Source organism: Anomalospiza imberbis, chromosome 5 (genome assembly GCF_031753505.1).
Source record: "Anomalospiza imberbis isolate Cuckoo-Finch-1a 21T00152 chromosome 5, ASM3175350v1, whole genome shotgun sequence".
In the NCBI taxonomy this organism is placed as follows: Eukaryota; Metazoa; Chordata; class Aves; order Passeriformes; family Viduidae; genus Anomalospiza; species Anomalospiza imberbis.
The window spans coordinates 42547403-42619491 of NC_089685.1; the positions used below are offsets into that span (position 1 = coordinate 42547403).

Consider the following 72089-nt stretch of genomic DNA (forward strand, 5'->3'; position numbering starts at 1 on the left):
TGGCACACATTAAGGAAAGCTTTAGAAATGGAGACTGTCAGTCATGGAAAGTAGAAAACAAACCAAGGAAAGCAAAGCTTCTTCATATTTAACACAGAGTTTTCACAATAAAATCAGTAGCAGAAATTGCAGCAGAGAACATTACAGACTTTCAGAAAAGATGTGGTCTCCTTGCAGAGAAGAATCTCAGAGCTATATAACTGCTTGCTATGTATATACTATAAATTGTAAATATAAATTTATGTAAATTTACATGTAAATACTAAAAATTCCTGAGTTACAATGAATTAGCAGAGATTATGGCAGGCAGGATGTCTGCTTGGTCAGAAGGGCCTCATGTGGGTATTAGCTGTGTCTGGTGGTCAAGCCTCTTATGTCACAACAAGCTCTCCTGCTATGGAGTTACTGTCTTTTCAGCACAGCAGCACTCCTTTCCCCCTCTACCTCCATGATTTCTATAATAGCTTAAAATACTGAGAACCTGAAGTATTTCTATATTGCTTGAAAGGAAATTAGGATAGTGGGAAAATAAGATCCACAAAGAACTCCTCTAATGCAGGAGCGATAATGAAACTACATACAGCTCTCCAAGCTGGAACAGAATTTGAGCACTTTGAGTCTTTGACTCTCTTCCTTGAGAAGAAAAAAGAGACTAAAAAAATGTGTTTATGAAGCTATTGTTCTGGTCTGCTTTGAGCAGCTATGAAGAGTGATCTCTAATAAATAAATTTCTGTAAAATAACATATAGAACTGCTCCTGTACCAAAAAATATTTTTTTAAAGGTAAGTAATTTCCCACTTCATAAAAATACCGAGTCAGCCTCTTGTACTTTCTCAAATGCAGTAGGAATACAGAAACTGAAAGTCTAATTCCATGGCTTTTCTTCCTATGAATCTACCTTTCTTTCAGTTAGTATGCAAGCAAAAATTTAAATCTAAGTCTAAGGATCATCAGACCTAGTAGCCAATACTTCTATTTTGAAAAGGTCACCTTATTACATGCAAAGCATTTAGAGTGAAATCCAAGACTTGGCAAGTCTCCTATTGATCTCATTTATTTCAGATGCATATACTGATCAGGAAAAACACTTTTCAATGAGGAAGGAATTGAACTGGAAATGTATCTTTATGAATAAAAGTCTTATATATTATTGCTAGAAGATTTTCCTTTTGTATTTCAGGTTTTAGACTAAAAACTATTTTTATTAATTCTCTGAAAATTTGTATTTAGTTCAGCTATGCCACTTTATGGCACTTTCATTGAAGCTAGCTTCTATATTGGAAAAAAACTTCTGCAGATGTTTTAAATTTTAGCCTGATTAACTCAGTTCTTTCGATTTATTTTTTGATTGCCTTGACCGATTCTAATTAATTACTACAGATGATAAAATTAATCCTCTTATTAGCTAGAAGACACAGCTACCATGACACCCTCATTTAGTACGCTACAAGAAAGTCATGCAGAAATGAAAAGCTTTAGAGAAGTTTTAAACATACACAAATTACTGGAAATATGACATTAACTCCCAGATATACAAACTCTCTTTTATGGCTGAATTTTATAGTGTCTGACAACCAGGATCTCAAGAAAGTAGACTAGGATCTGTGGACAAGAGAGTAGACCAGGATTTGTGGACAGATCTCAGGACAGGAGATGTGCTACTGTACTTCATAGTTATCAACAAAAAAGCCTAGAACAAAAAGACCTACAGCTAAAAGTAGAAAGTCAGAAAAGTTAGAGTACTTTTGAAAAACCATGCGCCACCTAAGTGTACTGAAACGTCCCTGTGTTATTTCATCTATTACTAGAAAAAAATAGAAGGCTAAGAACTCATTTATTTGTGACTTTTCTACAAAATGTATTTCTAAATTCCACAGTAAATTTGTCAGACACTGCAATTTAATTCTTTACATATTTCCATTCAGTTTGGGGAATGGTTTGGAAAAGGAAATAGCTATATCCTATCACAGAGGATGAAAATTATAAGGCCTGTGTCAGGAAGAATGTTGCCTTCTCAGATGGTGAACATCCCTCTATTTCAGGATCAGCTAAAAAAAGATTTGGATGATGGAAAATTTTGACAATGTTGTAACCTTTTTGTTGTTGTTGTTGTTGTTATCTTTGTAATTAGTCAGTTCTGAAGTTTTTTCATTTACAATTGAAAATGTGAGTGAAAGGGTGAAAAAAGTTTTTGAAAGTGTCAAACACTTTGGATACTAAGAGAAATCATTTTAGTTTGGCTATACAACATTTAAAAATCATCTTCACCATCTAGGAGTATCAACTATTCTCAAAGCCTTCTGTGCAGCAAAAAAAATAGTACGGGTTAGAAACTCAGGGTAATGCCCCTGAACTGGGAGTCTGAGATGGAATTTGAGTCTGTCAAAGAAGTCTCCCAGTGCCACTGGAGAATTGCTCCCTGTTTACTAGAAGTACATGCTTGTTTAAAAGTACAGAGGATCATAAAAGAGATGTTTTTCAAAGTTCTTAGGCTATTCAGTTTCTCCCTCTATATCTAAGCTGAAAGTGTCTCCTCTTGTTTGGTTTATGGGAAGTATAAGTCTATATATTAAGCAAACTATCAGTTCTGCTTTAACTTAATTTCCTTTCTCTAATCATGATACATATCAAGATGACAACAAGCATTCCTCAAAATAGCAAGGACTAAATCCATTATCCTCTGAAGAAAACCGCTTAACATTTGTGACATTTAAACACCATTCTTATGTGTAGTCAGGGAATGTGGTGAGGCATGATTGTTCTCAGTAAAGCAACAAACGATATCACAGTCTGTAAAGTATGGGACAGAGATGGTCTATAGGTCACAAAATGTGTCTTAAATTGCTGACAGTCACATTTTGTGCTGGTGAAAAATGTTGAACTCTTCTGGTTTTCTTTATTTTAATCATTAATAGGACAGAACACAGTCACCTTAGGGTGTTCTTCTTTTGCACGGACTAAGGATGATGTTTTTTCCACTTTTCACAGACCTTCTGGAGAAATCTGTAATGAAATAAATCAGAATTTAGATTCTGTATCTGTAGGCTTGGGACTGCAGTTGCTACAGTCTTATTCACCCCAACAGTGCAATATTAAAAATTATTTCATTTTTAGCAGTTTTCTGGAAAGTCTAATCTTCTAACTACAATAGGAGTATGTGGCAGATGTGCTACAGTAGTGAATTCCAACTTGTGTGCAGAGTCAGGGAAGGAGGCAGCTCTGTGACTGAGGGCTGGAAGAGATTACACCGGTGACGCAATTTTGGAAACAGTACATGGAAACTTTCAATGCTCTTGACTAAGAGTGCATGCAATGATTCCTGGGCCACTACAGAAAATACCTCTCTTTCTTGACAGGCTTAAAAGCTCAATCAATTGCTGTGAACTCTATAAACAAACATCAGAGACTCATGTAAATGCTTTTATTATTTACAATCATAGATTTAATTACATTACATTTAATTACAGTGAAGTACTTTTGATGCCTGTCTTCTCTTCATCTGTCTCCCGTCAGTCTTAAAATCATTTCATTGACATGCCTGGAAAATAAACTTGTTTTTAGAAAACTCTTTATATCAAAGCTGAATTAATTTGATTCTAAAGAAAAAGGAATGACATAAAAATAGTCAATTGTACTTCTAGGTTTTATAGCACACATAATATTTATCAAATTAAACTTTGTCAATAGTAATTATTTTGTTTTCATAATAAAAGCAGCATGCTGCCTTTTCTTGTGTTAACATTAATTCTTCAATCTCAGGACTATCAAACCATCAAATTATGTACGTGACAGACCTCTTCTGTAGCACTTATTTTTTTATGGCAGCTTTATAGGATTTCTCTTTGAAAACCCCTATGAATCTTACTGCAGAAGAGCTATCGAGATGGATGCTTTTACAGCCATTTCATTGCTCATTTTCTTTTCTTAGCATACACATTCTTTATTTGGTATTTTGCAAGAATTTGAAAGCATTGTGTCAAATAAAAAGTAGTTATTTTTCTATAACTACATCTGTATAGTTCAGTTCACTGTCCTTGCTACTGTTTGTCAAGGTGCATTGGGTTAGGTTCCAGAGGTAGTTAATAAACCTTTGAATTCTTTAATGTAGGAAGATGCAGTAAGAAAAATCTATGGCACAATATCATGTGAATTGTCTGTCAAGACACTTCCAATCTCTCTGAAGATATAGTGGAATTAATGGATTACTAATATTCACTGTTTCTAAGGTATTTAAGGTGTTTTAAGCCCTATCTATGTCACAGATCAATACTTTAGAGTAACAAGAAAAAGGAAGAAATTATTTCAATGACGAGAGCAAAAATCAAATGTTTCTCTGTCAGACTTGATCTATATCAGCAAAACCAGTTGAGATGCTCTAAAATGTTGACCGAGTATCTATGAACAGAAATCAAAACCAAAATAAAACATTAAAATAACTAGAATTTTAAATGGGAGGATGACAAAGTCATCACTGATTGTCATATTAATGACCTTTATTTTTAGCTTCCTTTCGTTTGAGCTTTCATTTGCAAATACATTTTTTAGTGGTTGCTCAGATGCAATTTAGCTATTTTAGTCAATAAACAAAAATGGTTATATCTCCACTGTATCAAAAGGTAAAAAAAAAAAAAAAAACCTCAACAAATCAACTCCAAATTAGTTTTAGAATTTAGTTTGGACTTGTAGTGATAGAGTAAGAAATCAGACTCAATTTGTATATTATGGCACCTAATGCAGGGATCTCTAAGTAGAATTTCAGACCTACACTGAGCAAGGTATGTAGACTGTCATTACACTGGGGAAATCTACATTCTATTGTGATCTTAGATAAGAGTGTGAGCATAAAATTTAGGTGTCTTAATCTTTAAAATATATTTTAGCTATGTTGTTTTACATAGTTATTCATCTTGAAGCTCCATGGTGATTGTTCGAGACAGTCATGCAAAAATGCCCTGCTTCTTTTAAGGAGGAGTAAATAAAAGGTTGAATGAGATTCTTGTGATGATCTCTCTGAGCCTGTATTCGGTAATATTTGGCTGTCATGCGATTTGCCTAATTCTGTTTTTTCTGTGACCAGGAGAAAAGGAAAATAATTGACAAAGGGCTTGAGGATTGATTAGCTTTCAGGCTGTGTCTGAGGCTTTCAGACTACAGCCATCAAAAGACTATAGACATTAGTAACCATCTAGACTAATGAGCTGTAGTATTGGGGACCATCACCTGTGGTATTAAACTCTTATCTTCTGACCAGAACAGCCTTGTAGCTGCCTAATGAGAATAATACTCAACCTGTGCTGTGCTGAGCCCTGAACAGTGCTCAGGAGGTGTTTGGAGCAGGGTTAGCTGACTTGGGCCAATTCAACACAGCACCTATTCTAATATATAGTTCTATGCTGATTGCTTCAGGGCCAGGAAATATATCTTCATACTCTTCAGTTTATTACTAGAGATACAGGTTATATGTTTCTCTAGCAACATATTTATAGAAATGTGTAAAATCCTGAGTGTTTCTATGCTGTGGCTGACATATTTGGATGCAGTAAGACAAGTACACCAGTAGATGTTTCAGATATCTCTTTAAAGAAAATGAGCAAGATTGCCACCCTACCTAGATGTGCAAGACCAAATATTGTAGAATAATGCTGCAGGTGAAGATCAAAACTATAGAGAGAACTGAGTTTTGAAAGAAAGATCTTGGAAAATATCCAATCTTCAGTTACTTCAACAAAGTCAGGATAGCACTGCTATGATGCACTTCTCTCTGTAGCCCTAAACTGAAAAGAAACAGAAGATGCCTAATATGTGCATAACTTTAAACTGAATATTCCTTTTAAAATATCCATTAATTTCAGGAATTTATTCTATAATTTTTTTCACATGGATTACTTTTTTCATCATCATATGCCTCCTCATTTGATTGGTTTGGATTATCTTTCAAAAAGTTTTTTAATACTTCATTTTTCAAGTTGTACTTATTTGGAAGGATAACATACTTAGCAATGTCTATTTCTGTTCTCCTGAAGTAAAGTAATTAAAACTTGCTGCACTTTCAGTTTGTGTGTTTAGTAGATATCTGTCAACATTCCCTACCTGGATTTCCTTTTTTGTCTTCTGTGTATTTTAAGTGTATATTTGCACTTCTGCAGGAATTTGAGCAAGGCTGAATGTTAAGCAGAGAGAATGTCTGTCACAAAATCAGGGTAACAGAATGGGAAGCTGGAAGGAATCTCTGGAGGACATCTTGTGCCCAATCCCTTCTTAAGAACGACACCTAAAGCCATTTGCCCAGGACCATATCTAGATGGCTTTTAAATATCTCCAATGTAAAAGTCCTCACTATCTCCTTGGGCAACTTGTGCCAGTGCTCTGTCAACCTCACAGCAAAAAAGTGTTTCCTGATGTTCAGGAAATCTACTGAGTTTCAGTTTGTGACTATTGCCTCTGGTGCTATCATGGCACCACAGAAATGAGTGAGCTTACATCCTCTTCCAGTCCCCAGGATGAAAAGTCCCAGCTCTCTCAGCTTTTCCTCATATGTTGGATGCTCTAGTCCCCTAATCATTCCTGTGGGTCTTCATTGAACCCTCTCCAGGATGTCCATGTCTGTTCTGTACTGAGAAGCCTAGAACAGGACCCAGTGCTTTTGAGATGGCTTCACAGCACTGAATAAAGGGGAAGGACAGCTGGCTCATATTCCATGTGGTGTCCACCAGGACTCCCAGGTCATTTTCTGCCAAGTTACTTTTTTGCTGTGTAGCTCAGGGCACATTTGGGTACCTGGGCTGGCTCTTCCCTAGGTGCAGGCCTTCACAATTCCCTTGGCTGAACTTCATGAAGCTCTTTGCAGCCCATTTTGTAGGAGTCTAGGACATCCCTCTGGCTGCCCTGCCTGTCTCGAGACCCTAGCAGGGGTCTCAGAGACCCTGGCAAGAAGTCAAAAACATCTGTGGCTTCGATTTTAACCTGTGGAAAACTGCCAACTCTGTATGAGGAATTACAAGTCACAAGGGTTTTAGTAGTGTGATATTTAAACTAACACAGGGTGGAAAAATATAATTTTGGGGTTTTTAAGATAAGGGATTCAGGGGACAAGATGGAGGGATTTGGGCGTGTCCTGACCTTCTTCTTGTTCTTCTTGTCCTCCATGTCTCGGTGTGATAGTGACACTTTTCTATTGGTTTAAAGTAGGGACATACTGTCCAACATAAATGTTAGGTATTGGTAATAAATTGTTGTCGTGGTTTGACATGGAAGTGATTTTTTCAGGAAGTTGAGTCAAACCAATCAGTGGTCAAGTTTAGATATTGGCACCTGAAGTGACCACTGAAGATAGGGATACGCCTCTGAGAACACAGGGGGTTAAAAGCAAGAAATCCCAAGAGCTCGCTCTCTTTGGTTCCGGTCAGGGTGCTGTGCAGACCTCCCCTGCCCAGCCATGGGGCTGGGTGGGGGAGGAGAAGCCATGCAGCCTGGTCAAGGTGAGCTGAGGGGTAGAAGGACTGGAACCGAGCCAGCTCCTGTGGACGGAAGGGTGGAGAGAAGCGGAGATGTCTTTGTCATTCCCCCACCCAGAGGGAAGAGATAGAGAGTCCGGACGGCACCTGTAACTTTGCCGGTGCGGAGGAGAAGGGGGGGGGGGGGAAGGCGCCCAGCCTTGGCCTTGGGAATCGGCTGCTGTGCAGAGATATCAGCCGTCCAGGGAGTCTGAGCTTTTAACCCTTTCCTGAGAAATGAAGGCTTTGTAAAATATTACTCCTCCTTGATTTGAAGTAGAAGAGAGACAGTCTGGGATCCGAGATGATGGAAGAAGAAATTCTCGAGTTGGAAGGAGATGATGGAGTGGCTTGTGGCTGGACTTTTCTTGTTAGCCATAGACTGAACCAAATTCTCCTAACAGAAGCTGCACTTAGGGGGGTGCGTTGGTGGGTCAAGACACTTGTTTCAGTGATTACCAGCAGAGGAGTGGAGAGAACAGAGGAGAGTTGGAGAAGGTGTGGAGAAGCCCTCTATCTTCAAGGAAGAAGAAGAGGAGAAGAAGACCTCTGTTCTTGAACCCTCAGCCCCAGGGGAAAATGGGGGGGACTGTAGTCCCAAAATGAGAAACTGAACTGTTGTCTCTTTTGGTCCATGGCAAAGCATCCTTAAAGAAGCCCTATGAGCAGTCTGTCCATGCACGGTGGTGAGAGCACTGTGACATGGAAAGGAGAGTGTCACCATGGCATATTTTCTCCGGGTGGTTGCCATGTGTGACATGGAAACACAAGGGTGGCAATTGTGTTTCCTGGGGAGTCTGTGGCACAAAAGAGACTCCTGACTCCCTTGAAAGATTGAGTATTTGAATATCTGAAGGGTAGCAACTTGATCAGGATCCTGGGTGGCGTCTCACTGTTGAGTTTGCTTAGAAATTAGGTGGGAGGAGGAAGGGTGTTTTGGAAAGTCTTCATCCAGGATTTAGTGTTTGTAGTTTTTAGAGTAGTAGTAGTTTAATAAAGTTTTTTTCTTTGTTACTAAGTTTGGGCCTGCTCTGCTCTGTTCCTGATCACATCTCAGAGCAATTATTTAGAAAAGTATATTTTCATGGGGGCGCTGGCATCGCGTCAGTGTCAAACCGTGACAATTGTAAACATAGTATACGTAACTTTTGATATAAAAAGTAAACCCAGCCCGAGAGGGCAAGCAGAATGCCATGGCTGCCTTGCTGAGAGGACCTTGGCAGGTCAGAGAGAAACTATTATAGATAAGAAGAAATAAACAACCTTGAAAACACAACTGGATGCATTCCAGACTCCTTCTTCAGTGACGTTCGGGCTAGGGAAGCAAAGACTCTTTTCGGATCTCTCTTGGGGTCACCCTGACCTATAGGAGCCCCGAGAGAGAAGAAATCCACACATTTCACCCATCTGTCATGGTTACTCCAGATGGCAGCACAAGCCTCTGGCCTATCAGCCTTTCCTCTCAATTTGGCATTTGAAAAGTTGCACTCTGCTCCATCATCCAGATCATTAATGAAGGATATTAAACAGGAATGGCTCCAGTACTGATCCTTATGTACTATACTGGCCTCCAGCTAGATTTTATGGCACTGTCCATCACCTCTGGGGCCAGCCATTCATCCAGTTTTCAATCAGCCTCACTGTGTGCTCATCCATCCAAGACCTCACTTTGGTGAAGCCACACTGACTACTTTTGATGACCTTCTCATTCTGGAAATTATTTTATTCTTGTTCATGACAACCCCCCACCAAAAAACAAACAAACAAACAAACAAAAAACCCCACAAACAAACAAAAAAAAAACCAGACAAACCAAAGCAAAACAAACCCCCCCCCCAAAAAACCCAAAAAAACAACAAAATCAACAAAAAACAAACAACCAAAAAAACCCCACAGTTATGGCCAATGCTGTGTGTTGTTTTTTTTGTGTTTCAGTGAACTTGATCTGATAATTAGAGAAATAGCAGTCTTTGTTAAAACTCTAATAACTAATCAGTGTATTCAGTGTGACATGACCTACTAATAACCCAGGTGAAATAAGAAATTCTGTCAACACTGAGTTGACTGGAATGATAGTTGCATTAGCAAACAATATCCCTGATACACAGATTGCTAACGTATATGCCACACTTGCAAAAATAATTTACTAGAGTAGCTGTTATTTGTCACATAATGTATGACACAGTTTTCTTTTAAGGTAATGAAAAAGTAAATTAAACTCCTTGGAGTAGAATGGAATACAGGCTTTAATAGCTTTGTTAACTCAAACAGTGGCTTCAGTTCACAAAATCTAACACTTAAAAGGAAAAAGATTTGCATGTGACCTGACTTATTCTTTATTTTTGCCTTTATGAAAAAAATTTTAAGAAACCACCAACCATCTGTTCCAACTCTTCCAAGTAACAGCCTTTATTAGGTGAAGACTGCTTGATTCATTAAGACAGGGACACTGTAGACACTTTCAGTGATTCTTGTATTTCTTTTAAAATAAGTTAAACAATGATGTGATCTAAAGATTCAAAGTTTTAATTTTCTGACACTTTATCAAAAAGCAAGTTACATGTAAAAAATGAATGACAGACTCTTATAATTTTTTCCCCAAGAATGCCTTCCAGGGAAAGTAGAAAAACTGATCAGAGATTTTCTTTATTGATTTGGTCTTGCCATGTGGCTCCACAGATTGATTTCAGAAGAAAAAATATTACAAGGTTCAACTACTATCTCCGGAGGAAAAACAATATTGACTTTTCATGAAATCCAAGGTGTTAGTGCTGAAAATTGACAAAAAAAAGAGTAATATTTAGCTTTTTAGGAGTATTGTGTACTGAGACATTCATTAGAGTGCAAAGATGTATTTCAGGAATTATGTATCAAGAAATGTTTTAATACCCTAACTCAAAAATCTCCTGTTCTTAGCTCCTTAAAATTGTATATAATTTATATGTCCTCCTTGTGAACTAGTGAAAAAGTATAGCAAAAAGAGCTGGATGAGTTGCAAAACCCTGTTACATTATAAGTTTCTTAAGGCTGAACTTTAGTTTAACTCTATTTGTGAGTTTAAAGGGTTATACAAATGTATTTTAAATATTAAGTGAATCAGCATTAAAATTAACTGCTGAATTGTAGGTTATGCCAACTGAATTGTGTGAAAAACATGACATTTCTTTTCCTTGAAAGCAATGTATATAATTTTATAACAAAAATGTCTAAAATTTACAGTTGTCCCTATATTATGAATAGTTTCTCCTTATTGCTGTGATGCAGTCCTCAGCCTTTCTGCCATAACCCCCAAAATGTATATTTTGTGATCATATCCTGTTCCAATGGAATATTATCACAGTGGAAAAAAGGACAAATAAAACTGATTTTGTAAAAATGTACCTGTGACAACCAAATAAAACTTCCACTAATGTGAAGGTTGATCAACTCTCCAAAATGTGACTGCACTTTTATTTTTTAAATAGTAATTGTTAAAGTATTACACACTAGGTAAAGATTTCATTAAGATTTCACAAAAAAAAAAAAAATCCCAAACCAACAAATGACGCCAACATTGGCCACGGGGATCTCAGCCTTATCTGATATCTCTGGGATTGTACATTAGAGTTCTTTCCAGAAAATCCACAAAGTCCTTAGTTTCCATGTTGATTACATCTTGCCAGTTTCTGAACATAGGACTAAATATGTGATAAGTTTTATCCGGTGTTGTATATAAATTTATACAATAAGGAAACTTTAAAGGGGTTTTCTTTGCTTATTTGATGACATACTTGCTATATTTTTGTAAATTTTGTGTTTACTTCATAAAAATATTGGTCTGCAAATAATGCTGTACACGTACAGAGCAAATTTTCTTAAACTTGCAACAAATATTTTGATTTTTAATCAAAAAGCACATTTGAATCATAGAGTACTGTCATGATTAATATGATTACATATTAAGAACAAGATTTTTGTGGCATAGCATCCACTAACTTTTCTCTAAAATATAATATGCTCATTTCCACATTCTCCACAAAAAAAAAAAAAAACAACAAAAACCACTCAAAATAGAAATTTCAGCCATGTTCCAGAAAACCATAATTCAACCTAGAGCAAGCACATATGAACACCTGCTCTTCCACACTGGAGAAGTCTCGGAGGCAAGAAAGGCTGCCATGTGAAGCCAAGGATTACTCAGCAATGCCTGCTGGTGTCTTGAGCAAACACATAAGTCTCTTGCTTAAACAGATGCAGGTCACGTTCTCTGGGCCAACATGTGCAGACAAGACTGTTGAATTGCCATCTGTGCTTAATCTGTCACTGAAGAGCAAACAAGGCTGTTCCAGCCTTTCAAAGGAAATGCTGACTGGTAGGAACATGTGCAGCATTTAAAAGCCCTCCAGTCACAGGACTCTGTTCACTTATGCCTTCTGTTTGATTGCTTTCTTAATTAATTATTTGGCCAAGATAGCTATCTTAATCAGTATAGGCATTTATTTAAAAGATTAATTGCTAAAAAAACAGGCAAAAAATTGGCCTTGAAGTTTTTTTTTTCACAGTACATTACTGCAGTTATGTAATTTCTGGACATATCTGTTCTAATTAGACATCTTCTTCTTAAAATAGTCCAAGGTTTTTAAAACATGATTCTCTGAAATTACATGCTTAGGGATGTAAAAATGTACAAGAAGTACTTTAAAGTTACTTTAATATATTATCTAAGGTGTTTTTTAAGAGACAAATCACACCAAAGCATGGTTCCAGGAGAAATGTTCTGCCAAAACCAGTAGTTTGCCAGTGGGTTTTTTAGTCCTCTTTTCTACCGTAGAGATACTTCTGTGGATTAAAAGTAGACTTTACCTTGCCAAAATCTTTCTCTTCTCTGAAACTCTCCTACGTATATACTAATTCGAGCAGCTCCCTCTATCATATTGCCATCACCAAAGAAAGGATGTAATTTCACAAACCATGTATTATGACTCAGCTACTGCAGCAACTAGAAAAATATATCAAATTACTTTCTCTCTAGGGGCAAGACATCACTTTGATAATTAGGCAAGACTGCAGAAAAAACTGGTGGAAAGATCAAGACAAATCTGCATGCATTTTAAATAATATGGATGACTTATATCTGTATAAAGTTCCACTGATATAAATGCCACTCTTAGTAATATAGCCTGAAAATTAAGCTTGATGTGTTTTGGATTTTTGTAATTTATCTAGCAAACTACTCAGCCGCCTGCTGTCATGGGCTGGGTGCTGAGGGCAGGGAGACAAGATAAAATATAGCCAGGCAGTTTAGCTCCCCAGGCAGTTAGAGGGTCTTCCTTCCCATAAAGTCACAGGAATAGCAGAATAATTTTGTTGCATCTTCCATTATGCCACAAACGTACAGCAAACAGGACAATTTGCTAGCCTTTAAAAAGTCTTTGTAAGCTTAGTTATTTCTAAGAAAGAAGCAATATTATGAAGACAAAGACTTCTGAGAACAGTTTATTATTTTTATCTTCCAGTGCATGAAGCTCTCATGAATCTTCTGTTATCTCAGACATTTTCTGGCCAAGCACCCCCTTTTTCTGAAAGTTACTGTTACATTTTGATTTGCCTCAGTCTCCTCAGATAATCTATTTAAGTAGGTTTTCTTTTACATTTAAGAACAAGGTATCTCTAACCTTTATTTTGCTGGGGATAAAAAGGAGAAAATTCAGCCCTAGAACAGTAAAACTGTTTTTTAAAATCAAACTGCCAAATTCAGTGACATATTGCACAAGCTATTGGCATCTTTCTAAACAAGTCTTTCTTTTTTTGGGCTGTGGGCATAAAATAATCACTGTACTTAATGAATTCAGGATGGTTTCATCCTCTCAAGCACTATTCCATAGAGATAATGACATTTAAAAAATCAATGTGTGGAGGGCTTTTTTAAGTCTCTAAAACATTTTTAAAGTAGCTCTTATGTACCCTTTGTGGCATATCCAGATAACATGGCAGCAGAATATAATGGTCATTTTAGCAGTATTTTGCTCTCTGTGAAAATGCTCTGTTGGGCTCTCTGACTAGCTCTGCATACTAGAGATGAGCAGATGGAAAGCTTGTACTACTCCCACCAGCAGTGAGATTCAGGGGGTTGATGCTTTTCACTTCCCAGGAAATTTTACTGGCTTCAAATTTTTCTCCTCCCACTCTCAACCCTCAATCCTCTTTGGTGCTGAAACCAGCCTTTTCTCTTGTTTTTCAATTCTTGCTTCTCAGTAACAGTTAAAATTACTCCCCACCTGAAACAAGATCTGGGATGACTCCTGGATCCATAGACATTTTTATTTATTTTGCAGTGTGCATCCAGAGTTTTCCAACAGTTTATGAATGGATTAAACACGCTGGTATATCCAGCAGCCCCAGGTAAAAGACTGCTGTAGAAAAATCAAAGTTTAAATTTGTTTGGCAACTCACTTATCACCGTTCAGAATGGCAGGACTGGAGTGAACATTGAAATTCAGGCTTTACATGGCTGAGGGCAGATTATTTATGCTTTCTTGGACTATTTTGCTTCTTAACCATTAATGCTATTAAACTATTTAAGACTTGTCCAAAAATGACTGTCCCTTCCCTGCCCAAATAATATAATGCCTGAGTGCCCAGGTGCCATTTGTTTGGGAAATTGAAAGGATATTTTGAGTTTAATCTGTTCCTTTCAGGCTGCAGTGGCTTGGTGTTAAAAGCTCTGCTGAACAGAGACGGGTTTCAGTGCCAGGAATGAAAGCTCGGATCTGACAAAAAAGCTACAATTACAAATAAAACCTTTTTTGCTGCAAAGGGCCTGCCACTCTCGTGGTGACAAATACGTGTTCAAGTGACAATGACGAAACGCCGCTGCCGCCCTGTTTGGCAGCTCCCCGCGCGCAGCGGAGCGGAGCGGAGCGCTGCCGCTGCCGCGCAGCCCCGCGGCTGGCGGTGCGGCGGAGGCAGCGAGCAGCGAGCGAGGCGCTGCTCCGGAGCGGCCAGGGGCAGCGGGAGCCATCGCCTTCTCCTTCCCCTTCCCTCCCCGCCTTCCGCCTCCCTCCCCGCCATCCCGGGAGCGCAGCGCCGCCGGCCGGGAACGGCCCCGCCTCGACAGCCTCTGCATTGCAATCGGGAGCAACGCGTTCTGAAATGAAAGAGCAAAATGTAGGGGCTGGAAATTACTCATGTACAGCAGGAATGAAAGAAAAACACCAAAAAACTCAACAAAACAGCACCACAACAAGCGCTCCCCCCAAGCCCACCACATTTACTTTGGTTAATGCACCCTGTCTTGTGCCATCATGCTGGCTCTGTAATTACGCAAGGATTTCCATCCAAATATTTCCCACTCAAAGGAATTAAAAAAGATAGTAGTAGGTCATTTAAGCCACCGTTCTGAAGAAACTGTACAATACTGGGATCTCAAATTTGTCATAACTGAGTATCACGTCCAGTCCTCTGACTGTAAACGTCATAACTCATAGCTCATCTCTCATGGCTTGTTCCTACCTAGATTACAAAAATTTTCTGTGGGCATCTGAAGAAGTATCCTGCTAATATTTCCATAATGCATGTGTTAGGCTGCCAAAATGTTACAGTAATTTGAACTCCATCATGCCTCGGAAACCAGCTTCTACTCCTGAGGCTAAAGCCAGCCATGCAGTGGATAGGCACGGACTTCTGCTCAGTGCAACCTAAAGAATCTATCTTATACTTTCAGGGCTGAAGGTGATTTTCTTTTCATTTGTGTCTAGACCATGTTCTTAAAGTCCTGGAGGGGAAAACTGATTTTTTTAGATGTCTGAAGAGGTAGAATGATTCCCATCTCAGGTTTAGGTATGGAGAGCTTGGCACAGACCAAAGTTGCTTATTCCATCCAGTATCCTGCTGTGTTCTCAAAATATGTTTTTATTCAGGTGTAATTTCATGGGGGAACAATTATTTCATATATGCAGTTTTTATTGGTAGCTCAATTTAAAAAAAATTAAAATTTTTTCATTTTAAGCATTGCCCATTATCAGTTATAATTGTCACTATAGTATCCTGTCTTCAGGTGTTTATAACTGAGTTTGGACTGAAATTTTCCATTTTAGAGATATTATTCAGTTTTAACCTTTGGGAAACTTATAATCAAATTTATTTTAGCTGTTTCTGAGAATATGAAAAAGTGTCATGTCCCTGTTAAATATCCTTGTGCTCCTTCTTTTTCAGCCTCCTGCACTTCCTCTAAAGGGCAGGAACTTGATGTTGAACTGAAGTATGACTTTTATTTTAGGGCACACCTCTTGTGTTGCAAATGAAAAATACATCAGTATTTTTTCTTACATTTATGAACCTTTAAAAAAAAGTGCTGTTTAGTTATGACTATAGGAAGTTTGCAAAGGTTTTACAATTTGGCTGAAGATTCCACTTGCTCTGAGTACGAGAGCTACCCACATGGACACATGTACCAGCTCATATTCCAGGGCAGGGTTGAAAGGGCTACAAAAGGATTTGGGCAGCTCTGATCTTTTGCGGGCTGACTTGAGAGTGTGGACTAAACTCAGAATAGGAAGCTTACTGCTGTGCTTACCAGGAGGAGAGAAAATTTGGCTCAAACAAGGAAAGACCTATAGATAGCAACAGTCTCTGAAGCTGCATTGGGACTTGAGGCCTACTGACACACCATAGCTTATTTCTGTATAGCTCTGTCCCTTGCCACCCAAATATAGCCTCATCCTGACTGCTGGCTTGGAGTGGTTGTCAGCCCTTGCTGACTGCAGGTATTGCATAGAAAAGCATTAGTTCATTCAGGTTAAAAAGATGCCAAGTCCATATTGGAGGCATACACATCTGCCCAACAGTGCCCTGTGAGTTTTACTCTTCTCATGTAGACAAAGGCTTCTGGTGGTAGTGAGGTGGAAACAGAGAAAACATTGAACAGCTCAGTCTGGGAATATTAGAGAAGATGACTGAGTAAGGAGTCTAAATAGAAAACATAAGTTTGAGAGAAAGCTGGCTTTAGAGAAAGTACTTACCATGGAGGAAAAGCTCCTGGATGGGGAAGGCTGGGATATGAAAGTAATTTAATTGCAGTCTTTGTAAACAACTATATAATTTCCAAATACTGGATACTTATCTCCTAAACATTTATCAAAGCAAGGTGCCCACATCTCTATTCTGACATAGCAATAACAGCAGTCAGACAGAATGATAATCAGTCTGGGGCTTTGCAGTCCCAGATTAGAGTTCATGGATTTTGAAAGGTGTTGCATTCTTGTGTTTTTGTAATGATATCAATACATAATAAAGCATAAATCATGTGGATATCTCATTTACAAAAAAAAAAAAAAAAAAAAAAAAAAATTAACCAAAACCAAATTTGCATTGTTTGGATTTCTTCTAAGCATATCCTTCATGTTGCAATTTCTTAAAACTATGTGGCATAATTTGTTTAATGTTTGCATTTCAGATGTATATTCTAAGCCATAGCTCCCATTTAAACTGTAATTTCTGCGGGAATTATATTGCTTTTTGAAAAGTTCATTCATGATCAGTAGGAAGGTAAATGCAAGGGAGAATTACTATGCTCTCAATTAATGGTGTGGAACTTTTTTTTAGTGGAATCACAGATTTGCTGAAGTTCTGCTTAGCAACTAATCTGTGTTGCTAAAGGACAAAAATGCAGCCAAGGTAAAGTGCTTACAGAATCACACAGTGGCTGAGCCTGACATCCATTTGGAGATTGTGGAGCCAAACCCCAACACTCAGAGCAAGGTCTGATAGAGCAGGTTGCCCAGGACAGGTCTTAAATATCCAGAGATGGAGATGCCACAGCCTCTCTGGGCAATCTGAGTCAGTGTTTGAGCACCCTCACTGAGGTTGCAAGTATTTCTCATATTTACATGAAATGGCTTATATTTCATTTTGTGCCCCTTGCTTCTGGTCATCACTTGGGCACCACTAGGAAGAATCTCCAACTCTGTGTTCTGTACTGTGCTCCTTGGATGTTCACACACATTCATGAGATCTGCCTCAGCCTTTTCTGCTCTTTACCAAAATGCTAAACTAGTGACTGCAAGGTTCTTCTCAGCTTTTATTTGGCCACTCTTTGCATGCAATATCTAAAATGAAACTCTGATCAGCCTGATCTCTGGTGTCTGGTACATAAAACCATGGGAAGGAAGAAACACCACCTTGCTGTGCTGCTTGTATGATCTACTCCCAAGGAGAAGGAGCAGAAAGGCATCATTGTTCTGTTAGTATCCCATTTGGTAAATGAAGAATGCGTCTCTCTCAACAGGCACCACTGCTAGGATATAAGGAGTAGTAAAAATGGTTGCTTCTTCATTAGTGTGCAACAGAGAGATATTGCCAGGTCTATGGACTGCCATTAATAGCATTCTATAGCAATATTCTGTCAGGCTCATTTACTAAATTGAGTATATATTTAATTATGTACAGTAAAAATATTAGTGATTTAGATTTTTGTGTAATGAGCTTTTTTAGTGTGAACACCAAGCTGATCTTTATGTACCATCAGATGGCATCTGAAATATCTATTAATACACAGTTCACAGTAAATTCCTGTTTTAGGAAGTGTGTGTTGTGGGAAATATTAAGAAGCTTTACTTGGGAGGCCTTCTGGTGATGTGCCACAAATTTGAAAGTATTTAGACAACTTGAAATTATTAGCTACTGGTTGTCTGGAGAACTTAAATTGTAGTTTGATAAATTAGATAAATTCAAATGTTGCCATAAAGTTAGGGTTGATTCATTCTCTTAGCTGTGAGAGCACTTTAGAGCAAACTATTTCTCTATATTAGCCTGCATTAAAAAAAAAAAAAAAAGGGGGAAGGGGAGGAAGAAGCTGTTATTTTCTCTCAGCTGTTGTTTTTTTACTAGAAATTCATATGTGTAACTCATACCTCCTTGAGGTACCATTATAGATAATCAATCCCTTTAACAGAATTTGCCCAGACTCTTTTGCTATTAAAAGAAGATTTTTTTGCTTTCTATCTTTTTTATTTCTCCAATTCACAGCAGTAAAGTAAAAACCCACAAAATTTTCCTTATGCTCTTGAGATAAAATGATATTCCTGAACAGCTCTCCTCTAACAACTGTAGCTTCTTTTGTCAGAGGATGAACATTTTTAAAAGTGCAATAAGCTGGTTTTCCTTAGAAGCACTTTAGATAGAAATTCAATATTTAAACAATTCTCTGCCACATTATTGAGCAGTACCCAGAGCTGTTTTTCCCAATGTATCACAAAAGCAGATGAAATAGATGAAAAATTCAGATATTCAAATCTTGGGATTTAAACAGATTTATTGCCAGATTACAAGTACATATAATTTGGCATAATTTTGAAGAAAGGCATTTCAACCTTATAACTTTTAAAGTTATAGAGCTTAGGAGTCTTATAAAGTTTTAGTCATTAAAAAAATCTCCAGTGACCAGTACAGTGTCAGTGGTCCACCGCTGAACTCAAAAAGATGACATACCACTTGTACACTGTGAATGGAGAAAATATTCTGTAGTAATTTGAACTCAATCGACTGTATTAATATGATAAATATTTTGTACTAACTGTGGTGTAGTCATCCTTTCTAGTGCAATAACAAAACAGAGACAGGGAATAAGCAATTGCAGTTTTTTACGACTTTGGTATTGCATTGACCAAAGAATTCTTGAGTTAAGAAGCCAATTTTTTTTCCTGAGTTTTGAATGCTTATTGATGTTGCTTGAAATATAAATTCAGCCATTACAAAATAAAATTAAATAAAATGGACAAATCTTTTTTATTCATAAAAGAAAATAAAAATGTTTATCTTAATCTTTCAATTGACAAAACAGTAAGAAAATTTGAATAGAAACTGTCTGAATTAGAATGTGAAATACTTGAGAGCTACATTTGAAATGCTTTTGGGGAAGCTCTGTTCTAGTGATACTGCAGTTCTTGTTAACCTTCCAATAGAATAGAATAGAATAGAATAGAATATTTTCAGTTGGAAGGGACCTGCAATGATCATCTAGTCCACCAGCCTGATCATTCCAGGGCTGACCAAAAGTTAAGGCATGTGGTTAAGGCCATTGTCCAAATGCCTCTTAGACACTGAGAGGCCTGGTGCCTCGACCACCTCTCTAGGAAGTGTCTTTCAGTGTTTGACTTCCCTCTCAGTAAAGAAATACTTCTCAATTACAAGGCTAAACCTTCCTGGCCCAGATTCAAACTGTTCCCATTCATCCTGTCACTGGATACTTGGGAAGAGAGAGCAGCACCTTCCCCTCCTTGGGAAGCTCTAGAAAGCAATGAGACAGCCTCTCAGCCTCCTCTTCTCTGAATTAAACAAGACTTCAGCCTTCCAGCCCTTTCCTCAACTTTGTTGCCCTCCTCTTGTATTCAAGGATCCTGTATTCAAGGATCTCCACAGCCTTCTCAAATTGTGGGGCCCAGGATTGCACACAGTGCTCCAGGTAAGCCCACACTGAGTACAGTGGGACAATCCCCTCTTTTTCCCAGCTGGTTATGCAGTGTTTGATGCACCCCATGCGTTTTGCCCTCTAGGCTGACAGAGCTCATTCACTGCTGACCTGTGTCAAGCCTGCTGCTCACCAGCACCCACACAACCTTTTATGCAGGGCTGCTACTCCAGCCACTCCTCTTCCAGTTTATACTTGTGTCCTTCTCTTTTCCTAGGAGCAGAATATGGCACTTGTACTTGTTAAATTTTGTCCCATTATTGATTGCCCGGTGCTGCAGTCTATCAAGATCCCTTTTGAAAGCCAAAGTTTTATGAAGGTTTTTATTGTCTTTGAAAGACAAAAATACACCAAAAGGAGACACTATAAGGAGACTATTAACCTTACATTTATTCAAATTGTTTTTTTCATGATTAGTGAATTTGAAGTAATTTTTACAGACAGTAAAAAGATAGAAAATTACACTGAGGAATAAATTTAGTAACATGGTTTTCAATTAAGCAAGGGTTTGATAAGTCTAGCATAAACTTCTGCTCTTTATTTTATGGCATATCAAAGCTTTTCTTGCTTTACTGCCTCTCTCTTACTTCCTCTCTCTCTCAACACCACCCTATCTTATTACAGTCCCTGATATCATCTTGAGGGCTATGTCAGGATATGGGAGCTAAAAATGAGGCTTTCTGCCAAATAAGAGATTTGCATCCTGCTAAATGTTCAAGTTCTAATGATTTAAGATGGTTTCTATTAACTAGCAGTGAAGAAGAGTGTGAAGGATGAAAACCAAAAGTATGAAAGCATTATGAGATTAAAGGGTGAACTGCAGGAGGAGAATTTAGGACTTTTAAAAATTAGTTGGAGGAAAAAGCCCAAGGAAGAAAAATAGATCCACAGATCTAGGTAGGCACTTACTTTTATGAAGGGTTCAAGAAATTAAAATATGTCTATTTATATATACAAATATGTATAGTTGATTTGCACAGAACACCTATCAACACCTATAGCAACATTGTATTTAATATTGATTTTATTTCTATTTTTTAGTGATTTGTTTCACTATAAACATGAAAAAATGTTATACTTGTATAACAAACCAAGTTTTAAATCTTCTCTCAACTTAGACCAAAGTTAAAAAAGGCTTGTGGCACCTCATTTTATCTTTGGCTACAAATATAAGGATGAGGTCCACAACCTTTCCCACTAACATTTTTCCTTCTCCCCATTTAAAATCCCTAGCCCACATCAGCATCACTCTCTCTCAAGCAGCTTCTTAAGCCAAGAGACTTGACTGTTGGGAATACTAGTATCTTTGTGTTGGTTTCCATGGCTATATATCACCAACCCTCTGCTTCTTCTTGGCATCTTCTAAAAGGAAAACTATATGAGCATTCATGACAGGTCAGGGTGCATGGTCTGTGATCTAAATGGGATTATTTTATTCTCTTTCTCTTATTTTTTGCAATGCATTTAATTTGCTTGTATATATGCAAATGCAGACATCAGTCATCAATAAACAGGTTGTAGTGTCTGTTTATAGCAAAAAGTATATTTATCTATCAAGTACTCTCCTTTTTTTTTCTAATGCTCAAAAAAGCCTAAAGAGAAAGTTAGGCTTTCTCTTTTCAGTACAACATAAAACTTAAATATAACTTATAACTTAAATAAGCATATAACTTAAATATTATGTTAATAATAATACATATATAATACAATAGTAAAATATTTAATACTTCAGTATTACTTGGAAAACCTTCCTGAATGGCATATATGTATCTGATGGGAACAAAAGGTCTCTAAAAAAAAATCTCTGGGGCAGCAGTTTTGACCTCTTTGACGTATGCAATGTTAACCTTCAAGTTCTTTTTCTGCCAGCCGTCTCTTAGTGTATGTGAATCATTAGACAGTAGGCAGCAGGGTTAGAAGTGTACAAATATATATATTTATTTAGGGAGCTGAATGTCAAGTGGTTGCCTGCTCTTAATAGCTGATGATTTTACAAGTCAGACACTTTCCTTGTGCTGTCACTCTGGTTTGGATTTCACATGAGATCGTCTTGTCACTTGCAGTCCTGGCAGGCAGGCCATGTGCTCTCCTCTTCCTCTTCTGCTGATGTGCCTTCCGCTTACTGATCTGTGGAAGGGAAATCAGCCATCGGAGGGAAATCCTCATCTTCAGTGCTGCAGTCACTAACTTCTCCGGACACCTCCACTGCCGCTTCTCTTTCATCTCTGTACTCGCGGTAGCCCATGAAGTACTGGTTGGTGTTGTGGGGTGTGCACATCCCTGGCAGGCGGTATCCTGCCAGGTTCATGGGCCGGAGGCGTGCTCTTGCCTCTCGCTGTATTGCTGCTGGCAAATGTGAGGTTGTGATCCAGCAGCACTTCTTTGCATTCCAGAGCCATTCGCTCTTTTCATCACTGCCACTCTGCTCACCTGCCTGGTCTTGGTGCAGGGGCTCAGTGCATTGCAGTCGTTGTTGCTTCCAATTCCTGCTGCACTTGTGATCCTGCCACCGTGCCTTCCCAGGCTGCTTCTGCTGCGGTCCATGCACAGGACTACTGTGCTGGCCACCCTGTCTCTCACAGCCATTTGAAGAAGATGCACAGGGGTCCTGCTCCATGATGTGCTTCTCTCTCTTCTGTTGCCCTCGCCGACTGTCTCCGTTAACGTGCCTTCTGCCCCTGTGCTTCCATTCCTGCTGTTGTCGCCTGCCCCTGCCAGCCCTGTTGCTACACAGGAGCATGATGAGCATGTCTCTTGCCTGTACTTGGTGGCACTGCCGTGGGCTCTTGTCCCTGTGCTCACCTTGCTGTGCCTTTATGCGCTGCCTAGCAGTGACCGCAGCCAGCAGCATGGCACGCCTGGGGGAGCGGTATGGGGGTTGGTTTTCCCTCCAGCTCCGGCCTGGCCCTGCAGCCATGGCCCCATGGGGGGTGCTTACCTGGCAGGCCTGTGAAGGAGCCTTGTACCTTGCCCCCTCTGTGCTGACAACCTGCTGTCCTGCAGAGGCTCTTTCTGTGGGCACTCTGTGACAGACTGCTGTGCCACCCTGCCTGGAGGAGCCAGTGGTGCTTGGCAGTGACATGGAGCTGGTGACAAGGGCACAGTCCATCAGTCAGTAGGGGGCCCCTTTGTGTGGGCCCTGCAGGCCCAGGCCAGGCCTCACTGGGACAAATTGGATCTCTGGCTCTGATACCATCACCAGCCCTGATACCATCACCAGCCCTGGTCTGTGCTTCCCTCCAAACACCTCGTGGGACTGAGGGAAAGTTGTCCTGGGCAAGAAGGGTGAAGAAGGGTGTGGAGGGACTACATAGCTGTCACGAGCTGGCACAGAAAGTCAGCACCTTCAAAAAGCCTTTCTCACCCTCCTGACTCAAAATCCTGTATCCAGCCCTTTGTGTCAGCTGTTGAAATGAATTCCTACTTTTTCAGTGTGGAACATGGAAAGATCGATACCAGGCTTATCTTGAGATTAATTTTCTAGAAACAGCATATTTACATAACACCAGGTACTATTTGTAGCATTCTTCTTGTTGGCTTGTAGTGATACAGAATAAAAACTAATACATCACAGAATTACAGAATGGTTTGGCCTGGAAGGGATCTTAAAGATCATATGGTTCCAATCTCCCTGCCATGGGCAGGCACATCTCCCTTTAGACCAGGCTTCTCAAAAGCCCCAGTCTGGCCTTGAGCACTGGCAGGGATGGGACTAAATTAAATAAAAACTTTTTTTTTTTTTTTTTTTTTTTTTTTAGTGTGTCTGTTATGGTGAGACAAAAAGCTTTATAGATGACAGCTATGTTGAAGAAAAGCATGTCCTTATTCTCACCACACAAAGATAACGATGAGGATTTTTGGGGCTGTGTTTGTCTTTGGAAGTTTGCAGATTTTGTGTTGCTGTGAATAGCTGTGTATTTATTGTTTTAGGCTCCCTGTCCATCCACTGGTACTGTCAGACCAGGCTTATGGTTTCATAGTAAGTGATGCATATCCACATTCAGACCAGAAACTGTGTTTACTTTTGCTGAGAGATATCGTCAAGGACTCTGAACTTTTGTACTTAATGATTAGAGAGATTATCTGTATAGTATCATGCCCTGCAACATAAATTCTTTGAATGGCATTTAAAGTCTACTTATTTAAATAAAAAAGTAGAATTTTAAAAATATATAAAATAATTGTTTGCGATATGCTATACAAAAAGGAGATTTTCCTCTTTTTAATTTTTTTTATTTTCTAGGATGATTTAAAAACCCCAAACAAAATACCAAAGCCAAGAAAAAAAGCCCCTCAATAAAAACAAAAGCAAAACCATTTCACATACTCTTCCTTTGTTTTTATCATCAAAGAGTTTTTCATTCCTTCAGCTATCATTAAAGATGAAAGGGAAAAAAATGGGCATAGGTTCGAGTTTACCAAACAAGTAAAGACAAGCCTTAGTGTCAGGCTTTGGTATGATTTCAAGTGTCACTATTTATCAACACACGATGGCAGCAGCAGTCCATGAAATGATTAGCTGACGCTGTACATTACTGAAACAAAATCTGCCTAAGGCTTTTTTTTCTAGAGATAGCTACAGTCTTTGCTTATGAATATTGACAGTTCTGAGCCCAGCACCCCAGAGAAATTTAAAAAAAAAGAAAAAAGAAAAAAAAAGAGGAAGGTTCACAGTCTTTTCTTGATCAAGGTGACCCTAGATGTTATCCAAGGTACAGTGTGTGATCCCAAACTCCACATAAGAGATCAGTGCTTTCATTAACCACAATGACTTTTTGGAAAGCTTTCTGGCTTATAATGTTAATTATAGCAGGTTCTGTAGTCATTCTTTATCTCCTGGTCAGATTGTAGTATTTTGGGGATCTTCTCAAGTCAAAGATTTCTCTAGCAGCCCATTTAGCTAGTAACGCTCCCTTATATGTGATCAATTTTGAGTGAGGTATCAAAGGTGCTCACTGGAGAGCCATATTGACTAAGCAAATACAACTTATTTCAAACTGCACTGGCACGTCAGTTTCATTGCATCAAGGGAAAATCTTTTAGACATGTAGCTTAATCCTCACAATTAAGAGTTTGATTTAATGTCATTACTTGTCTCCTGGTTGAACCCTGATAGCTTCAGCCTTTCTGCAGAACATGTCTTCATGTATTTACTTTCAAGTGAGATATTTACTAGAAACTAGACATTTAACATCAACTCCCTGTAACTTAAAGTAATTACATGGTTGAGATTATCGTGGGTCTCCCAAGCTGAGTTTGTGGCTGAAGAAGTATTTGCACTGGTCAATGGATTATGCTGCTGAGGTAACCCTGTGTGCTTCCCACCTCCAGAACCCAGCAGCTGAAATAGCTGCATCACTCAAAAAAGCCTAAGTTAACAGGATTTACCAAGAAGATTTCAAGGGTAAGATAAGTCTGCTGTTTCAGACACCTTATGTTCTCCCAGTGCTGTTCAGTTCCCCAGGCCAAGAAATTATTTACAAGTTCTTAATTTCTCCTGTGATAGTCCTTGCACACATTCTTAAAAGATGTCAAACACACAACTGCTGCACTGAAGATAAAATATATGAAATGTAATAATAGCAATCTTTTATTTTAAAATCAGCACTGGTTTTACTTTTGTGATTCTCTAACAGGAGCTGTTTTATGAACATTGTCTTTCCAGCAGAGGCCAAGTGGCAGGAATTACCCCTGAAGAGACAGGGCTTTGTTCACTTTCATGACTTTGGTATATGTCTGGACAGGAATTGTAGAAAGCAGTAGCAGATTGGCCCATACATGATTCAAACATGTAACCTTGGCATTGCTGCTGCTGCTGCTAACCTTTGAACTGTTATCTGAAGTGGGAAGAGTAGTAACTGTATTACCTCTAATAACACTCTAATGCAGTAAGGGAAAGCACACACCCACACAAAAAAGGAAAATATACACACAAAACCTGTGAACTCCCTGACTAAATTTCCACAACTGAATAAGATCTGCATTAGATGAGTACAATTGACCACTACACAAGAGACAGAGCTCTGGTCTATGATTTTGGATGTTTCTTCTGAGGCAAAGTTTAGAGACATTACATTCCATTTAGTATTTCTTGACTTCTGGAGCACAATAGTTGTTTTATTTACAGTATGCTCTTTACTCGCTGTCCTTGATCTAAGAGTATCTTGCAAAAGTCTTGACATTGCAGGTTTGCACCATAGAATATGCTTGAGGACCAGACATCTGAACATCCATATTCCTTTGTATAATTGAGGTGCACCATGTTCTTCATGATTAGCAAGGTTTGCCCTCTCCAACAGAAATGCACCTTCTTCCCTGAAACAGATGTGGTATGGGCAGCAAATCCATCACCATGGTGTGGAGCTTGACCTCTGTACAAGAGCTCAGGGGCTGATTCAACCTAGTGCAGCAGCTGTGAAAGGGGCTCTAGTGCTCTCCCTCACCTTCCCCTCAACTTCTGAATTTTTACCTTTCTCAGAGCACATGTGTTCTGCTGGGAACATGACGAGTTGATGATGGCATGAGAGGTGGCATGTGGATGGAAAGGAAAGGCTAGAATTTCTTGAAAATAAAGCTAAATGCAGCTAGGGTCTAAGACTTTTGGAATTTTGCTAATCTGCCTTTCAGCAAGATAGGAGAGAACAAAAATGATCTGTCTCTGCTCTCCACACTGTTGATTTCCTGTCTTACTTCATCATATGATTCCATATCCTGTCCTTACCTCACTGCATCTTCTTCCTCCCAGCTCAAACCATGCCAACTTTGTTTGATGTTCAATGTGTGTTCACTTCTAGAAAGTGGCAGTGAGGGTGAAGAGTGAGGTCTCTGTGAACAGTTTCCATTGTCTGGCCCAACAGAAATTTATCATTTACATTTTAAATGGGCATATGTGTTCAGCAAGATGAAAGGGAACTTAGACAATGAACAAATACCAGATGGTTTAGGTTGATCTGTTATGTTTAAAGGGATTTTTTTTTTGCTGAAGTCTTTCATCAAGCCTTTATCACTGAAGTTGTGCAGGGGTTATTTGCCACTTGTTACCATAGAACAGAATGAACAGGTACTTATGTTATATCTAGTGGGTCTTTCCTGGGGGCCTTGTCTCTAGAAAAAGGTATTAAATCTCCTCCTCTGAAGGAGAAGAGTTGCTCAAACTATCCCAAGAGGGAAACTTTCTAATATTTACATGGAAACCCTGTTAAAAAGTAAAGCAGAGATTTTTTTTGTGAATCAAGTAATTGGAAAATGAGCTCTACAAGGTGATTTGTGACTTTGGTCTCTGAATCCTGGTCCTTAGTGTATTGAATTGCAAAATTTTGTCTATGTAAATATGACAAAGGGATTTTTTTTTCCATTTGCTATACAGAATAAAATCTAGTATTTTTCAAATAGACTATCTTATGTGAGATTTTTATTACCACATAACCTGTCAGGGAAGTCTATCAAAGATGTAGACAACAGCTTTGGGTCTCATCAGCACTACAAAGATAAATTATTGCTGCAAAAATACAGATAGATTATGGGGGGGTTAATCTAAAGGAAAGATTCTGTTTTCTGAAGAAAAGGTTTTTTTTGGAATATTGCTTGTACTTGTCCAAAATGAAGGAACATATAAGGAAAGAAGTAGAAAAATTTATGTATCTCTGAGAGAAAAATATTCAATTAAAATAAAACCCAATAAATAATTAATTGTGTACACAATTTTATTTTTATTTTTTATTTACCATGTAATATTTATCTTTGATATGTAAAAAATATTTAAATTTAGAATTCATACATTATTTCTGAACAATTCAACAAAAAATTTGCATTTGCATTTTTTTTGTAGTAAAGTATTTTTCTTGATATTACTAAATAACTTGCAGTTGGGTAGATAATGGATTTGTCTTTTAGCATTTCATAATCTTCTCAGTATCTCAGGAATCAATTCCAATATTAACAGAAATATTTCCCAAATAAATGATGTTTGTAAAAATTCATCTAGGTTAATGTAGCTTAGATGAGGTTACCAACTGGCAAACGGGGTAGACACATGTATGCATAAGGTGTTTTGCTCAGGTTGATGGGATTACCATCCAGTCTGATGTCTTCAAGAGCCCTACGCACATAAGTAAAATCTCTCATTTTGCAGAAAGTATCTTCATGCATCTCTTGAATGTTGTTGTTCTAAAAGAAAACAAGCAAACAAAAAAGAAGCTATCAGAATAGTTACCTGAAAGTAATTTTTTACTCTGAAACACCATTTATGGATGTATTTTCAGTGTCTAGAGAGATACTTGTTTGATCTCAAGGGCCCAGATTGTGGCAACAAGTCATCAACAGAGAAATCTTCCAAGCAGGGGAAAATTTCTGGCCAATGTAAAACTTCAAAACTAAGTAACTCAAACCATGTAGCAGAGACAGGCTTTGAAGGAGGAGCCTGGTATAGGTATGGACCATTTTCATTTCCAGATTATAGTGAAGAGCCATATTAAGACAAATTTGATCCACGATAGGCCAGTCCAAAAATCATAGAAATGTAATTATCATCCTGACATCTTAATATGCCTCAACCTTCAAAGGTCCAGCTCTGTGATTTGATCTGTGACAATTTCTATCCTCCCAGCCCTCTCACATTAGTTTAACACTCACCTGTATATATACTGGCAAAATCGAATGCTTTTGGTTTTATTCCTTTGATTTAAATTGCTCTTACATGCCTTATATTCACTGAGCTTCCATTCTTGAAGCAAACCATTCTCAACAATGAATTGCTGGAATACAGCATTGTCAGGAAACTGGGACTAAAAAGCTCCTTACCTAAAATGATGGCTGTCTGAAAATTGTTCCCTTCTCCATTCCTTTACTAGTGAAAAATTGGTGTGGACAAAGTCCTGCTCACTAACTTTTTTCTGTAGCACATAGCACTGAATATTTAATTTACAGGCACAAACAGGTGAAAAGTAAGTCAGATAGCAGGCAGAGAGTTTCAATAATTTTACTTACCAAAAGATCAAGGTTAAATGATGTGAGGTACATTAAATTGCTTACTGAAAGGTTTTTTTTCTGTATGATGCAATAAGTAAAAACATCTGATAAAACTGTAAATTGGTACAAGAGGAGATAAAGGGAAATAAACCGAGCTGGAAAAGGTTAAGGAAGGATTCAGAAACTATTAGATCATAGTAATTCTAGAATTTGATTTTTGAAAAATATTGTATTACATATTCTGAAAATTAATGCTTAGCTGAGTTAAATTTTGCTTTTCTAGAAGACTTCAAACACTAGTTAATTTTATGTTTCCTATAGCTTGTTTAGTTAAGTAAGAACACTTTTGGATAAACAGAAGAAACACTACAAGACAAATATTTGCCCTTCTGAGTTGTGCATATGCTTTGAGCATGATATAAAAAGCCTACCTGAAGATGAAGAGCTTGGAGGCTTTCAGGGAGCGGCAATGGAATGTGATCCAAGTTATTGTCAGTGATATAAAGATGCTGTAGTTCATCTAGATTCTAGAGGAAAATGGAAGAAAACAGGGGGAAATGACAGATATATTTGAAAATCTCTGGCCAGTAAGTTTGAAATCTGTCAGTACAATGAGCACCACTGGATAGCAAAACATTTTATTTCAGAATGATATGGTGAAAAGACAAATTCAAAGACAGTAATGAACTCTGATTTGCATAGGCTGAGAATGTTGCTGATAAGGGTTAGGTGTTCAGATTAAAATGAAAGGGAAAAATGTTTTTCAAATATCTACAGAATTATTAAATATGTAATTTTAATGATGATGTTATTTTCTTTCTTTTGTGACAAGGGTAATCAATTTTGCAGAAGTGTATTATGTTGAAGTAAATTATAACTGTATAAAAATACCTGAGTTAAAAATACATTTCTCATTCCAATACTAAAGGTAAATAATTTTCTCCCTTGACTTGGAGGAATGAGTGCTTAGAAATCTGGCCAACACCATAGCTAGGATGCTCGCAGTGGTCTTTGAAAGGTCACAGGGATCAGGAGAAGTGCCTGAGGACTGGAGGTAAGCCAGTTTCACTCCTATCTACAAAAAGGGCAAGGTGGATTTAGGGAACTACCATGGCCTCATTCCAGAGGCCATCTTCATCCCCCGGGATGATAAGAAAGTAATCAGGAGTAGCCAGCATGGATTCACTAAAGGTAAATCATGCTTGACCTACCTGATTGCCTTCTAAAACAAAACAACTACCAGAATGAATGAGGGGAAAACACTAGATACTTTCTACCCTGACTTCAGCAAGGCTTTCAACGCTTTCTCTCATAGTATACTCTTAGCAAACTCAGGAAGTGTGGACTGGAAGAGTGGAGAGTGAGGTGGATTGAGAACTGACTGAATGGCATATCCCAGGACATAATAATCAATGGTGCAGTCTAGTGGGAGGTCTGCCACTGATGCTGTCCCTCAAGGTTCAGTGCTGGGCCCAGTATTGTTTAACATGTTCATCAATGACTTGGGTGGAGGGACAGATACCTCCTCAGCAAGTTCACTGATGACACAAGGCTGGGAGGTGTGGCTGATACCCCAGAGGGCTGTGCAGCTCTCCAGAAGGACCCCAACAGGCTGGAGACATGGGCCGAGAAATCTGAAAAAGGCAAATGCAGGGTCCTGCACCTGGTAAAAAGTAACCAGAAGTACAGACCGGGGGCTGATCTGCTGGAAAGCAGCTCTGCAGAGAAGGACCTGGGGGTCCTGGTGGACAACAAGCTGTCCATGAACCACCATTGCCCTTGTGGCCAAGAAGGCCAATGGAGTCCTGGATTACATTAAGAAAAGAATTTGACAGCAGGTCAAAGGAGGTGATTCTGCCCCTCTGCTCAGCCCTGGTGAGGCACATATGGAGTGCTGTGTCCAGTTCTGGGCTCCTCAGGACAAGAGAGATACATGGAGCTCCTTGAGCAGGTCCATTTGATGGCTACAAAGATGATTAGGGGACTGGAGCATCTCTCTTATGAGAATAGGCTACAGTTCTAACCACATCATCTGAGGAGAGGAAGAAAATATTTTCCCATCACACCCAAACTTACTTTAAATGCCTCATTTGGTATCCCTCTGCGACCAAGCCTGTTCTTACTAACATCAATGAATGTTAAAGTAGATGGTAACTCAGGGAGTTGCCTTATCCGATTGTCACGGAGCACCAACTCCTGAAGTTGAGGCAATCTTCGGAAGGCATCCTTGTGGATATCTGATATGAAGTTTGCAGTCAAATCAATCCTCTTTAAATGGTCTGGCAGAGAAATAAGATACAACAGACTTATAAGAATATATATCCTGAAATTAAAAAAAAAACCCTGCCTGTGTCATTCTTTATGCATCTTTCAGTGAGAGACTTCAAAGTTGAGTTTTAAGATTTCTGTGTGTTTTGGGAAACTTATAAATTATTATCATTTGGAAAAATGACACTTAAAGGGAAATAAACATATTTTCTACTACCTTGTTCCACATTTATTTATTTTGACACTTTCCTATATGAAAGAAATTTGATATAATGACTTCTTTATAAAATACACTCAAACACTTTGTCAATTAAAAAAACCCCCAAAATTAAATTGAATATCTGGGGGGGTTATTACTTTTCTAAAGATGATTGGAAGTAACAGCAAAAACATCAATGATCATTATAACGTATCATAATTCAGAAGTTTGACAGAGAATCTGTATCTAATGTATGGACCTTTATGCCCCAAAGTAGCAAAATGCATGTGCATTTATGTGTAAAATTTACCATAATCAAACATTATATAAAATATATCACTATATATCTGGTTTATATGAGCCAGAAATAATCAAAATTAAAGCTGATTTCAATAATACTGCTATCCATACTTAAGTTAGCAAAGTCATTTCTGCTGATCTTCTTGATTCTGTTATAGCGTGAATAGAAATACGTGGTTTTCTTAGGCAATGGTGGAACAGCAAGAAGCTCACGATCATCACAGTAGACTGTGGTCCCTAGGCACGTACACAAAAGGCAAGTGGGGAGACCTATCAAGGAATTTAAAAGAAAACACTTTGTTAGAAAGGACATGAATAAAAATCATACTAAATTGCTACAATGAAATGCTCACATAAGCAGCTAATGATCAATCTTTGTCTATGGTAAAGTTCACTTCCCATTCTGCTTTGATCACCAGATCATATCATTGCAACACTAAAGTGATTAAATTACATTTAAAATGAATGTATTTTCCTCCCTGTGCCTAGAATAACAATCAATTTGTTCTAATAAATTGTTTCTCAGACTATAATAGAATATTTGGTGACAGCAACCAGCCAGAAGTTGATTTCCCCTTAAGCTAGCAGATACATACTCCCATCTAGACGGGGGAATAATAGTTAACGAATTATATTTTCTACTTAATCTGTCTCTCTGTCACTCTCTTTCTCTCCTCCCTCTGCCTTTTTATATTTCTTTCTGCCTCTCTCTCTCTACCCCTCACATTTACTATTAAATAAAATCCATCCTATTGACTTCTGTATATGGCCTTATTTACACCTCAATTCAGACAGAGGCATCCCTCTAACAATTTTAATAACTGGATTGTAACACTTGTGACACTGACTTTTTGATACATTTTTTATGAGTATATTGTGAGTATAAATCAGCATATGTGTTTGTCAGCTTTTAATCCCATAGAAATACTTTTCTGTTTCATGTTTTCCTCCTCCTTTTAGCAGATGGTGTGTTTTGCTTTTGTTATTTATAGAATAGTAGGAGAATTCAGGAATATGAAAATGTTTTTCTTGCAGATTAGTTTTTTCTCCAGGCCAGATGTGGCTACCTGAGAGATGTGCCTTCTTAATCTGCCCCATTACCTGTAGGTTATTGAGGTGCCATTTGAGGCAAGATTAAAGAATCAGTAACCAGAGTACTCTTTTATTTTTATGTGATAATCTCTACTTGGACATCCAGGAATACAATTTCCCTAGAGATAAGGATCTTTTCATGCTTTCCCTAACTTTCTCCACAGGACAGATTAAATTGCCTGCAGAGAGTAGGTCTGATACAGGGAAAAATTATTCACACCTTGAACTATTCTGGCAAATCTAGGCCTAAATGAATATTGAGTTAAGGATGGCTGACATTTTTTCGTAATATTGCAACATAGTACCGTAGTATGGGGAAAGGGTTTCACCCTGTCCTATTTTTGATCTTGGAGGAGTGGTATTTTTCACCTATGTCTGGTAGACACTGAAAAAAAACAGAGGTAGGGGAAGAATTCAAAAAGTTATCAACAAGAAAAATGAGCTTGGCTTAGTGTTACTGAGCCTTGTTGTCTTTTATTCAGTACCAGGCCAATAGCAGCATCCTCTGACAGGAAAGTATGTTGCTAAAAAAAGGAAGAAAAAAGAGATATCTGATTTGATACTTTACTGTCTTTAGCATTTCTTTAGTTGATGTACTACTTGATTTGCATTCAGTACTCAAAAATGCAATGCAGATACAGAATTCATCATATATAATATTTACAGGATATAATGTAATAATGTAACATCTTCTAATTTTCAAAATTGAAAAGTATGGGCCTTTTTTTTTTCTTTTTTCTGGAATCTCCTTGGAAGTTCTCATTCCATTTTGACTTGTTTTGACAGTGTATATTTTTGCCTGGTCATTCTCACTTGTAACATGTACCAAAATAAGACTATGAATTATTAACTTCACTGAACGCACAATTTTGGAAGCAAGAACTCTGGGTTTTATGTTTGGGGTTTTTTTTGGGTTTTTTTTGGTTTTTTTTTTTTTTAATTTTATTTTATTTTTCTTCTATGGCACTCAGCTGTAGTGTTGGACATAGTAGAAAGTAGGATTTTCCTGTTGCTGTATGTTGATCACCATACAACACAAAGATCCTTCACAGAAATTGATAACTATAGTGAACTTTACCTACTATAATTTAGAGGAGCTTCTGACAAATGCCAAAAATTGCAGTGCAAAAATTGTGGGGGAGAGGGATGGATTATATTTTGCAATTTTAATTCTCCTGCAAGATTTATAAAGTTCTTATTCCAGTATAGATAGTTAGAAGAACTGAAAATTGTCTCCACTAAAAAGATCTAAGTACCTCCCTTTCTTTAAGTATTTCAGTTTATAGCTTTCATGGTCAAAAGTTCTTCAACATTTTAATTATACTTTGTATGAATACATTTATAAAAAATATGTCACAAATCATAAGTAAAGGCAGTTGATAATGATATTGAAATCTAAGACAGAAAAACAAGTACTGGTAGCATTGCCAACCATCAGCAAATTTTCAAGTTGTAAATCTTCAATGGCACAGTTGTTTTCATAGTGAAATAGTATGGAAATATTTTGGCTAGGCACCTATCTGACTTTGGAGGATTCGAGATAGGCATGTTGTATCTTTCTGTATGTAAGAGACATACAGAAATTATTTATTTCATTTTCAGTAAAAAAGAAAATAAAATTTACTTGCTCAAAATCAATGCTATACACAAAAACATTTCTCTTTCCTACTAACCATCCTGAGTCTGGGGTCCAAGAACCCCTGACCCCTGTGCTGAAGACCCGTCAATTAATTTTGGAGTTGATGCTTCATCCTCAGTTTCTTCTGTCAATGGTGCAGAAGAATAACTCTCTTGAATTACAGAAGGTAGTTTTGTCCCAATATCTGTCTAGGGAAAATAAAAAGGAATTGTTACTGTTTACTTCCCATGGAAGCTGTTCCTCTTCCAGTTATTCATATTCTCCCACTAGAGGTCACATTTTTTCTGAGTTTTAGTGCTTGAGCTGCATTTTATCCAAGAGCTATAATGAATTCTGATGGTATATAAGCAATTTATGAAAATCCAACATACTTGTTCGCTTTTTATCTCAGTGTTTTGAGTGGCTTTTATGTATGCAACATACATGCACATACTTCATATGCATATACTTCATTACTGAGACTATATACTAGCAAAATTATTTTTCCATATTTATTTAAAGATAAATTAGATTTGTGATAAAAATTAATAAACTGTGTGTGAAAAACGAAAATTTGCTATGAAATATCAAAAAGGGGCAAGTCATTTACCATAAAATTTTAAATTCTACCATCATAAATCCAAATCCACTGAAGGTGTGCAGACTCTGCTTAGAACACTAACATAATTAAAAAATATTACTAAATAATTCTGAACTCCAACTTCACATACAACTTTCTAATATGGTAATGACTCTGGTTAACTTCATTCATTAATGAATGAATGAAGCTGTATTATGTAGTATAAAAAAGTGATATGGATAAAAGTATTGCATAAAACCTTTGATTTAAAATACTTATAAAATTTGGAAGATCCTTGCATGGAACTAGAAAGCTTATTTTTTTTGTCCTTTACTCAACAAAACTGATCAAAGCAGTAAATTTTGACAGGTTAAATCTCATTCTAAAATTGTATTCTGTTGATTTTCCTATATGACAATTCAGGATAAAAATTAAGATGTAGCAATTTTCTTGTATCACATCACCACTCAAGAACAGAGTATTGCAGACTTGCCAGGCTTGTTGCAGAGGAGTCTATGTTAGCAAAGAGGCAAAGTTATTTTCTGTAATCACCAGATGTAGTTATGTGATCTTTGCAAGTTACTTTCCTACCATATCTTCATTTCCCCATGTGTGATGATATTGTTCAGCTGAGCCAGAGCCCCTTTTGAAAGTGCACTCTTTATTCTTCAAATCCAAAACAATTCATTAGTGTCATTATAAGGGTTTGCACATTTGAGGTGCTGTTAAAAATGTAGGTAATGCATTTAACCCTGCGGGTGCTGCACCCCTGTGCTGCAGTTAGCACTCCTTACCTTTTTCTAAGGCACAACCAAATATAGGAATTTTGTCACAGTATCATTATTCCAATTGCAAAGGCACCAAAGCCCAAAATTCTGCTTCAGTTTTCATCCACTTCAGCTTTCTAGCACAACATCACCACAAAACTCTTGAATCCTGAGTTTTTCACCTGACCAAGCATCTCCTTTTTTGACCCCATCCCACAGCTACTGCTTTCTTTGCTGTGTCCATGAAGAACTAGTTGTTGAAATCAATCACAATAGTGTTCATAAATTCTAATTGAAAAAGACAGGTAAAAAGTAATTGCATCCAGACTGGCCAAATAGTTAGAATTTTTAAAAATTGATTTTGTATGTAGACTATAGAAGTTAAAGGAACTAAACCACCTAACATCTGGATTCCAAGCACAGGCAAATCTTTGCCGTATTTGATCCCTATTTGAATCTCTTTGTATGTGTATATATATTTAATACGTAACCAGCAGCTCAAGGGATGCGATTCTGCCTTTCTACTCTGTTCTTGTGAGACTCCACCTGCAGTACTGTATCCAGCACTGGAGTCTCCAGCAGAAGGAGGACATAGGCCTGTGTGGAGCAAGTCCAGAGGAGAGCCAAGAAGATGAAGACAGGCTGAGAGAGTTGGGGTTGTTCAGCCCAGAGAAAAGACCTTATTGTAGCTCTTCAGTGCCTAAAGGGGACCTACAAGAAAGCTGGAGAGAGACTTTTTAGAAGGACATGTAGTGATAGGACAAAGGGGAATGGCTTGAGGCTGAAACTTTTCTATATTATTAAATTCTTTACTGTGAGGGTGCTGAGGCATTGGAAATGGTTCCCAGAGAAGTTATGGATTCCCTTGCTCAAGGAAAGGTTGGATCAGGCTTTGAGCAACCTGGGCTAGTTCAAAGTGTCCCTGTCCCTGGCAGGGGGGTTGGAAGTAGAAGATCTTGGTCCCTTCCAACAGAAACAATTCTAGGATTCTATGAACTGAAAAATTCAGAAAAAAACAATTTACATCTCATAATAGACTATCTTGCAGCGTAGCTATATATAATTACAAGCAATATTAAGCATTATGATCCTGGATTGCCTTAGAACAGCTAAATAATTACCTAAAATCTAATTTTTTTTTTGTATATAAATAATTTGGCTTAGGCTATATAATGGCAATAGGTTCAAATATTTTATAGCAATTAGTTTTGCTGAAGACAGAGAACATGAAAGCAGTAAAAAACCAGTAAGCACTCTGAACCCCACAGGCTCAGATTTTGACTAAGAACATTTTAGGTTTTCTGTATATTCTTTAGTTGTATTCCACTAAGCCACAGATGCTATTACTAAGAACCCTCAGAAAGCATAAAGTAAATAACAAATCCCAAAATTGTAAGTTCCATAAAGCATGTCCCAAATATGCAGTCAGTGTAGATGACCCAAACCTCATCACAAGTGAAAGGAAAATTATCTTTGGTCTGAAGCCTATTTACAAAGCCTATCTTGAAAATACTCTTCTACAGAATATTACTTTCAATAGAACAAAAGTTGCATATGAAGACAATAACAGATCTTAAATCTCTGGCTTTAATTCTGAAGTTCAGAAGAGGAATTCTTATCTGATTTCCACAAATCTGGTGAAGAAGTAAGACAGCATGTGCAAGAACTTTAGTGCAGCACTAACCTGGGTCAATAAAAGTCTGGAATGTATCTCTCCCTCTAGGCTTCCTCCATTTGGAGAACAGCTGTCCCACTTCCTTTGTTCCCAAAGCCTTCTTTTGATTTGTCCCCAACTCCATTCCTGGTTAAGCTGTCTACTGTCAATGCTACAGATGGTAACATTGTGTATTTGTCTGCACAAAAGGACAAGGGACATCCTTACTCTTATTTACATCAACTCAAGTTAGTCAGTTCAGCTGAAGGTCATCAAATGCTCATTTGATTACCTTGTATTTTGTGAGGTTATGATCTTGGTAACTGTACTGGGGCATTTTTATCCATAAACTCTAATTAGTAATAGCATCTGTGGCTTAGTAGAATACAACTAAAGAATATACAGAAAACCTAAAATGTTCTTAGTCAAAATCTGAGCCTGTGTGGTTCAGAGTGCTTACTGGTTTTTTATTGCTTTCATGTTGCTTTCACTGCAGCTGTTGGGTAGCAAAGCAGAGGTGTTAACCTCTAGTACTTCCATTTATACACTCTTATCTCTTTCTTATTGTAGGATGTTACCTAGAATTCCAGATATACAGTTAAAAGTCTCCCAGCAGTTTCCCTGCAAATACACTATGTCTGGGGTTTAGGGGAACTGTTCCAAGTAGTTAGCATTATCTATTCTGTCTCCTGCAGTCATGAGTGTCATAAGAAAACAAAAATTATTGATGCTAACTTAATGATGTTACAATTTTTATACTTGTAAGAGAGTAGGAGTTCACTGATATATGTGTTTTACATACCAGACCCAGAGCATGAGCAGTATTTTCTTGCTGTACATAACTTGGATTTGAACCAGTGACCTAAAGGTAAAAATCTGTTTCCCATTATTGGTCATCTGATCCATGCAGCTTTGTATCTCTTACAAGTTTGATAAATCATGCAAAATTGTAACAAGACAAAGATGTTTCTTGGAATATTTGCTGTACAGAATAATCCCTCATTTTCCAGATGTTTGTTTATTTTTGGCAACCGGACTTCACTAAAAAAAAATAAAAATTGAAACATAAAATATTGTATATCACTTAATGGCCTTATTTTCCATAGGGTTTTTTGGAGGGAGGTGGGAGCCTGGAATTAGGCAGGGAGTGGACTTGTATTTCATCTGGTACTTTAAGAAATATTCTTTGTGAAAAATCACAAAGCAGGAAAAATATTGTAGAGAAATACAATAAAGTATGTTTCTCTTTGCCAATAGCTACAAGTCTTCAAATAATAATCTGCCTTCCAAGACAGTTTTAATACACAGCATAACAAAAAACTGAAGTGGTATCATGTCGCTTATCTTTAGCCATCTACGTGGTTAATAGTTACCCTACTCTGTCTTTGGAATCAATCAAGAGATTTAGAGAATACCAGTGCAGATTAATCCTCGAGCATGCCAAAGGGCAGTGATATCTTTCCTAAGATTACATAGAGCACCTGCTTTTTTCCCCATCCTGTATTTATCCAATGTGACTCCATTTTCTAATGGAAGTTCTTAGTGGGGCTGACAAATTCAGAGGCACTTTGAGACCAGGAAGTCACAAAAGTCAAGAATGCAGAAATCAGAACACATCAGTAAGTGATAAAATGCAATTTTATCACTGGTAAATCCAGCTTGCAACTTGCCATCCATAGGCTGGGCATTTAGTTTATATTAGCATCACTTCACAGTAAGTACAGAAAGAGACAAAACTTCTGAAAAGCAGCTCCAGACATTGGCTATATAAATTAATTTTAGGGCGGGCTCTTCAGGTATCTGTATCTCACCATTGACAGTAAAAGACGCAAGACAAACAAAAGACTAGGAGAGGCTCAGGAGCTTATTTTATGTATCTTTTTTTATGTGTCTATTTTATGTCTACATCTTTTAGGATCAAAGCTGATGTATTACATGTGGTAAGTTTAAATCCACAGGAGAATCTGAAGTGTGTTCTGTTCCAGTGTTTCTTTTACTGCAAAAAATACATTTAATACACAAATAAAAATTCAAAACTTAAAAAGAGGCATTTTAACCTTGAAGGGACAGTTGTTCCACACACCAACCCATCAAAAGGAACTGGTTTCTCCCATAGCTGTTTTGAAAATACCAAGACATACAAGAAAATGTCTAATTATGGTAGAAGTTATTCATAGAGTCACAGAATGGTTTGGGTTGGATGGGACCATAAAAATTATCTATTTCCAGCCCCCTTGCCACAGGCAGGAATGTTTGCTTTCCTTTTCAAAAGTGGCCTAAACTTATTCTTGAAACTTGCATTTAAAGACTTCTTTTCTCCTATTGTTCTATCTTAAAAAGAAATCAAATTGTTAATCACTGCAGACAAGTGAATAATAAGAGGTGTAGTCAAAACCTTTCTGAAAAACTAGAAAAATTCCTATTTGGGGATAAAGCTTCAAATGATAAGTTTGATTTTCTGATCAACTGTGTGGCTATCTGACTTGTACACGACTTGTACCAATTAATAGGGTCTTTTCAAAATGTATATGATGTTCTGAAAAGTCATTGTATATCCACTTTGAAATCTCTTATTTAATTAGATACCAACCACAAAGACAGGAACGTGTAATCCTCTCCCAACTCTGCAGAATGGCAAGAGTGACTTCTTGTTCAAGGATGGCTCCTCTTGTGTGTGTTATGCCAACAGGAGAGACAGTTTGTGTGTATGCACACAGACATGAGCAAATATGTATGTGGAACTCAAGTTCTGAGCTTTGTGCAGGCACCAAAATGCCCTATTGTTAGTTTGATTCAAATTCAACAAACTATCAACTAATGCTAATCAAAATGCATCAAATATTAGACTTTCACTGTGTTTCTTTCATAATATTTTGTGGATCATATTTTATAGCTCACTTCTTTTGTGTAAACAGACCCAGACCAACCTGTATTTAACTCCCTTGCTTTTCTGCTTATTCAGTGTTAGGCAAACCATTCTTGCTTTTCAGCCTCACTGATAGACTGTCTTAGCAATGAAAATATTTTTTCTGGTGCTCCTATATTTTTACTTCTTATTTTTCTAACTTAGTTTTTCCTAGCTAAAGAAAAATTGACTGATTGTATTTAAGAGACACTGTGATAAAATTGCAGTGCCATTTTATTAGGCATTAGTAGCTGATGTATATAAGAATCTCTCTCCACAATTTGTTTTTCTCACACATTTTCCAAACAAAGTTTTAGTTTCAAAGAGGGAAAAAGTTAGAAGCTCACACAATAATTCCTTTGAGAATCTGGCTTGATTCTATTTGTTTTAAAGAAGGAAATCTCTCTTTGTATATGATTTCAGAGCAGTTGGCCACTTGACTGTGGCCTCTGGACCCTACCATCATATAAATATTAATTCAAAATTCTAATGAACTGTAAAGAAAAGGGGAGATACATCAGCTCATGTTTATACTGCTACTGTCTGTTTCAGAAGATAAATCCAACACAAAGCTTGTACACTTACAGAGACTTTTTTTTTTTTTGCCATAGATTTCTCCTTGAGGACCTTGGAATTCTTATCTTGATAATAGGCTTTTCTTTTACATTGCCTTTTTTAGCCATTATCTGTGAAAGAGTTGATACTACTATCTTAATGTCTCTATGCACAATTTATTTCTGAATGATATATTACTTTAAGTTTTTCCAGTAATAATTTCCATTTGGATGCAAAACATTAGCTAGGTCTTCTGTGTCTCACTAACCTGGGATCTTGGAAACCATAGATTTTATAATCTGTAATGTCACCTGTCAATGCATAGCTTTGATTGAGGATTCAATACAATTCTCACAAGTAATTCACAGCTACAATTACTTGCCCCCTGCGAATATTTGCATTAAAAAATGTATTCCATGTATACATTGTGTAACCTTTCCCGACCTTAAGATTATTCCAGAATCTATGACAGAAATGGACTTCAAGTGAAGAATATCAAGAGCCATTATCTCGAAATGTCTTCAGAAAAATGTTTTCAATCCAATGAAGTGTGTGTGTATATGCACACATACACTCTACGCAAGAAACTGTACTTCCACAGTATGAGAATTAGCAAAAAAGTCATGAACTTGGACTCAGTCACTCTTAGTGAACTGTATTAAGATGAAGTTAAAAAGTTACTTGAGGAAGATAGGTGTATAGGATCAGGCTGGGATGGAATTAACTTTCCCCATGGCATTGATCAGTGCTATGCTTTGTGTTTTCAGCTGAAAATATGTTGATAATACACCAGTGCTCAGTGACTGCTGAGCAGTGCTGGCACAGCACCAAGACTGTCTCTCCAACATTTCCCTCTCACCAGTAGGGCAGGGCTGGTCAAGATCTCACGAGTGGATAAAACCAGGACAGGTGACCCAAGCTGAGCAAAGGGATACTCAGTATGGCATCTGGTCAGCAATAAGAGCTGAGAGAAAGGAGGCAGTGAGGGTAGGGGGTGGGCTTTATTATTAAGGTGTTTGTCATCAGGAGCACCTGCTACATGTACTCAAGTCCTGCCTCCCTGGAGGTGTTTGGCCCTCACCTGCTGATGGGAAGTAGAGAATAAATAGTTTCCCTTTCCTTCTGCATGCAACCTTTGTTTTTCTTCATTAAACTGCCTACATGTCAACACAAGTTTTTAACCTTAATTTCTTCCTTTGTATGTCTGAGAAGGGGGAGTGAGAAAGCATTTTGATGGTCACCTTTGTAGCCAGCTAAGATCAACCTGCCTCAATACATATCCCAAGAGAATGATTCATACTTGTCTTAGAGCATGGTATGGGGATGCCAAGCCTAATTTTAACCAGATAGAATGAGTGGAAAGGATCCCTTTCTAATTATCTTCAGGTCTTTCCACACTTTGGTGATTACACATTGAATGTGTGATTACAGTACCTAATAGTCTGGAAAAGGACATGCTGATGTGCTTGCTTTAGTTTAACTCCTTGAGGTGCACAGGTTAATTTCTACTTCAATTCACATTGAAATTAAAAGGAGTAGCAAACTAAATGCATCTGAAGTACTAGAACTGGTCAGTCTCCTGGACCTTCTGCTAATCAGTTGGATACACAACCTTGGTAAAGTTTGCATTTTGCCAATGAATCTAAAAATGGATCAAATATAATGACTTCTATTTGGACATAGCTGAATTTTCAAATCTTAAATTGAGGACAGCAACAGAAAATGCTATTTGAGTTTTTTCTGCACTGTTTCAGAAGCCTGAAGACATGATTCAGAGCTCTCTAAAGGGAAATTCCAGTCTTAAAGAGTTACTGCACCCAGGCTAGATCTGTTGAAGGCCTGCTGTTTGTCTGGGTCTCTGTGGTATTGCTCATCATGTAAACTATGCATAATAAAAACTAACCTGTGACCTTGAATAAATATTGAATTTTACGCATAGACCCACTTGTGTTGTTCACATCATTATGATAACAAGATTTTAAGCAGTAAAGTCATAACCACAATCAAGAAATCAAATGTATTCTGCTTAAAACTTGCATGACATCAGTAATAACAGTGATTAAAATATAACTTGCAAGACTGATATGCCCTATCAAATAGTACACTGACATGTCTATAACATTTGCTTGATTCCTACAGCACTGACCACTCATATCTCCTGGGATATGGTGAACTATGAATGCTTAGGATTCTCTTGGGTGGTAAATGGTATTAGGAATGTAAGCAAAAAAAAAGAATTTGGCTAAATATCTATGAAAAAACGGCTCTCACAGGGAGGTCCATCCATATGCAAAACAAAATTCTGTTCAACTGCTGAGATGGATAAACTTCACTTGATGAATTTTAAAAAGACTGCCTGAAGAGCTCAGTAATGGAAGATCTCGCTGTGGAAAAGAAGCTTACCAATTTACCCTGACTCTGCCTATTCCATACCTTCTAAAAAAGCAACCTGTGTTGGGATCTCTCATATCTTTTCTTGTTGGGTGCAATATCAGTCATCCTGAATTTCCTTTCAGCTGGGAAAAAACACCCATCTTAACCCATTGCTTTATCTCTATCCTTCATTCAGAAACTTGGAAAGGGCCACCCCATGTTTTGGTGTTATAGGACCTCACAGAGAGAGCACAGCATAGGAGAATCCCACCTACCATTAAATGCATTACTAAAAAATCTGTTGTTTGAATGAGAAAAATTCAGTGATGAGGCACATTCAAAATAACTTTTCCCATTTCTGGGAAGGAAATAATTTCTGTAGGAATGATAAAGACTTCACTTCTAAGAGCAAAGAGGGACAGAAACTGTGGTGCATTAATCAATGTGAAATAGAGCACAGCGACTAAAATTGGTAGTGACTTTATCAGGAAAGTGAGCTCAAAAAGAATCAAGTAGAGCACAAGTGTGGCACAAGGGAAAGGTAAGGAAAGGCCAAAGGCAAAGTAAGTTCCTTACAGCAAAGTTCTTCTCAATCCCTCTTAGACTGAAAAGTTATTTCCTACAAATTATAAGGTTCTGATCTTAGTGCTAACTTTAAGATTATTTTTATCTCTTCAGTTCTCCTGTTTTGGAATATAGCTGTTCTTAAATTATCTCTGTCCTTTGATTCCAAAGCTGTTATCCAATTTCTATCTCACACTGATGAAAGAATAGCTCCTGTCCCTCCTGCTATAATCATAAATCTTTCAAAGGATTGTATTTTCATGAATTATGCATTATTATGTGAAAAAGCACTAAAACATTATGTATAAAAATGAGAATACCATATTATTTAAATGTTATGTTTTTTACTCAACTTCTATCACACAAAATCCTGAATCACAGAGTGCTTGTATTACCTTCAGGGAAGTTGTGCCAATGTCTAATCAGCAGGATGAGAAAAAAAATTAACATAGCCTTTTAGTAACTGTAAAGAAATAAAGGATTGTAAAAGAGGAAGGAAGCATTTAAGTCAACAAAGTGGAGTTCCTTGCTTCTACAGGTGACATATCTTATGGGCTCATACTGTACCAGATTTTCAACAGTTTTTTTCAGTAATTTTTCTTACTTTCCTGTGTTTAAATTCAAATGCTTTCCCTTTCTTTTTTGTTCCTTCTGCCACTTTCCTAACAGCAAGAGAAAACATTAACATTTATTGCCTGACACACTTGTAGTGAACATAAACCTAAGGAAACAGCATTTTACAACCTCATTTAATGGGAAATGCTGGAAATCCTGTCTCAGCTGCCTCCGTGCATCACCCAGACAGGTAAATTACTATGATGATCTCCAACAGAATTTGTGTAATTGCATGGAGACCTGAGGAAAGCATGATGCCTTTCACCTACTCTAAAGATTATCACAAATAAAACCCAAAACAATTAGAATATATTTTGGCTGTTTTTGTAGGTTAGGGAAAAAGTGAATGACCTGCAAAGGCAATTGAAACCACATAAGTAGATTTGTCAGATAAGTATTTTCATGGCAAAGAAAAACTGATCAGTAACTACTGCATTTATTAACTTTGGAAAGACAGAATAAATTAATCCTAATTACCTCTACTTGGTTAGACTGCTTATTTTCATCATAGGCATATGGATGAGTCAGCTCTCCAAGTGGTATGTCATAGAACTCGGAATCATAAATTATTGTATCACTGATAGGGGCAGCTCCAACAGACTCAAAGATAAAAAATCCCAGAAAAATATATACAAAGGTCTGCATTCTGTTTTCTTTTCTGAAAGAGAAGAAAATGGACAGATTATAGGTACTCTACTACTGACGAGGAATCAATGACAATTTAGAGTCACAAATACAGTACTTGTATATAAAATCCACAATATTTCTGATGAATAATTCACATTTATTTATGGTGACTCAGTAGTTTAATCTGGTTTTCTTCATTAAGAGTCCCAGGAGCTGAGAATTCTTCATACTGCTTTGGCCATACTCATAGTTATATAATTTAGAAAAGACTTATGGAATTTTATTGGTGCAAAAATAAACATCTAATGATATTTTTACCCTTTCATCTAACTTCACCTATTTTCAATGCAATTAGATATGAACTTTAGATCAACTAGAAAAAAGGTAAATTACTATATTACTTGTCTCTATCACAATAAATAATCTTATGGAATGTATAACAATGTAATATTATATCTCTCCTCCATCATAAAAAACACTAAACAGAATCAAACAAACAAACAAAACCACTACACTGTTAGAAAACATTAGAAACTCTGTCATCTCTGGATAAGCATAATCAAAACACTTTTCACCTGTTATTTGTTTTGTCAGAACATAACTTTTCTTGGTGTGGCATATCTGGACCATACTTTTCCAAAGGTCTTGGGAGCAAAATAAAAAGTAATATGTGTCTTCCATCGCCCTGTGGGCAGTAGCGCCAGTACTCTGAATTCCTTCGTTATTCAATCAACATCTTTTATAAAGTAGTGAGAAATTGTGGTGTGGTGTATTCACCTGTTCTCTTTGGAAAATAGAATTGTAAAACTGAATTATCACCCATTTAATGTTCCCTAAAATTGAATTATCACCTATTTCAAGTTCTAGAATTTTGTAAAATCGTAGAAAATTCATGCTAGGCTTGAGCACTAGTGTTTATGCATTCCCTTTTCCTTGTAAATTGTGCATTCACTGTTATCATATAAGATGCCTGACACAAGGCTCTATTCAGTGTTCTTTACTTACATCTTCATTTATCTACAGCTCACATTAATTTCACCGAAAGCACAGTGATTATGAGCAATGCATAAATCTCATAAACTGTATTCCTTATGTGATGCCGTGATAAATACTCTTAAATATTTAATTTAAAAATTGTAGCTACTTATAATACAGTACAAGAAATATATGAGTTTTTTTAATGTATGTACTGGGCAACAAGCTGAATTTTAGCTTCATGAAAAGAGGTCTTTATAAAGTGGGTTTAGGCATGAGGATATGAAATTCCTCTGGGGTTGGTCTGTAACACAAGGCGTTCATTTTTCTCTCATTTTCTTTATTCGGAAAGACTTCAGCTGCTGCTGGAAGAAGCTAGAGTCACTGGGTCTTCTCTTTGAGAAAGCTTAGATGAATTTCACCTTTCGGTATTAGCTTCCAATATTACTAAAAGTATTCTGTTTTATTTAAAAAAATTAAATAAAGGAAAATAAAATAGAAGCACAATAAATTTCTGAAATAAGCAAGTATGCTATAATTAGTGGGTTTTTGTTGGTCTTTATGTTTTCTGCTGCCTATTTTTGACAGACTTTGTTTTGGTCTTGCTTTTCCTTTCCATGTCATTTATCTCAGATGATTCGGCTATAGAGGGTGTTCTCTATCAACCCAAAATGTAGTAGTAAAATATATGGTGTAATTTTGGTGTAATGGTGTAATTTTTCCTCTGAATAAATAATTCTTAAATTAAAAATTGTTCATTATGCAAAATTGTTTTCATGTTACAACTCCTAAAAACAAAAGATGTTAAAAGGGTGTAAGGCTTGATAAGTATCAATTTTTGCATATATAGAGATAAAATCTGCAAATATCTGTGAAAAAAAAAATGTTTACCTATGGCTATAGTATCTGCATTAATTTGCAGGGTTTGCATGTCTCTATTTCCTTTTCATGTAATATATTGGAATTCACTGTAGAAATATTGGCATCTGCCGTAGCTGTGAGATCAAATATTTTGATGAAGATTATGTACACCTCTTACAGGAAGGAACTAAGACATATCCAGGGAAAAATAAATAGTCTCCACAATCTGCGAGCTTTGAATCAGTATTAAGCATGATAAAATAAAACAAATACTAGTATTTCCAGTGATAAAAATTCAACTAAGAAAAAAGTGCCAAAACTTACCTTTAGCTTCCACTGTCTCAAATGGGATGGAGTTACTCAGAATGCAGAGGCAGAATGCTATTAGACCCTGACCAATGGCAGTGGCATTCTGCAGCTGTGGGAGGTAGCACAGCTTCTACCTTCAGCTGAAGACCTCAGCCCAGGGAGTTTCTCAGACTTCCAACACCTTTAATATATGATTTTGCTGAACTGAATGTTTGGAATGTCAAACAAAGATTTGTTTTAAGGAAATGGCATTTATTTCACATGACAGTTTTTTACCCCTTCCTCTCAAATTTCTTGCTACTCCTACCAATATGGCAATAACACTCTCAGCTGTACTCTGAAACATTTTTGTATTACCTGATAACCTACAAATACAAATTCGTCTGTGTCCAAAATCAAGGCTTAAGCAAATTGGGTTATATATTAATATTTTCCTTATATGTAACATCTCTATTTTGTGACTTATTATACATTATAATGTTTAATAAATTTCCATCTACTGTAGGTATTATCTGGTATGTATTCAGAGGTACTTCCCCCACCCCCCTTTAATTTTCTGTAAGTACTTATGAAGCAATGCTCATAGAATATACTCTTTCCAGTGTTTTCCTTCCAAGAGGAAATGCCACTTTCTAAATAGATATGAACCTCTGTCATAGGCTGCAAATGCTGGACATACATTCTAGTATGGGCATACACTTCTATTACACCAGAAAAAAAGTTTCACTATATTAACATGTCTAGCTATGTCTTTTCCTATTTGATTGTGTTCTCTTTATTATCAGTTTCTACTTAATTCTGTACTTTTATATCATCAGTATTTGTACAACATCCAGTTATTCCTTTGAATATTTTCATAATTTTTCCAACTCTTCAATAAAATAGCCTTCTAATACTGTCAAGGTCCAATATTAATAACAGAACCTCTCCTGTATCTCTGGAGGAGTGTATGATTCATGTATAAGGCTCCAATGTCCTAAGGAAAATTTATTCCCTTTGCATTATATAACTTCCACAGCACTTTTTTTTTTTTTTTTCCAATAAGGACATCCTAGTGGACAAAATTTGCATGAGGCACTGAAAGCACATCAAGAATTTTAAGCCACGTGCCTTGTGGCAAGAATTCAAGATGTTTGACCAATAGGTCAAAGGGTAGAAGAGCAACAGCTCTGTTTGCAGATAGTAGAGGTTAGGGTGTTGTGGGACATACCAAATAGCTCAAGGTATCATGTGCTATTTTGGCAATTGAGTCAAGTCTGCAGTGGCTTTTAGTAATATGACCACTCTTGAATGACAGACTTCTTTCTTAGGAAGGTTTAGCATGAATTGCTTCTATGAAAGACCTTGAATCATTAAATCAGGTATTTTTAATTTCTTTTTTTACTGTCTTACCCATTGCAAAAACATCTTCTTCCATGAAGAATCAGGGCAGTAAGTACAGTGAAAACACCACATTATTGTGTCCTGTTTCTCTTCTCTTTCTTCAGATCAGTAACCTCAGTTTACTTGTTAATTTAGTGATCTAGTTGCTTGCAATTCCTGTGTATGCTCCTTCCTGACAACAAAGCAAACATCTGTACCTGCTGCACCAAAAATTTGTCATTCACCCTCTTAGTGCTACTGATAATTGTTATGCTGCTTCATTTGCAAGTAGTTGACATTATTTCACTTTTCAGTATAGTATTTTCTGCAGTACTTGGTAATTTAAGATTTATTCTGCTAAATCCACACTTCCAATGTGTCTCCTTCATTTACAAAACATATTCTCTCTCGGCAGGTCCAATATTCATTGCTTTCACTTGTGCAAAAGATCCGAATTTTTTTTTTTTTATTGAAGGAAAACTCTTATCTGTAACAAGTTATTCATATAATTATTAATGTTTATCTTCATTCTCACACAACTAAATACATTTAGGTATATTGAGACCCAGGGCCTGAAACCTTTGTATCTGTAGGTTTGCTTTTTTTGTTTTATAATAACAATGAAGTTCAAACCCTTTTGTGTCTGGATCTTAACTTTGATTTTGGTGGTATACTGTATTCCTGTGAGAATAAAATATGCTTTGCTGGCCTTGTTTTCCAGAAAAACTAAGCAAGTAAAATTAATTGAAGGCAAATGTTAACTTACAAATATTGGATTTCTATTTTTTGTTAGAGCTAGGTAAGCTAGCTCTAGGAAATCTGAAAAAGAATATATTTTATATAAAGAATGTTACAAGCTTACAAGAATGATGGTTTGCTAAGCACACAAATAAGAAAACAGTTTTGTTTGTTTTGGTTTATGCTTTAAAGAGCAAGAATTTGGAGACTGAGTGGTGTATCTGTAGGGGACATGCCTTAGTTGATGCCAAAATTAATGTTTGGCAATTTGTATGAGCTTGGATGACAGAAGTCCTGATGCTAGCAATCCTAGACCAGCTAGAAACCCAAGAGACCCAAAAAAAAAAAAAAAAAAAAAAAAAAAGAAAAAAAAAAGATAAAAGAGAAAAAAAACTACTTAGAGGTCTTGTGGCATTGCTGAGCAAAACCCGAAGCTTAAAAAGCTCACAGAAAATTTGTGCTTGAGTTAGAAACTGATTCAGATCACTGCTTGCATTTTCTGAATCCTGTTATCACAGAAGATAATGAAATTCCTGAGATTGACAAAAGGACATTTGAGAGTGTGCTTTTCATGTCCTCTAATTAGTCCCTTCACTGTCACTTGGGCTTTTTCCAGATCCTCTGGCCTTGTGCAGTCTAAGTTACTGTCTTGTGAACTTCCTCAGCTGTCTTTAAATCTTGCTGTTTGACTTAGTTGGGCTTGATTAAAAGCTCACTGAAGTTAATAGAGAGTTGCATCACATTCAGTGGTTTTTGGGGCACTGCTTAAACTGGAAGCATACCCAGCTGTGACCATTGCCTAACACATTCCTAGGAAGAATGCATTCCCACTGCATAATTTCTGGCAGTAGTAAATGAATTAATTTATTCCCCTGGTTTTTTGAGAGGGCTTTGTTTCCATTTCAGTTTTCCCAGTTTTTGGAGGTGCAATGACTCCTAAGAGTGTTCTTGAACTCAGTGCCAAAGCCTCAGGGTCATCCTATTCTTGTTTTTCCAAAGCTTTGATTATAAAGAACTCAGCCTTCGATTCAGACCATCAACATTCACTCATTATAATTTTTTCTTTGCTTTCTTTCAGTCCTCACAGATTCATCCTCAGGATCTTATGATAGGAAAAAAATGTGTGAAAAAAATGCTACCTTTGTCATAAAATAAAAAAATCCTGTCTGAATCTCAGGAAGAGGTTGGGTATTGTACCAACTTTCCCTCTTGACAGCTTCTTGACCTGCCAGTCTGAACAGACGCAGAGGTCTTCAGTCTACTGATTCTAGTACTGATTCTTAACAAGAGCAAGATATGTCCAGCATTGAAAGGAGTGACAGGAGAATCTCAAAATTCATTTTGTTATTTCATTTTGGCACCTGGCTAAAAGATTCTCCTGGTCTGAAGCTGGTCTGAAGCTATAGTGTAAGAGTAATAAAGCAAACTTAAGTTAACATGTTGATGTATTCTCATCTAGAACAATAGTAAACAAAATAAAAGATCACCTTCTCCTGGGCCAGGGACCAGTCCTACATAAGAGGGGAGGTAATACATGAGTGTTCCTGTAATGGTGACAGTCAGTTCAACTGCTAGGTTACACAGTCTCCTAAAAAGTCACATTCAGTTTCCTCCAAATTTTTTATGTTCTGTGACCAAAAAAGTATCTGTCAGATGAACAAAATTGCGTCACCCATATTGTGTGACAGAGACAATTGTGTTTTGGTCAGAAGTGGGAGGGCCATGAATATTAATTTCTCAAAATATGCTATGACTCATGAGCTTGTTAATGTTACTATGAGGAAGCAAATGAATGTTTGTTTTCTTTGAGTTTACTGTAACAAGTAACTGCAAAATAGATGTAACTCCTTCTACAGACACTATAAATTCCTTGGAAAGACATGTATTATTGCGAATTTAAAAAAAAAATAAATTAGGATTTAAAATACGACTTTTCAAACAATATCCTTTTACCTACACATATGTACCTTTACCTAATTCAAATTGATTGTTTTTGGTTTTCTAAATAAAAGTAGTATTTAGTATTCCAGATTAGGCCCACTGAATGAAGAATTTTATTACAGTGCTTACCAAAGAGCCCTGGATCAAGCATCTTTGACATGCTATTTCTCCCAGTCATTTAATATGAAAATCCTCCAACATTTTCACGGATGTTACATGATGTACCAATGTGTCTGCTTCATGTCCAAATATAAACTTTTCTCACCTTGTTTTTGTTGACTTTGTTATTTCATGCGTCATTATTTATCATTCATTTTCCAGTCTTTATTATGTGGTCAGAATTATACTGAACAAAGGAAAAGCACAAATTGAGATTCTGGAATCATTGAACATCAGTTCAATCAGATTCAGGGCTAAAATTCAGGCCAGTATTTTAGACTGATTCCTGCTGCAGTACTGAACACTCTTTTTTGCTTGTATGTTTGTTTGTTTGTTCTGTAGGCATAGGAGGAGGATGGAGAGGTAGGAATCTGCTTTGATAGATCCCTTGCCTGTCTCAGTATCACTTGCATTTCATGAATTGCTGGACTGTGGAATTTTGTTCACCCTAGGGCCCTGGGAAAAGGAGAGCATCATATGAACCTCGCTGGGACTGGGGAACAAAGGCTGGATAGCAGAAAAACAAGTATCTCAGAGAGCAGGAGAAAGGAAGGAAATCATGTGTCTGCAGAAGGGATTAGCATTTCCATTTTGCTCATCAAAGTTAAAAGAAGTATAAAAGAAGGATTTAGAATGCTCCAACTGTTCCATCCCCTGTGCAAATTAGCATAAACAGCAGGGAAAAGAGAGTTAAACAGAAAATGTGAGATAGCTACAACTGTTTTTGCTAACAAAGTCTTGTTTAGATTTAGTTATTTCTGCATAAACAGTGAATGCAAAGCAATAAAAGGAAGCTTTTTAATGTGTCACAGAAATAACTACCCTTTACATACAGATCTACTCAAGTGTCTTATTTCTCATGTTTGCCTGATTTTTGTTCTTGATAGCAGATTCCTTTTCAATTCACATACTCTTAAAGTCTGCTATTCTTTTCCTCTATGTTTACTTTAATTTTCACCTCTTACATCCATAGTTGATGCAGGCAGATAGCATATGACTTTTTCCCTGTCCTTCAAATATATATTGCTGCTTTTTTTTTACTGCCTGTCCAGCTGTTTAGTTTTGGGTTTGGGGGTTTTTCAGTTGTTGGTTTTTTTAAATCTTTCAGAAAAAAAATAGCATGATAATTTTAAATTTTAAATATGTAAGATGTATGCTTGATCCATCTAATATTGCTTACTAGCAGTAAAATCTCAGAATATTTTCTTGCAGTCTGGTCTACTTGACTGATGAATTTTGAAATGAGCATTCAGAGTATTATTTCCTTGCATATGGAAAGATCATATCTATATAGTCTCTGATACATCATTGCATTCAGTATGCTTGGAATTTCTTAGCTGTTAAGAAAAAGCATTCTTTTCAACAAAAACCATGCACATTTACAGTAGAATCAAACAATCCATAGTTATATCAACAGGAATGCATGGCTCTCACTTTACTTTCAGAAAGGGTGATTTAGAACCTTCAATATCTGCTTCTGAAATTACTAAACTTTGTTGCAAACTGTGAGCAAGATCCAAAGCATGTAACTTTCAATCGCCTTAAGCCAGGCTTGATATAAAATTCAAAGCTCCTCCTTAAATGCATTGCTAATTTTACATCTCTAACATTTTTTGTATAATAAGCCCATAAGTTAAATCCATCATAGCATGTTATTCACTCTTTCTGTATGATATTAATTTTAAAGTAGATTAAAAACTGGTCAGATTGTTACTATATATTGTATACAAATAAACCATATTGTTAGCCTAGAAAAGCCCTTTGGAAATCAGAGAAGTCCAATTATTCAAACTCTGCTAAAACAGGTCAGAAATACAGTTCATAATAAATTATGTTCCTTGCATTGCTTTTTATTTGATTAACAAGTATCAATAGAATATATATCTTTGAAGGATATTTAGTAATTTTGGTTTTGAAACATCTGGGAGGTAATACTGAAATATAATTTAAATTGATGTTGGTGCCAAAGATAAAAATTTTCCCTGTTCCATGCAAATATGCATGTGAGAGAAGGAAAGATGATTTTTTTCTGAAGATTTTTCGGAGAAATCTTAATGGGTAATTTTTTCTACCTTGTTTCTACTCCTTTAATACTGTTGAAATGACTTGGGTTACAACACACCTGGGCTGGTCTGTCGCGTACGTGCACACACACAGATATTTGCAGTTTATACCAGAGCTCATTAATGAAGGAAGTTTCAGGAATTCCCGTGAGGCCAAAGGCAGGAGTCAGAGTTTCAGGCTCACATATTTGGATTCTATTCCAGTGACATTTAACAGACTGTCATTCTTCTAAGACCAAATTTACAATTTGCTGTTTAAGAGGTATAATTTACATCAGTTTTGAGAAGGAGAAGGGAAAGAAATTGCTGTTCTTTCTTTAATCATGGTTGAATATAAGATCGTACTGCTGAGTATGCAAGCGTGTGGTGTTGCAAAATGGTTTTTGTTAGCATACAGAGCCATTGTCTGCTGCTCCAGCCCAGCCTGTGGATTGGTGGTGTTAGACCCTTTCAGGAAAATGCAGTTCCTGGCCCCAGAGATGGAAAATTTCAGTGTGTTTTTGCTTCGCTAAACAAGTACAGTTCACAGCTGGGTTATCATATTTATCTCTAGAAGATGAATGATATTTTCCTTGGGATTGAAAAATAAACCAGAAACAAAGTTCAATAAGACAAGGACTTGGAATTCAGTTGAGCACAAGCTTTGTGTTGTATGTTAACATACCCATTTGTTCAGACGAATCTGTGAACACTGTTATACTACACTTATTTCATGGATAGAGAATGGAAAAGATTTTATGTAGCATAGTGTCCTCAATATCCTGAGAAAATTTGAAATTGATGTAATGAATTAAAGTTGGTTTTCTCATTAACATAAATATTTCCCAGTTTCTTACGAAGTTTGAATAGGAAATTGTATATGTACTCTTAGGTTTGCATTTTATATTACATATATTGCAGTGGTTTATACCCTCTATATGTGTTTCCAAAATGTTAAAAAATGTTTATAAAAAGTTGGTATGATCATTTGCATTTGACTGCCTTCAGCATTTGCAACATAAAGATGTTCTCTACTATTATTGAATTTTTTACAAAATGCATGGATAATAGTAACTTGAAGTATCTTAGATCTTATAACAGTACAACTCACTAGCAAGTAATTCTCACACAGAGTGATCAAAAAAGTTATAATTCCTCCAGACTGTAGAATACAATCTGGGAATTATTAGTGCAGTGTATAAACCAGTAATTTTAAGGCTTTGCTCAGTCACCAGTGTGTCAGACATGCAGTTAGTATTCATGTTCTCAAAATATCAGTTGCACTCTTCAATGCCATATATGCGTTGTCTCCTTTTGATTGTTTCTTCTAGCAGGAGCCAGGGTAGTGGCTCTGAGGGCTTGGATCTCAAGGTAAACTCTACTGACCTTAATTTACATTGCTCTGATCTAGTATATTGGAAATATATTCTCTTAATCTCTTGTGGAATCAATTATTGAGTATGGGTCCTGTTAGATGATCCACCTCCGAGTATAACACAGAATTTCAGGCTTTATCCAGCTTTTGGATGCTTCAATTTACACAGCTGAAGGCACAGAAGGAGTGGTGGCGCACAGTGGGTGCATGGGAGGTGGGTGCAGTGCACAGGGAACACGGGGCAGAAGTGAAGGAACCAGTTGCACAGAGACAGACACAGCTGGCGTGGGCCAGGGCTAACCACAGCCTGACTGCAGGACCTCTGGCACTGTAAATAAGAGGCACATCACCCTTCAGCCAATAGTTCTGTTTATTTGGTTTGAATTTCTGCTTTAAACTGTTTATTTTCTGAGTAGATGTGGGAACATGTCCTTTGAGACACTAATGTAAAAAGAATGTGAAAATCTTGGTTTTTCTCACAGGATTTAAGGAAAACTATTAATTAACTTTAGTTCTTAGAAAGACTATGGATTTATTTATTACCGATAAAATAATGTGACTGTGAACAGGAATTAAAGATGTTTTTGATCAGACCTTCATTTATACAGATAAAATGTTTGGAAAACATCTTTAAAAAGTTTGGAGAAAATATCAACACAGCAGTTCAGCAAAAGTGCAGGTTGCTATGAGCAAGACAATGACAGAAACTATAATTTGTTAATGACCAACATGTGAATTTCTCTACTATTTTATGGGTCAGACAGTCATATTTTTAAAATGTTGATATCCAAGAAAAATACTGAAGATAATACTCTGTGCTTATGTGTGTGGTTGAACTGAAGTATTAAAACATTGTTTTTCAGCTCTATTTGAAATATAGGTGGCATTTTCCAAAAGTGTTTTTCTAATTTATACACACACACACACACACACACACACACACACACACACATATCCTGGTAGCTCCCAAAGATCTCAAGATAGTGTGATCAAATGGCCTTTAAACTTTTGATTAGTGGCATTGTCTTTTAGGAGGTTTCTTTGTTGTGTTTCATTGTGTTGCCTGCATAATGTGTCATTGACCCTCATTGCTTAAAATCAGTATTTACTCAGCTCGCCCTTTGCATCAATTTACCACGTGGTTTGCTCTGCAAACTCCCTCATCTCTCTGTTGCTGTTAACAGAAACAGGACCAGAACAGGGTGATGACAGACCTTTTATCCACCGCCATCAATACCTGTTTTCACACAAAGCTGTGCTGATGAATGAAGGAATCATTCATGGGGAAGATTCAGCTTGTGCAAGTTTCCTGAAGTCTGTAAACCCAGATTAATCTGGATTCATCCAGTTTTAGATTAAGGGAATAACTCCAACTCTGTGCAGAGAAAAATTCTACATCCAGGCACACAGGAAACAGTGTTAAATTTCATTGTATAAATGGTGCTTTCTTTTTGTTTCTGTCCTTTGATGAGCAGTGAAGTGATTATAGTGTTGTTTGCCCAGATGTCCACAGTTATTTTGCTGATTTCTTTGGTAGTTAGCTGGTCCATTGTAAGTAACTGGGGAAAAAATTATCTGCTGGCACCATGGCAAAAGGCCTTCTGTCCGTCATATAAAAATTCAGGTGGAAAATTTAAAGTTTCCTAACTGTAAGAACAGCAGAGGAATTGTTCTATGATGGTGAAAAGCCTTTGGTCATTTTAGTGTAAAATCACAAAAATATGTTAATTAGATTATGTGATAACAAGTAATGGAGATTTTTGCTCCAAATGAAAAAGGTGTACATGGAGATCAGAAGGGGTTCTTTTAGTATCTGGGGGAAGGAGTAAGTAGGAATATTCAGCTATAGCCTGTCATAGTCAAAATGGCAGGTAAGGAGTATTTGAAACTGGGTATTTATAATGTATGAAGTGTAGCTGAATGACCATGTACGAGGAGAGAAGGAAAAAAAAAGAATTGCTGTACTGGTGATCAGAAGGAAGATATTTTAATAATAGAGATTTATAAAAACACTGACAAGAACTCTTCTATACAGGTATACAAAACAGCATAGCGTGTAGTGCAAATATTCACACCATAGAATTGTGGTATCCAAAAGAGGAGTGGGTGAGATAGTAGTATTATTAAGGAAGACACATAGATGACGTGGAGAATTGTGAAGAAAAAGAGTAAGCTCCATTTCCCCCATTTAAAATTCCAGTTTCTTTAATATAGTTGTCAGCAGGAGACTGGGGAATCCCTACCACAGAGGCTAAAGATCAAGTAGTGTGAATCAATAAACTTGTCCAAGGAAAACGAGCAAAGGGAGATCAGCAAGGAGTGGAAGAGATTGAAGGAAGGACTATGAGCTGTGGAAGAATGACCTGAGAAGTAAGAGGATACCCAGTTACTGATGTTGCTGTTTAACCCATAAATAAGATGCAGAACGACCCCTTTTTCACATAATCATTTTCTGGAAGGAAAAAAAGACATTCTATGTATGCAAAGATGTAAGTGTTCATCTCATTTGAAATTTCTAGTGTACATAGATTTGCTTTGCCTCAGTAAATTCAGAGGGACACAGCTGCAGCTGGTAAAAAACATCAAATTTTCCTGTCAGAGTGAAGATTAATGAAAGTTGAGGCCTGAACATTTTATGGTGGCTTAATGATAGCTAATAAATAAACATGATAGGCCAAAACTAATTAAAGAACAGTGCAGTGTGACTTGTAAAACTACATTACTGAAGTAAAGCCATCTCTGAGGTAAATCACTTGGAGCTGTGGTGAGCTTAGTCTGCTGGCAAAAGTCATTGCTTTCATTTACACCTCTGAAACCCCATTAACAAAGGCAGATTTTGGCCATTGTGCTACTTTAAATAGAATTCAAGGGCAGTTAATAAGTCAGACATGTCTAGCATTAAAAAGAATCCTGCTGAGGGGACCAGTCAGCTTTGGTTGATACTCTATAGTGCCAGTGACTGTCACTGTATCAGCTGCTACAGAGAAAAGTTTGTTCCTGAAGGACTTAATGCAAGAGTCTTTGAAATGGCTTCATTTCATTATGTCTGGAATTTTATATCATTGAATAAAGATAATAAAGGGAGCAAAGGAGAACTGCATAATATATAGTCTGAGAAGAATAACCAAAGGCAACAAAAACTTTCCCTTTGGCAGTTAGTTTTTTCCCTTTTACTCCATGAAACACGAGAACTTTCATTATATAAAACTGTGCTTTCTTCTGAATTTTTCCTTTAAGTTTGCCAGTGAGAGATGATGATTTAATTCTTTCCAGATATTCAGTTGATTTAATATAATTTCTTTCATGTGGAACAAAAGGGGATAAATGGGCACAGATCCTAGAATATCTATTCTTATTCACAAATCCTTAAGGGTACATTTCATGGAATCACAACATTTTTGGCACTCAATTCTTGAAATAATTACACATTGTTTGATTATAAGGCTGTTTATTGAAGATCACATGGTGTTTGTCCTGTGTGCTTACCTTGGTTTTTTATTTTGTTTTAATGGACTGAGATGTATGCTTGAATTAGAAATTCTATTAAAGCAGACATATTTGAATAAGAAGCCCTCTTGTCCAGGTTCTCTAGACACAGCTGTTACATTTGCAAAGCCAGAAGCTTTCATATACTTCATTCTCATTTCATTTCTCTTGGATTATTTCCAGAATAGCTTGAAGCATTGATTATGGTTAAAAGCTTCATTTTCCTCTAACTAAAACCAGTTTCATAAAAGTCTTCATTTATAGTATCTTTTATTCACTCTTGTGCCTCTTCCTCTATCCTGTGTCTTTTACGTGCATGCAGTGTGTTTCTTTTGTGTGCTGCACATATTTATTTGGAAAAAATCATACTGAAACTAGCATATGTATCACTCGATTGGGAGCTACTGACACAAAGAACAGCCTTGCCACTGTGGAAATCTGGCAAGAAGTTGAGTCACTGTGGAGAGGGAATGAATAATCCAAACCAACATTTTATTCCCTAATTAGATTTTGTATTGAAATAAAAATATGTTGTGTTAAGGTTGACCCAAAAAAAGCAGTTCTGTGGGTACAGGGATTTGGTAGGAGAGCTGTTGAGTATTTTCTTCTCAGCTTTCCCCTCCTTTGAAATTCACTTTCAAAATTAATATCTTTTTTTTTAATGTTCTATATATGATTGAGGTAAAAAAGAGCTTAGGGAAATTTGCAGTTTACCTTTTAGCCCTTCCTTCTCCCATAGTTTTTTTTATAGGAACCCATGAGATCACCCTCCCTGTCTGGGAATGGCTGTTTCACTGACTTAATTGAACCGAATGAGGGAACAGCTCAATTTTGTTGCTATTGCTGTCATGACCATTTCAAAACAGTGCTGCTGTTCTCACTGTCAAATTGTTGACCAGAAAACATTTGGGAACAATGTAACCCAATCTATATGTATAATAAGAAATTCACTTTTGCATTCCTGGGACCCCAGAGGATATAAGATCCGACATTTATCTGCCCTAAAAAAAACCCAAACAACTGGAAAATGTTTATCTTGACAGGTAACCTGTTCTTCGGTGAAAAAAAAAATTCAAGTTGGATTTCTGACTTTCTTAAATATTAACTTAAATTTAAATTTGGTCCATATCAATCAATAATAAGTATTCAGTTGTTTTCCCATCAGGAGTAAGATGATTTTACAAAGCCATCCCATTTAGATGGCCAAAGATTTTATATTAAGCAATGTTTGGACAATTTCTTTAAAAATTTCTTTTTCTTGGACAATTTCTTTAAACATTTTTTCTATAACCATCAAATATTGACTTTTCTCCTTCAGCATGGACAATTTGTTTCCAGTGTTCCTAGACAAAAATAGGACTTTTTCATTGCATGATGTGAAATGGAGGCTAGCAAGAAGCAAAACTTTGCTTTTGATCTTGTAGTACATCTGAGCCATGATTCAGCACCTGAAAGTATTTAGGGGACCGTAGCACTTTAAGCCCAACAAGTAAACATGCCTCTGAAAATTAGTAGACCTTGGATCTTACATCAGCCAGTGTCTGATATGTCAGCTGATAAAACTAAGCATATAAGCTGATAAAAAATGGAGAAGCATATGTTTTACAGGATGAAGACTAAGCCTGAAAAGCTGCCAGAGCTAATTTGCCAGCTAACATTACCTCTTTGTGTGGTTTCCAACTACTGAAATTGATAGTTGTGGCCTATTACCATATTCCTTTCAGAATTCATTCTAAAAGGCATGAAAAAAGCATGAAACACACAGAATACAGCAATGCTTGATCTGAATAAAGCTCACGTGTGTTATTCACACATCTGCACACTTTCTTTGTGCAGCTTTGGTTTTTCTCTGCCCTGGTCTCGGGCAGCTGGGGCTCACGGCTAGGCACTTCTTTCTGATGAGACCGGGGCTGCCGTGTGTGCGGAGCTCTAGGGCTGAGCCTCCACGTGGGTTTGCAGCCTTCGTAGCCACGTGCTGGGAGGAGACAAAGGGAGAGAGAAGGCACACCTTGTCCCGTGTGGCTGGAGAACGTTTATTTCACGCGTGGCCGCTGCAATGGCTGGAGTGGCTGTCCCCAAGCGCGCACGTGGACAAAATGGCAATTGAACAAAGGAATCATGGGGTTAAATAGGGGGCGGGCAGACAGGGGCGGAAGCCCCCCTTGCCCAATGGGATGACAGGGAAGTGACGCAGAACACGGCAACCTATGTGAACATAACAGGGGTGGGTACAGCGTTCTGGGACAGATGGGATTACAGAGGTGGGGTGATAGACAGAACTTTCAGGAATGAGCAGGGGGTGGCTATAAGATGGACATGTAAGAGCTCCTATGGTAGACAATTTGGAGCGAATCATTTTGAGGGGAAAATGGGGGTACATAGAACCAACTAATTAACATTTATTAAAAATCCTTAACTGAACCAACCCGGCATGCAACACCTTTGTGTTTGGACTGTGTATTAATCTGTGCTTTAGTCAGCATTACAAATATTGAACACTTACTCTTAGCTGTTGCTGTCATGCCAGTTCCCACACTCTAGACCAGGCTGAAAGATTGTAAATCTCAGGCTATAAGCACCTTTGTAGACTAATATTTTCCAAGATTTCCAACTCCCAGTTTTTCTCCCTAAAAGCACGTGAGCATCTTGTGTCTGCTTCCCCATTCCTTTACTCTCATGAAAAGGGATGCACAATAATACTCTCAAGCTACCTTCTTTTACAAATGCTTTTCCTTCTTCCTCTTTTATCCCCTCATCACAAGTTTTTCCTCTTCCCTTTCTAATCATCCTTTTAATGTCTTTTATTTTCTCTCTTCTAGTATTTGACTTATTTTTTCTTCTTCCTTATCAAGGTGTAATTATATTGGTTACAAGAAAAATGAAAGATAATGTTGTTTTGTTACTTTTTCAGACACAGACCACAAGAGCCTTTTCCTATATCTGGTAGTACTGAGTAAAAGTGGCAACAACTAAGGCTCCTGCACATATTTTTGAGATCTCTAAGATTTCCCCCTAAAAAGGCAGTTTTTCTACAGTTACAATACTGTGAAAGGACACTTTTTTAAAAAGTGAGAAAAGGCCATCTATAGGGCTAAATTTCATATACCTTTCTAAGTAAAGAATGCCATCCACAGCTCTTTTGACTGTGATCTGTTAACTGATTTCCAATTTGTTCATATCACATCACTTCCTCTTCATCACAGTTTCTATCGGCTCCCGGTTCTACAACTGACAAAATAACTCCATGATTTTGTGATGCGGAGGAGAAAGTCTCATCTAATCTTGGCCCAGTGCTGTGCAAGCTACTTAATTTTATTTCAGTTTTTTTTTTTTTTCAGCTGTAAAAGGGACAAGGCTTCATAATATTCAACTCATCTTTAGAAAAATTAAAAGGCATCAGTCTGATGCCTTGAAAGATTCCTATTATTGAAAGAATAGGAATTTATATTCCCAGCAAGGAAGTTAACTGGAGTCAATAGCTCCAGTAATTCCCAATGCATCAGACATTTTGTTAAATTTGAAAAGACTCTTAAATTATTATATGTGTCACTACACACATACACAGAGCAGGACAATTTAGAAATATTAAATGTTTACACTTCAATGGGAGGCAAATATTCCATTAAAAATGTGTCTTCTAGCAAATCAATGCAAAAAAGTTTATCTAAAACTTTTCAAATTGTCTACTAATGACATGATATGCTTTTTCTAAGTTTATTTTCTTTTAAATAAGGCACATGAATTCCTCTGAAAATAGTTTCTGAAATAATGAAAACTTAATGCAAACTGTAGAAGTACTTAGTATATTCTCCATGTAAACAATAATAGCTTTCAAAGGAGAGGCACTCTTTTCAGTTTCCTGGGTTTTTTTAAACAAGTTAAATATTTACATGAGCTTTCAGCAACACATATGATTGCTGGGCTGTGCCTAAGCTGGTATGTTTTAAACATTTTCTGAAGATCTAGAAATGTTGCCTGATGACTGTTTAGACCCAATCTCAGTGATCAGTATAGGAAAAAAAGTTTCAAACCAACTCTATTGACAGTCTGCTGTTTACCTGTGGGAAGGTAAACAAGAGACAAACTCTTACACACTATCAGAAAACTCTGAGAGTGTTAATTCAGCCAGTGCAATCAAGAGGCAGTTTGAGGGGATAAAAGTGTTCCCATTTCTGCATTCACAACTTTCCACTGTTTCTTCTTTCTGAAGTCCCTCTGGGTTAATGCCATAGCAGCAAACTGCCCAAGCTTCATGATAGGTTTCCAAAGACCTGTACAAGTACTTGCACATACTTTTAAATTTGACAGTTTGCCCCAATTGCATCTTCATCTCTGTCTGTCTCACTCTGGATGATTTTCTGCTTTGCATCTTTGTGATGAAATAGACTTCACTGAATTGCAGAACCCATTTTTGCCTTGATTCCTACCACATAATTCAGTGCCTTCATAACCTGAACTGCTGGTTATTTGCTTCAGCTCCTCAGTCACAAGACTACCAGGCTGTAATTCCCTCACCAAGACCAGATGACCCCTGTCAGAAGCCAATAGGACTTTATCCCCGTCCATTCCTTACAGTGCTAACATTGGGGAAAATCCCAGTATGGAGCTAGTATTAAACCAGCAGAAAATAAAGTTACATGAGTGTTGGGAGGTAAGCAGAGGATGTCTAAATATGGGGAAAGTAGGCATCACAGAAAGCTTTGAATCTCTGGGAGCAACTTTTTTCCTGAATAAAAAAATGGGGGCTGTAGTGCAGGGTTTTCAAAAGTCGGAAAGTACAGTTCTAAGTCTTATTAATGCCTTGAGAAAAAACAGCAGTATGGATAATACTGCAACTGAAATCATTCTCAGTGTTCCTCAATACCTAAGTCTGCTACATTGATCCCAGACAGAATGCACATGTAAATAAAGAACAATGGAGAAAAAAAGGAAAGCATGGAAATTTTGACTTGAGAACAGAAAATTTACTTTTCCGATTGTTTATTTGATGGTCAGTCCAGTGTAAATATCTTTATATTTATTTGAGGAGGAATTAAATATTTTAGTCTTCTTCTTCATACAAAAATGAAAAAATAAACCTCACACCATGTTCATAAGTGGTATTTTAAATACAATGTTAAAGAACTTGCACCAAACCAAAATAAACACATAAATAATTAGCTTTTTAAAAGATCCAAACCACTGGGACTTTCAGAGAAAACCTTCATGTACAGCTTTTTCTTCCCAATTTGGTCAGCAATTCAGAGGAAGGGGATTTGGGGACCTTGTTCCTGGCAAATATTAAGTGTAACTCACTTCTATTCTGCTGCTAAACAAAGTTGAGAAGGCTTGCTAGAAGTCTTCTTCCTTAGAAGCAGTTCCAGTTATTGAAAGAAACAAATCTTAGGATTCACAAAAAGGCGTGAACCTCTAGTCTGGTGCTGAAAACAGCCTCCTCAGAGGAAAAAAAAATCTGCACTCCAATCTGCTTCTGATTCAGACAGGGTCTTGAGCCTAGATCCTATAATACCATGAAGCCTATCCTCACTGCCAGGAGAGAGAATCAGTGATTATTTGAAGTCCTGTAACAAAGTAGAACATCACAAGGAGTTGGTAAGAAACATGAACATTTTTTTTTTCATTCTTTTCCTCTGGCTCAAACTATTTGTATTTTTTTAAAATACACTAACATTTCATAAAAATGGTGATAGACCATTTTAATGAATAAAAAATTATTGAAAAAACCTAGCTTCACTGAGAGCTGCTGAGCCCATATGTCACTTTCATTGTCCCAGTCCCTAGTGAAGAACAGCTTTTCTTTGTGGAAGATGTGATTCTAGTTTCTCCATAAATTTTCCTAAAAAAAAAAACTGGGAGTGGGGAGACAAAGTCTCGGAAATAGATTTCCAGATATACTCTACCTTCAAGACAGCACCAGCCTGGGTCTGCACAGAGACACTGGGGGAGGCGTGAGTGCTGTGAGCAGTGGGGCTGTTCTGCTGCCATGGCTGCTGCAGTCAGGGCAACCCTTTCCCTGGGGAATTCCAGATGAAGCTGAACTACCAGGAAAGGGCAGGACATCAGGACAGACATTAACACCACATGCATAGAGATGCCTAAGTGAAGAAACACTGAAGAAACAAAACTAAATCAAGCTGATAGGCAGATAGTTTGGTCAAATGGATGTAGAATCATAGAGTGATTTAGATTGGAACAGACCTTTAGGATCATCTAATTCCAAGAGCTCTGCCATGGGCATGGAACCTTCCGCTGCACCAGGTTGCTCAGAGCCTCATCCAACCTGGCCTTGAACTCTTCCAAGCATAGGGCACCTACAACTTCTCTGAAGCCTTCTCTTCTCCAGGCTGAACAGCCACAACCCTCTCTGTCTTCACAGGAGAGGTGTTCCAGCCTTCTGATCAACTTAGAGACCTTCCCCTGGACTTATCCCACTGCTACAGAGATCAAGGTAAAACCAGTAAGAAGAATATACAGGCTGTTGGCAACAGGGCAGGAAGTGTAAGAAAAATCTGTTTTGGCAAAGGTTTTGAATTCATTAAAGTGTAGATTTGCTGGAACTGGCACTGCTAGAGCGAGCACAGGGCTTAGAAACAATATGACTTCCACTAATGGGTGAGATAGTAAGTTAGCTAGGGAAGAATATGATGTTGAATTATGGGTATTGTTTCATACACTTGACCTGAAGTGGTTATTACTATTCCTGAGTATCACTACACAGACAATGTGGTGCCCTATAGAGACTCTTGTCATGTTTAAATGGTCAAGAAATTCTGGGTAAAAAAATGCAATTATGGATAATACTTTCAGTCAAGAGAAAGATATTAACTTGCTGACTTTAATAGCACCAAGGATTCTCAGCTACACTTGGCAGAAGAGGGATATTAGCTGTTTAACAATCAACACAGAAATGTAGATGTTACAGTAACCTGATTCCATGCAGGTAATGAAAATAGCTGCAATTTGATATCAGCAAATAGTTTTTCTAGGGTGGAAAAGTGAGCGGCAACTACTTGTAGCAAACATTAGAAACCATTTGGGTGCAGCAAGGGTCACTGAAAATCCCTCCAATGACACAGGATATGTGCTGGAGTTAGTTTTTGCAAAAATACAAATTAATTTTCCAGTTGTTTACTGAATTTTTACCTCATTGTTTGTGTTCAGGTGTCATACAGGCTGCTGTGGTCACTGGCACCTATGCATGATTTCTATGGTGCTGTTTTTCCCTCAAAATGTCGAAGAATAGTGGTAGCACACTGGACTCTTGAGAAAGAAACAGAAAATCCCAGAGGACAGCATGAAGCAGGGAGAATCATACATGTGGCTAAATTTTTAACTATGCTGGCAGCATCTGAAAAGGACTTTTCTTCCTGCAGAGCCAGCTGTGTTATAAAACCCCACAGTCTTTTGATAGATCCAGCATTCCAACCTCCAGTCATGCTGGCAGACATGTCAGAAACATCTGGGTATTTTTCAGTTCTTGAGTCTCTCACTTTGCTTTAATATTTTTTTTCACAGGGCAACTGTCTGTACCCTGGGCTAAGGTGATAGCACATCTGTGTTAACAACGCTAATTTCAAAATTACCCAAGATGCAAGATGGATTTCTGCAAAAAGCACGAGATGTTTGAGGTTTGATTAGTGATGGACCATGGCTGCAGTACACTTATGGTGACCTGACCTCAGCTTCTCATACTTGTGAATTTCTTTGTTTCTTACATGGTATTCCATTCAAAACTCATTGCAATGTGTTCTGACAAGTAAGGGAAGCAAATTACTGCTCTATGATGCCAGCTGCACTTTTGGACAGGACAGCTGAAAAGTGTGTTCCTCCCTTCTTTCAGAGGAAAAGAACACAATTTTTTCTGAACCAGGAAATATCTGTGGGAAGTCTTAGAGAAATCTTGGATTAGGAAGAATTAATATCAGGCTTTCAAGCACAGTGATGCTTTTTACATTGTATTAGCAGGTCTCCACATTGGGAAAAAGACAATGTGTTTTACATTTTCCTTTATAGTCTTCTGCACAATGAATGAACTGACTGCATAGTGGCTAAAAGGCTATATTGTTTAGTATCACACAATAATGCAATTTAGGCCTGCTATTGTAGTCTGAAAGGAAATTTCACCAACTTTCCTAGGATGTTTAAGAATATTAAAACTGTTGCATATGGCCACATACATGCAGTATAAAAGCTTAACCCCCAGTCAGTATTGATTTATTTTGTGAAGGTCACTGCAGCAACATAACTGTTTTTTATTCTACTTCATAGAGCTGGCTCTGGGAGAGAGCATCAAGATGGAACAAATTAACTTAAGTGAGAATACTTAAGATTTTCTCTTTATTAAGTAATTCCCAGATGTGGAGTCAGTGCATTGCTCCAAAGGTGTAGAATATAGAGCACTTGGCAGCAGCAGCTCTTCAGCTCAACAGAAGCTTGTTCTAGGATGTATCACGAATTTTCACTTCACTCAGATTAACTGGGATTTGACAGAAACAAATCTTGAGCATCAATCTGCATGTGTTCTAGAATTGTTGCATAGGACAGTACTGACTATTTGAAGGACCAATTTATAAGGATTTCCACATTATGCTGTGTTGGAAAAATAGCAGTACAGCTGGTGAAAGTAACTGTTAAAAATTATTTCATCAGATCTTGTGCTCCTGATTCCATCACATAATGCCCTTATCCAGAAAATGGAGTACCTTGATGCTCTAGTATCCCTTTATGATTTTGCATATCAACCTTTGCCATATTTAAGCTTAACATCTCTTTGGGAAGGTTTAGTCTTTTCTTCAATGTGTATATGGTACCTAAAAGGGTAATTTTTTACTGGATCTTCAAGTTCCTTTCTGTATGATTAGAAGTGTAAATAATAAGTGCATATATGCCCATGAATATTCACTTTGGAGTACATGTATTTGTTCTTTGTTTAAAGTAGAAAATTAATTTCCAAGTACAATAACATAATTATTGTTATAATTTAATTAGTAGTATTGTCACATCTTTTTCCAAAAATAAATTACTATGCTATTATTGAGTAAAGAACATAACTAAACATGCATACATATTGTAAAGACTTTTAAAATCTGTATTTTTTCATATAGGGTGAACAAAGAGGTACAGAAAATACTTTTGTTAGAAGAGCAGGAGTTTCTCAGCAATCACATCAAAAGAACAGCAAAAATAAATGGTTTAGTTATCAGATTTCTGAATGGGTTATTCCTATGCTGGGTTTCTATACTAGGTTGTTTCCACAAGTTCTCTGGATCAGAATAAGGCCTGATTTTCAGATAGAAAGGATTGATTGTCAGAAATTACCGTTCTCAACACTTTTAAAAATCTACTTTTAAGAAAATACCTACTCTGCAAAGCAAAAATTATACCATGTGCATAATCTTTAAATGCTTGCTACTGATACCAGTCTTAAAATGTTAGCAATAGATGCAAGATAACAATGAGCAACTAATTGCTTCTATCTAGAAATGCAAGAAGACTAAAATAATGACTGATGAATAGTCTGTTGTGCTGGCTAGCTGAAATAAGAATGTCATACTCTCTCAGTGAATAGCTGACTCTAATATTCAAGTCATTTATTGAAAGCCAATATTATAAAATAGAAAAAAATAAACTAGATTTGATAAAATCAGCCATATTTCATAAAAAGTTGCCTTCTGATATCTCCTTTGTAATAATCTGAACTTCTCTAAAATCCAGTATTACTGTATGCATGTATGTGAGTTAGCAGATAGCTGGATACTTCTCTGAGTTGATTGTATTTGCTTAAATGATACAGTTCCTATACAAGTGCTTTCCTCATTCAGTAAATAATTGGGAGGGGTGTATCTCTTAATTTCTTAATTTTCTTTTCACCACCATTGCATTAACTAGCTATTCAAATTTTAATGAAGTACCTAGTCCATGAAATATGTAATCATTACTATTCTTGGTTGTATCTCTCTGCAAACTAAAATTAACCAAATATTCAATGATGATCCCAAAGTTGTAGAAAGAAACGGTGTTAAAACAAGAAATGCAATAAAACAGCAGAAAACTGGGACTTTGAGAGAACAAGATTGCATCTCATGTTCTTTTATCCCTGGATTTCAATTGGATTAGTTTATTCCAGTTCTGAAATTCACTGAATGAATCCCTACAATGATATATATTCAGTATACTGCTTTGGATGCTAAGCCTCATGTACTTTTCACCTTAAAAGTCATCTTCAAAGGATGACAGCAATTTATGGGTTATTTGCATGTTAAGTGGTTGTTCACCATGAGCCACTATCTGAAATGACAGTGGCAATTCTGATTACTAGTAATCATGCAGCTCATGCTTTTATTAGCGTATGTATTTGGCCAAGTGCACCCAAATTAATTGTGTTAGTTACTAAATAACAAAATAAGGACACATAACTTGTCATTAGGAATTATGTAAGGAGGGTAGGCATTGGCACATTTGACAAGAAAGATGGAGTAGGCAAGAAGTTTCTTTGGAATATTTGGGATCGTACACCAATGATTTTCAAGATATTCACATTATGAATTCATAGGATAAGGTGTTAAGCACATGTTTCAGGTCCACACAGAATCCCTTCTGAAAGAACAACCTTTTCAGTTGTAGAAAAGATACAAGCAAAGAAAAAAATAAAGTTAAATAAAGCTGGTACTTCTTGATTTTAGTTAGAACAAGTTTCATTCCAGCAAAACTTGTATCTTGGCACTCTCACAGTACAAGAGTGGCACTGCAATATCATTATATGACAACAGCTTGAAGTAGTCGGAAACAAATCATGATGTCCAATGGGATTGGAGGTTGAATTTCATTTCCATCCAGACGAAGGTATCGGAGGCGAGGGATGTTGCCATAATAACCGTAATCCTCTTCTAAGGCAATGGAAACTGGGCATATCTGAGTACCATTGACACCTGAAAATGTAGATCAACATGTTAGGTTATTTCCATGGGAAAAGTTCATGAAGATAAAATTCATTTAAGACACAAAGTAAACTTCCATTGGTGTTAGCATGGGAGACTGTTCCTTTTGTTTCCATTTAAATACTTTGTTGACTGAAAACAAGAACCTTCATATGTGACCTGGATCAGTGAATCACATATTCTGTGCTGCAATTATGAAAAAAGGCCATTGGATGCATAATTTATCCTTGGACAAAGGGGATACTAAGACAACTACATGGTAAGCCTTGAGAAATAGGTCTTTACACTCTGAGTGAGCAAGGCAAGATTATTCTGAGGGGCTTTTAACATCTTATTTCAATGACAGTACATTAATTTTAAACTGATAATATTCCCTAATGAAGACCTTGCATTCAAAACAATAGCAGTATTGAATCAGAGGAACTTTTTGTATAGTGTTTTTAATTTTTAACATCTGTATATCTCTGTTGTCTGACGTTATTAAGTGGATTTGGTTTTAATTGCAAGAATATAACTTGTGCAATGGGATATTTTTCTTCCTAATCTAAAAGCTAACAAATCCTCAAAGTTCTACATATATTATGCATAATTTGTTTCTGTACAGATAAAATTTGAAACTATGGCTTCAATCATTACTCATATTCGGAAGTGTCGAATGTCTTGGGCTTTTTGTCTCCTCTAGGTTACCTCTGCACTGTCACTTGACTAAAATGCTTTTTATATTTTTTCTTTAGTTGTTAAATAGTCAGGCAGCTGCTGCCCTATTTCAGCCTCAAAATGGCCTCTAGAAAAACACTGAAGTGGTGTTTGTTTATCAAAGATGTCAAATTCCTTTGGCCAAATTATGATATTTTTTGATTGATCTAACTGCTTGAGGATCTTGGCCCCAAACTAATTGAAAAAAAAGTGACTGGAGAATGTGTATGTAGCAGATTATTTCTTCCTTTATGTTTAGCAATGATATCATGCACAAATCTTCTGACTACAATCCCCAAAATCAGAGAAATATTATGAAGTAAAATTAACAACCTAGCTTACTTTATTTTCCCCATAAATTACTTTTTTTCCCCTCCACTCTGTTTTGAAAAACTGCCCAGATGTTTGCAACATCTTGGAAGTGGACTCTGTCATGGAAACTAGGTAAATACATCCAGTTGGCCAAGGCCTGACACTTTTGTTATATCCGTGATATCAAAATGTGTTTGTCTATCTTGTGAAAATTGATTAATGTTGGCAAAGCTTTTGGTATTCTTGGAAGAAATAAGCTACAACTTATCTCTATGTGTGAATTTACAATACAGAAAGCTTAAGAATTTTCATTACCAAGGCAGCTATTTAAAGTTTTGGGTGAATCAACACTATCTAGCAGAAAATATCTGCTTTGTTTCATCAGCACTACTGTTCATAGAGACAAGATGGCTTCAAGTGTATCCTAAATCTCTGTCTTCTCTGACCAAAAACTATCTCACTGCACTCATTTTCACTGGGTTAATTACTCCAGCCTTGAAGTGAGGCAGCAGTTATCTAACCACAGGCCACCTAGGAAGAAGTTATTTCCTGATGATGTGTGGTATGAATTGGTTTGGGTTTTATTGTTCTCTTTCCATAAACAGTAAATTCTACCCAAACTATCAGGGGAGTAAAAGCCTCTCTCTCTTTTTCTCTCTTTCAATATTTTTGATGGATATATTACTGAATTTTATTTAAGTAGGAGGAGCAAGTCGTTCCTTCCAGAGGTACAATTCACCTTCCCATGGTCCATGAAGAAGATGAGTCAGCCTAAGTATACAATTCAGAAGACCCTCTGTATGAACTCTAGAGAGAGATGAATACTTCCAAAAGGGGACTGAAAGCTCCTTAAGATGGGATGAATTTCTCTATACAATTGTGTATCCCTTTCCATTGAGAAGGAGATCTCAGACTCAATGGAAGGGGATATACAATTAAATGAGATTTAAAAATCTAGGATAGTTTATTCAAAGAAGATGAATTCCACCACTTGTCAACAGAATTATTATGTCCTTTAATATTTAAACATGAAACCTAGACCTGCTGAAAGGGAAAACTGCCAAAGAGGTTCTCATTAATGGCTAACACTGTATGTCTGCTGAAGAAGTGCAGAAGATCTTTTTCCAGTAAAACTTACAATTTAGAAACAAAATTTAGGTACATGGCCCAGGGATTTATCCCTTTCTCTAAATGTGAAATAATATTAACTCCAAGTATCTATCTTGGCCTCCTGGTGTTCTTTCAGAGGAACTTACTGTTTACTCCCTTTCATTTGTCCTTTGACAGCACTGTAATAATATCACCTGCTTACCCTTGCTCACTTGTTACATCATTTCATACCTTCTCTTTGCCTACTTTAACATTCTCTTTTCCATTCTTTAATAATTCACCAGAGCCTCATAAGTGTATATCCCAGGTAAATGTGTAGGCATGTGTGTTTTAAAATGCAATAGAACAAATGTATTGCAAATCTGTTGAAGCCTTAATTAGTTTTGGATTTAAGTTGATTTTACTTCCAAAATTACAAGAGTTTTTTTCCTCTGTGTATTGAGATCCTTAGGGAAGGGATTACAGATGAAATTCTTGCTCCACTGAGACAAATGATGAGGCTATCATTGGCTTTCCTGGGCTTCAGAAGAAGACCTTGTATCTTCATAAATTGTCTCTGGAGAAATAAGGCTGTGCACTTATATGAAGAATTGATATTACAAAATAGCATACAATGAAACATAGACAAATGGTATTTACATAGAAATGCTGATGTATGAACTCTTGCAATGACAACAGTGTAACTATGATACACCAATAGAAAATAAAGCAGTGATTAGCAGTTGTGAAGGAATACCTGAGAATTAATGTTATAAAAAGAGCT

General features: G+C 37.0%; 2 protein-coding genes across 3 annotated transcripts in view; both read right to left on the bottom strand.

Annotated features, from left to right (window-relative positions):
* Positions 1–27813: 27813 nt before the first annotated feature.
* Positions 27814–45050, bottom strand: EPYC (epiphycan). The gene is made up of 6 exons (XM_068192007.1): positions 44874–45050; positions 34439–34592; positions 31785–31943; positions 30983–31185; positions 29338–29433; positions 27814–28105 (listed from the first exon to the last, which is right to left on the bottom strand). The coding sequence occupies exons 1-6, from the start codon at positions 45039–45041 to the stop codon at positions 27935–27937; spliced, it is 951 nt and encodes a 316-aa protein (XP_068048108.1). The 5' UTR covers positions 45042–45050; the 3' UTR covers positions 27814–27934.
* A 22910-nt stretch (positions 45051–67960) lies between these two features.
* KERA (keratocan) overlaps positions 67961–72089 on the bottom strand; it is an 8473-nt gene continuing 4344 nt past the window's right edge. For both annotated transcript variants that reach the window (XM_068190364.1, XM_068190365.1), the window contains exon 3: positions 67961–69199. In XM_068190364.1, the coding sequence (XP_068046465.1) occupies positions 69027–69199 (173 nt within the window). In that variant the 3' untranslated portion in view covers positions 67961–69026. The remainder of the gene's footprint in view (positions 69200–72089) is intronic.

Bases quoted from the DNA above. Each gene is read 5' to 3' on its own strand.
- EPYC (XM_068192007.1), bottom strand. From the start codon at position 45,041: ATGCAGACCTTTGTATATATTTTTCTGGGATTTTTTATCTTTGAGTCT. The intron at 31,944-34,438 runs GTTAGTAGGAAA...ATTCCTTGATAG, and splicing joins TGGACCCCAGACTCAGGATG to GTCTCCCCACTTGCCTTTTG. The intron at 29,434-30,982 runs GTAAGTTTGGGT...ATTTTCCTCTAG, and splicing joins TACCAAATGAGGCATTTAAA to AATCTAGATGAACTACAGCA.